Source organism: Magallana gigas, chromosome 5 (assembly GCF_963853765.1).
Source record: "Magallana gigas chromosome 5, xbMagGiga1.1, whole genome shotgun sequence".
NCBI classification, from domain to species: domain Eukaryota; kingdom Metazoa; phylum Mollusca; class Bivalvia; order Ostreida; family Ostreidae; genus Magallana; species Magallana gigas.
This window is the reverse complement of record NC_088857.1, coordinates 40,234,883-40,302,488: the sequence shown is the minus strand read 5'-3', so window position 1 is coordinate 40,302,488 and position 67,606 is coordinate 40,234,883. Positions and strand designations below refer to the sequence as shown.

At 32.5% G+C, this 67,606-nt stretch overlaps 5 protein-coding genes across 5 annotated transcripts in view; 4 read left to right on the top strand and 1 right to left on the bottom strand.

Moving 5' to 3' along the window:
- The window catches only part of LOC105322703 (uncharacterized), a 7,373-nt gene extending 4,109 nt beyond the window's left edge, over nucleotides 1–3,264 (top strand). The window contains exon 4 of the mRNA XM_011421552.4: nucleotides 2,898–3,264. Coding sequence (XP_011419854.2) covers nucleotides 2,898–3,130 — 233 coding nt within the window. The 3' untranslated portion in view covers nucleotides 3,131–3,264. The remainder of the gene's footprint in view (nucleotides 1–2,897) is intronic.
- Nucleotides 3,265–6,876: 3,612 nt separating this feature from the next.
- On the top strand, nucleotides 6,877–9,548 carry LOC105322702 (uncharacterized). Its single transcript, XM_011421551.4, has 4 exons — nucleotides 6,877–7,309; nucleotides 7,901–7,976; nucleotides 8,213–8,383; nucleotides 9,101–9,548. The coding sequence occupies exons 1-4, from the start codon at nucleotides 6,998–7,000 to the stop codon at nucleotides 9,328–9,330; spliced, it is 789 nt and encodes a 262-aa protein (XP_011419853.2). The 5' UTR covers nucleotides 6,877–6,997; the 3' UTR covers nucleotides 9,331–9,548.
- Nucleotides 9,549–20,847: 11,299 nt separating this feature from the next.
- Nucleotides 20,848–26,087, top strand: LOC105322728 (VWFA and cache domain-containing protein 1). The gene is made up of 10 exons (XM_066085519.1): nucleotides 20,848–21,002; nucleotides 22,403–22,625; nucleotides 22,784–22,909; nucleotides 23,036–23,115; nucleotides 23,437–23,569; nucleotides 23,712–24,166; nucleotides 24,289–24,454; nucleotides 25,021–25,103; nucleotides 25,394–25,566; nucleotides 25,882–26,087. The coding sequence occupies exons 1-6, from the start codon at nucleotides 20,913–20,915 to the stop codon at nucleotides 23,996–23,998; spliced, it is 939 nt and encodes a 312-aa protein (XP_065941591.1). The 5' UTR covers nucleotides 20,848–20,912; the 3' UTR covers nucleotides 23,999–24,166; nucleotides 24,289–24,454; nucleotides 25,021–25,103; nucleotides 25,394–25,566; nucleotides 25,882–26,087.
- A 972-nt stretch (nucleotides 26,088–27,059) lies between these two features.
- Nucleotides 27,060–31,063, top strand: LOC136275713 (VWFA and cache domain-containing protein 1-like). The gene is made up of 7 exons (XM_066085518.1): nucleotides 27,060–27,158; nucleotides 27,940–28,035; nucleotides 28,128–28,262; nucleotides 28,426–28,538; nucleotides 28,686–28,805; nucleotides 29,583–29,722; nucleotides 30,158–31,063. The coding sequence occupies exons 1-7, from the start codon at nucleotides 27,066–27,068 to the stop codon at nucleotides 30,457–30,459; spliced, it is 999 nt and encodes a 332-aa protein (XP_065941590.1). The 5' UTR covers nucleotides 27,060–27,065; the 3' UTR covers nucleotides 30,460–31,063.
- A 30,887-nt stretch (nucleotides 31,064–61,950) lies between these two features.
- The window catches only part of LOC117692167 (antho-RFamide neuropeptides-like), a 10,105-nt gene continuing 4,449 nt past the window's right edge, over nucleotides 61,951–67,606 (bottom strand). The window contains exons 2-3 of the mRNA XM_066085332.1: nucleotides 62,972–63,064; nucleotides 61,951–62,599 (exon numbers count right to left, since the gene is read on the bottom strand). Coding sequence (XP_065941404.1) covers nucleotides 62,208–62,599; nucleotides 62,972–63,059 — 480 coding nt within the window. The 5' untranslated portion in view covers nucleotides 63,060–63,064 and the 3' untranslated portion in view covers nucleotides 61,951–62,207. The remainder of the gene's footprint in view (nucleotides 62,600–62,971; nucleotides 63,065–67,606) is intronic.

Sequence of the window (67,606 nt, the reverse complement as noted above, 5' to 3'; positions counted from 1 at the left end):
ATATATAGAGAAAATCTTTAAAAATCTTCTTCTCAAAAACTATTCGGCCAGAAAAGCTTAAATTAAAATGGAAGCATCCTCAGGTAGTGTAGATTCAAGTTTGTTCATATCATGGTCCCCGGGGGTAGGGTGGGGCCACAATGGGGGGGGGGGGGATCAAGTTTTACATAGGAATATATAGAGAAAATCTTTAAAAATCTTCTTCTTAAAAACTATTAGGCCAGGAAAGCCCAAATTTGAGTGGAAGCATTCTCAGATAGTGTAGATTCAAGTTTGTTCAAATTATGGTCCCCGGGGGTAGGGTGGGGCCACAATTGGGGATAAATTTTTATACAGGAATATATAGAGAAAATCTTTAAAAAAAATTCTTTTAAAAACTATTAGACCAAGAAAGCTCAAATTTGAGTGGAAGCATCCTCAGATAGTGTAGATTCAAGTTTGTTCAAATCATGGTCCCCAGGGATAGGGTGGGGCCACAATTGGGGGATCAAGTTTTACATAGGAATATTTAGAGAACATCTTTAAAATCTTCTTCTCAAAAACTGTTAGGCCAAGAAAGCTCAATTTGGCGTGTAACCATCCTCAGATAATGTAGATTCAAGTTTATTCAAATCATGGTCCCTGGGGGGAGGGCGGGGCCACAATGGGGGATAAATTATTATATTTAGAGAAAATCTTTAAAAATATTCTTCTCAAAAATATTAGGCCAGGAAAGCCCAAATTTGAGTGGAAGCATCCCCAGATCGTATAGATTCAAGTTTGTTTAAATAATAGTCCAGGTGTAGGGTGAGGCCAAAATGGGGGATGATTTTTTACATAGGAATATATAGAGAAAATCTTTTAAAATCTTCTTTTTAAAGACCTTTTTGGCCAGAAAAGCTCAAACTTGTGTAGAAGAAGCATCCTCGGGTAGTGTAAATTCAAGTTTGCAAAATCATAGTCCCTAGTTGTAGGGCGGGGCCGTGATGGCGGTTTGAATTTTTACATAGGATTATATAGAGTAAATCTTTAAAAATATTCTAGGAAAGTTTTCGGTCCAAAACTCAGTACTTAGTGTGAAAGCACAGGTTATGCAGATTTAAGTTTGATGAAACCATGATTCCCTAGAGAAAAGTGGGGCCACGAAATTGGGTGGGGGGGGGGGGGTACATAGGAATAGAGAAAAATCTTCTTACAGGTACAACAACAAAAGGGGCTTGGTATTTACCCCAAAAAAGAGGTGAATTAAAAATGGCAGATTTTCAATTTTTTCAGCAAGATCTACTGTACTTAGTTGTCAAGATATTTTGATACTGTAATGCTAATTTGATCAGAATTAAGGCAATTGTTGCTCAGGTGAGCAATGTGGCCCCTGGGCCTCTTGTTTAAAATTATTTTCTTTACTCCCACACACCTATAAGTAAAACTGAATTCATAATTTTTAAGACTAGGAATCCCTTAATCAGAATTATAAATTTCATGTCCCCCGAGGTAGGGGTTCTGACTCTAGGGTGGGACCATATTATAGTCATATAGTGTTAATGCATTTAATGTTTAAAAAATCGTCTTCTTTACTTCTGCTGATACTGGATAAAATCTGACTGCATATAAAGAAAGAAAATTAAGCCATCCATCAAAATTTTAAATATCATGTCTCCCAATGTAAGGATTTGAATCTAGGGCAGGGCCAAAACACTCATATATAATGCATAGGTTTGGGGTTAGTAATGCAGGGTATAGCCAAAATGGTCATTTAGTGTTTATGTACATAATGTTTAAACAACGTCTACTGGCACAGAATAAAAACTGAGTGCATATTTAGAAAGAAACACTAAGCTACCATCTTTAATAATATTTATGTCACCTACATGTAAGGCAAGTGTTATGGGTAAAAGAAGTGGGTGTAAATGTCTTTTTTTTTTATTCTGCTCAGGAATTTCAATGAAAGAAATGGGCAAATTCACATATTTAGTGAAAGAATGAAGCTGTTTATCAAAATTTAGATGTTGCGAAACCATTTGGAAAGAGTTCATGGAGTTATCTTCCCTTGCTTCATAATTGATTATCTTCCTTTGCTTGTAATGTTCATATTAAGAAAATTCAAATGAATCATTGAATATAATGTAATTAAGAAGTTGTATGATCAAAAGAGGTATGCATGTGTTTTATCATTTGAAACAGTTTTTGACCTTTCTAAATAAACAAATAGACTTGTTAATAGTAAAGTAATAATTGGGTAACCAAAATCACTGATAAGCTGTACATGTTAAATAATTTTGGCATAAATGCCAGATGGTGATAAGTGAATATATTGAAAAGTTGGAACAGGAGAAGAGTTTCTGCCTGCCTTTGGGAATGGGGGATAGAAGGTTGCTTTTATGTTAAACATGTATACTAGCCACCTTGTTTTAGTTTATCTATGAAAATATATACACATAAAACCTATCTTGAAAGTTAACAAATATGGGAAAATTATATTCTATCAGTCTTGCACCTTTTCATGGGCTATGGTACTCAGGTGACTGTTAAGGCCAATTGGCCCCTTGTTTGATTCCATTTCTTACGAAGTCTTTTTTTTGTCAGTAGTCGTTGTTTTGAAAATCGCCTATAAAATTCTTTTGACTAGTAGTCTTAAAATACTATACGATGATGTTTCTTTTGAGAGAGAGAGAGAGAGAGAGAGAGAGAGAGAGAGAGAGAGAGAGAGAGAGAGAGAGAGAGAGAGAGAGAATAGCTTTTACTTAGCAGACCTTTTCAAATTTATCCAAACTATTGTAACAGATATTGGTCAAAGTTTCTTTCAATGGGGTAACCTAGAGGAGTTGTTACGAGATCTTAATGTTTCAAAAACTTGACGTTAGACGCGGCCATACTCAATAAAAAGTAAGTAATGCATGTCATTTCAATATATTTTACAGAGCGGACAAACGGTTTCCTGGGCGGCCTGAGGTACATGGTGGGTGGGGAGTGGGACCCGGTGTCTCGGGCGTGGAAGTGGATTGACGGTAGTCTGATATTCGGACCAATTGACAGAACGTTATGTCGAGTAAACACAGACGGCGGCGTCATCGCCTGGGAGAATAAATACCTACTGATGGACATAGATCCCACTGTAACAAACAAATTCCTTTGTGAAAAAGTACTTGGTTAACAGAATAGGTACCCTTTTGTTAACTTGTTAATGTTGTTAATTTTCTTTTATTTATTTCTGTTTGATTTTTGTGTACAAACCATAATTTTATTATATTGTATTAATACTTCTGCCATTTTATATCCATTAAATGCAATCACAAAGAAGAAGAACTGGCTGTTATCTTGATTTGGCTGAATGATCCATGTGACCAACGCATCAATATGAAACTTGCATGACGTCCCTACAATGCAAATGATATCATGCCTCGGGTACAGATGTCAACAAATTAATTAACATCTATTCATCAATATATGTCGTAAATATAACAATAATAGAAACTCAAATTTTTATGAACCAAGTAGTTTCGAAGTTTATGGTGAAATCTTTTTATTTGCTGTATAACTGATCATACAGATACCAATTATTCATCCTTGATATTTTTGATTTTAAATTACTTCACCAAACCTCATCTTATCCTCATTTCCTCAACAAAATATAAGCAAAGTACTGTATTAATACTGAACGCCAAGTGCCATTGTAAATAACGAGTTCAGGGGAGACTGGGACGCTGATCACGTGACATTGCTGATCACATGGCTGTTATAATAGGATACATAGTCAAATGTAATAAATAAGGTGGAATTCAAGTTGTTTTATTCGTTTATATTATCTATAGATAAAGAAGACAATTTCATTTTAATTTTTGCCCCCCAAAACCTAATTTTTTAGTCTCTTTTTTTTAATTGTATGCTAACATATTCTGACGAGTTGTACAAGTTCAGTGTTGAAAATGCAATATGCAATCAAAGTATTTGAAACTACAAAAAATACAAGTGCTTAAATTAAATGGTAACATAAATGTTTTGTTGGTATCGTCTATTGATTTTAAAGGAACCAACGTATTGGATGTTGGTTTGAACATATTTTATTGTATATTTACACAATGGGATGGGGCACAAGTTCCATAACTTATTAAACCCTCTCCCTAATTAGTACTAGAAACACTAGTTTCTAGTATTGGATGTTACTTGGATACCATCTCAAAAAGACTTTCAATTCCTATTACAGTTTTTTAAATTACTTGTGGTCGAATAGTTTAAGGCATTAACTTGGGTTACTGTTTATATTACGATCGACTATGACCTACGAGTTTAAAAAAGTTAAATAAACTGCATCACAATTTCGACATAAGATATAGATTAGAACCATTTTAACAGGAGCTTGGACTTTGGGTAGCATTGTGACGTAGGCCTGTCTATTTTATTGTAGGCCACTCAGTTATGGCTCTTTGAAATCGACAAGATTTGTCTGGCTTTCGAGCTAAGGCTACGCAATCGGTGTATATTTCGCTTGAAACCAATGTCATTTTAACTTGTTTTGACGCAAGAAAAAGATAGTTACATCCTACTGAAAGTCCAAGGACTTGTCTAAATGGTTCTTTTTAGTACAAAAATGGCATTTATTCAATAAAAATATAAAGGCAATATATTTTTAAATTTTTGATGAAAAGTAGTTCAATTTTTCTACACATTTCTTTGTTTAATCATCGTCATCAATTCCATTGTATATATATATATATATATATATATATATATATATATATATATATATATATATATATATATATATATATATATCATAGTTTTAACGACTGTAAAACGTCAGAAGATTTTTAACAATGAAAGCGCTTATGTTTTGCAGTTAGTGTTGCTTTTTTTCTTTTAATATATATATATATATATATATCAATTCTTAATTTGGCAAAGTGTTTAAATTGAAGAGAATGTTTCTAGTATGTAATCGCCCTTTATAATTATGACAGACGTATTAAATTATGTATTGATAAACTTCACGCTAAGTGGCGTAGAATAAAAGATTATTAATTGAATGTTTAAAATGAGAAAGCAAACAAATTAAAACCTATACGGCTAAACAGGTAATTAGCGTTATTTACTTACGGGAAGTAATCCAATCAGCCAGAAACTTCCATGATCTGGCATAATGTGTTAGATAATGCCAGAGAAGGGCGAATACAAAATATTGAATTACATAACATATTCATTACCACTTTCTTTAGACATTTAACTCAAAGGCTCCGGATATATAAACTAGCGACAAAAACATTTAATACACAATCTTGGAGTTTATGGGTATTGGTTTGATGCCTGTATTAAGTGACTTCATCTTGGTCTCTTAACAAACATTACAAATGTAATGTAATATGTAAGAAAATAGGAATTGTTTTCCTTATTTTTACCAATCCTGTAGCCAAACAATAAGTAATCGTTGAGATAGCAATAATAACAAAATGTCAATACTTATAAAAAGAAAACGTATAAATGTTTTTTCACCTAAATTGAATTTTAGTTAACATAATAGATTTCATATGGGTGCAAAACATGTAAGTGCAACATAAAATAGAAACCGAATTTAAGGTTAAATTTAACATAAATCAAAACTTGATCTGAGGTTTAGCCACCATCAATGCAATGTGCATCCTGTTTAACAGATTTATTTTCTTCTAATGAAATACCTGGCTATTCTTAGATTACATTAATCATCTATAAGAAAAAAATAATGAATAATGAGAATTCTTATCGCCATTTTAGCAGCCTAAAATTTCGGGAAAAGAATATGAAAATTTATAGGTTCTTCAAATATTTTCCTGTAACTTTAAAACATCTTACTCACTCACCAAATAAATGGTACTCGATCATGAAAACTTCGAGCAGGTTTAAAAATAATGGCCCCAGATTCCAGTATTAGTGCGAATCCTCTTAGTCGTATATTGAAAATATATTTATCTTTTTTTTTTTTTTTAAATGCCTTTCTTTACTCCTGGATGTATATGTATGGTAAATCGAGAGTTTGGTTAGGATGATAAAAGAAATGTCTGCCGAAATTGTTAAACCCATGATTATTTGGTTGAAGGGGTTATTTTGGTGATACTCATGTAACATCAGCATAACTTATTCCCGCCGCTGCCTCTAATTTTCTGTTTCTTTTATTAATACAGCAGTCCTTTGATGTTCTGTGACTTGGTCACAGAAGACAGGGGAATGAATAATCACCCCGGCAGCACTCTTGTTTTATCCCATTCATTCTTAATATTTACAAATGAGAAGTTCTATTGTTAAAGTATTTTTTTTACTTTTGAAGTTTATAAAGTAAAGTATGTGCAAGATTGGGATCCCAAAAAATTATGATAATATAGTTTGTAGACAAGGTAAACTGAGGTAATACTTTATATATTGGTTAAGTGAAAGTGTAATTCAGCACTTTCGATTCTTTTAAACACAAATCCTGTGAAATACAATGCCAAAAAATAAACGATAATTGACATGATTTTAACGTTATAGTATATATATCTTTATTAGAACTGGATATATTTGTATTTGGATATTGATACGTAACTGAAAAATGGTTTCTAAGAATTGAATGTCCTTACGTCATCGACGCAAAGAACACCAACATATGGGTTGGATACTATCATAGCTATCTTTGATTGGCTATATAAAATTCAGGGACATTGGAAAAAGGATTTTGTGATAAGCAAATTCTGGGAAAACTCTCATGCAGTAATTGGACCCTATAATTAATGTTTTGTTTAAACTGAGGTTAGTAAACATTTCACACCAAATACAAATCTTAATTGATATTCCTAATGCCATAATTTTCTCTACCGTAATATTAAAAGTAAATTTAAACATTATTAATTGTCTAACAATACCTACTTTTAAGTGTGCATAGCAATCACATTAAAATACCGTGGTAATACAGAGCTTGTAAATACAAAGATTGTTGTAAGAGTAATCAATACACTTACTATAACATAAAACGAAAAGGAACTTAGTTTGCATTTGAAAATAATTTGAAATAGAAAACATGCATGTAGTCAAAGAACGGACATCCTTCCTTTTATTTGCATACCTGTTCCATTTCATCTCCGTGGCTTCAGTCGCTGATATCGTTATAGATGCGAACGGAAAGTTCTTCAATCAGAGCATTTTCGAAACTTTGGATATCATTGGTATGAAGCAATGTGTAAGAGAATGTCAGAGTAGGGACGACTGTAAAGCGGTCAACTACAAAAGAGACGACCTTCAGTGTCAGCTTCTTTGGACATCTGCCTCCAACTCTTTGGAGTTGCAAATAAATGACAAATACCAATATATCACCATGGAATCTCAGACAACGGTAAGAACATGCACACAAAAGAATAAGAATTTTATAACATCTATTATTTTATGTAAGATGTGGAGATCCGAAAATTCTTTTTATTTTTTACTTAACCATATCGAAGGAAAACAGTGATTTTTTCATTATCGCGTGCTTCTTTTATATTTATCAATACACTACATGTATGTAATTATGTCATTTAGTTTCGTCTGTTTAATCCAAAATAAATTTGACAGAACATTTGCGATCACAATGTTTTATATAATGAATGTTTCCCTACAAGAACCTACAGAATAGCGAAAATTTTAAATTATGTATTAATGACTTTTTATGACGTAACAGTGATAACTGCAAGTGCTTATCGCATGTCTCTTGGATTATTGTAAAATCTTTGGAGCAATTCTGATAAATTTGCCATTCTTAAACGTAAATATAAGAAATAAACAACAATGGTAAAAAGTTCACCGGTATATGAGCTTTGTTAATAATACGTGATCAAATTTTGTGAGAATCATTCGGGCTTCACAGGAACAACCTAGTTCATATCCCGATGAACTTTTTAAATTGCCGTTTATTTCCTTTATATACAGTAGAATACCTCCGTTGTAGGTCCTTAAAAAATGTACCACATCATGCAAAGATAGACGATGTGTACGCCTCTCATCCGGACAGGAGTATTGCGTTGGTAAGGCACATACCCCCAACATTAGAAATGCTCTTTGTCTTTTCTATATATGAAACTTATTATTTTTACTTCTTTTGAAAATCAAGAATGAATATATATTTGCGATAGAAAAAATATTCATGTGAATGTATTTTCGTGAACAACTATCCAAAATTCCTATATCTTTAATTAATATTACTTCGTCTATGACAAAAAATGTTTGTGTCTGTATTAAAAATTTACACTATATGTTAAAGCAAATACGTGCCCGGTGAGCCACAGAATGAACAATGCATTGAAGTTCTGCTACCTAGCTGTTGAAGACAGGGACAATTATGACTTTACGACAGGAATGGCTCACTGTAGGAACATTGGTTCTCGACTTGCCGTCTTACCAACGCTAGACTACCACTGGTACTTGTATGGAGGTAGATAAGGAATCTTTTTTAAAATTTTGATTATTGTAAAGAAGAAAACTTGTTATTGATATAATATTATATTATTTGATGTAAATTTACTAGTATTTTATATAATATTGTATGATATTAATGACTCAATAACAATTAATTGCTATGATACAAAATTAAATAATGTTATAATAACCACGCATAACTAAAATCCGCATATATAAAACTTAATGAGAAAATTCAGGCTGTCATGTCATAACTAAAGGCTACAGCCCCTTATAAACATGCAATTTACAGCGCACAAAATTTACGTTAGTTTATGACTATTTAACATAATTTTTCTACACATTTTGTACAAATATCTACTGTTCATTTAACTACAGATATCGTCTCCTAAGTTGACGATGGGCTTCTTTTAAAGACCTTAACATAAATGAAAGTGTTGTAAATGTTTTACGTGTAAAAATTTTAAATTTCTCTACTTTCCGAGATTGGTGGGAGTGATTAAGAAAAAGTCTGAGATAAGTTGAGTGATAATATATGCCCAAACAAATGTTTGATATGAAGTACTCTTGCTGGGTCTCTTTTTTGAGAGAAATCAAAAACTGGACAAGGAATTTTTTTCTTCAACACCAAAGTCAAGGACGCTTGCCATATCACTTAAATTTTCATCAATTTTTTTTTATGAATCGTTAAATAATCAATAACGTGTATATATCTCTAAGTATATTTTCCCAGACATCCAGAACTCTCTGCTACAAAACAACAAATACAGAGTGGGTGGATTCTTTAATGTTACGATCGGAGAATGGCAGTGGATAGACGGGAGCTTGGTGTTTGATACAATTGATAGGACCCTCACTGATGTAAATGACGACGAAGGAGAGTTGCTCTGGCACGAGCTAGCTATTTTTAGAGACTTTGACATAGGGAGAACCGAACGTTTGCTGTGCGAAAGGATAATTTAGTACATCGACCAATGTTATGGTACAACAGATATCAATGTAGAGAGTAGATGCCATTGATGACAAGTTAAAAAAAAATTGTATTTCTATTTTAAATGTGTGATTCTATGTACTGTTTACATTTTCGCCCTGCAACACTTAAAGCGGTTTTGCCCCCTCTTGAATTTGCCAAAAGCAAAGTTGCTTTAAAGTAGATAATTTGAGACATTGGATTTCGCCCAGTCTTCATTTCCATGAATTCGCCTACTACTTACTGGTAACGAGGACAGAATGGGCGAAAATATTTTAGGACAAATATTTCCCTGCATACCTGCATACAATATACTTTTAAAATCTTTTACATATGTGTCTAGTATTATTTCAAAGATAAGTAAGCCTACAATATGTCAATATTAAAGTTTTCAATATACGTGTTTATAAATGATTAACTATTTATTCTTGAGAACGTTATCGTGAAACTAGCCGATAAAAATGTTTGTAAAAAAAAAATATAATTTCGAATGTATGAACATTGTTTGCTTTTTAGATTGTCCTCTTAACCTGGACAAGTTCGGTATTGCTGTTAGTTCATAGTTTGATTTATCTCACGTGCATATCCGTTCTACTTATCATTTAACTGCAAAACCGTACAATCTGGAAAAATCATAGGATATATATATCTGTATTTTTACATCTTGCATTTTATAATATATTCTATCTAATTTGCCATTATATCACGGTATTTAGAAACGCCTTCGTCTTTATTCCTGCAACATTAACATTTTCATTAACCTGGTGGACAATTTAGAATTATTCTTCTCTGTTCGCATTACATGTACATGTGCTCTCATGGGTAGACATGTTGAACAAATGAATGATTTAAATACCTAAAAAGGATACTTAGTATAGAACCTACTAAGGTTTTGATTGCAAGTTTCGCACCATTTTGTAATGTTATTATATTCTTTAATTTTATGTTTTATTATAAAATAACATGCACCTATTTTGCTGATAAAGGCTATTTTTGAAATGATAGAAATGCTTTAAACTGCAAACCAACATATTCATTAAATGCAATGACAAAGAATATTTACTAATATTTTTATTAAGCTGAATAGACCACGACACCGAGAGGCCAATATGTACCTTTGCCTAGCAACTCTTTTATAAATGTATATGATATGCCTCAAGTACATATGTCAACACATTAACATACCATAATGATCAGTCCTCAATGTATGCAGAAAATCAAATATTTAATGCAAGGCGAAAACAAAATCTGCACAAAACTAATGATAAATCTATGAGATTTTTAGCTACAGAATTTATGGTAATCTAATTAAACAATGCACCTAACTGTCCGAGTGACCAATGAAGAAAATTAAAAAAAACGTTTTTATATCAAACAACAGTTTTCATCGGTTCAACAATGCTCATTTACCTAAATTTCAGACAGGATATTGCGTATATAATTTCACCTCGACAAAACTCATATTGATTTTTTAAGTTTTATACATGGATTACCACATGCAACCTTTTGACGCCGTGGACGTTAATAGCAGTTCTCAAACATAGAAAAATCTATATCCACATTTCATGTTAAGATTTAATTTCGTTTTTATAAAGAATTTCAACAGTATCATTTATAAATGAATTGACTTGCAAATCCCTTCAACAGTGAATTCTATATAGATTAAAGATAATTTTAAAACAAATCATTCAATTCGGGAGAAAATTATTGACTATTTAAAGAGTCACACCTCCTTTGCCCTTTGGGTAAAGCGAAAACAAAGATATTTTTTTTATAGTATTTTGAAATATCTTTTAAGAAATAATAACTTATTGTCTTATTAAGATGCATTGCATCACAAAATTTATCCTTCGCGATGTAGATATCTTTAGAGATTTCGATGAAAGTTCATTCTAAGAAAGATTATACAGTTAGTCACCCAGCTAAATCGAAGTTTTATTTTAGACATTAGTCTATATGTGTCAAACGTTTAAAATTTCCGATTTTTTCCATACATACATGTATGAAGTTGTATGTCCTTTCCAGCTGATGTTCTGAATTAAAATTGAAATTCAATGTGAAGGACCCCTTTCATATAAGTGATATTTTACAAGCGTTTGCTCAACATTTTTTCATTTAAACGATGTTGTCTTTCTACAAATTTTCAATCTCACAGAATTTTATCTTAAACTTCAAAACCTGTAAAATTAAGTACAAAAAAAAAATATAAGTCCAATCGATAATTCTTATAATTTAAACTAAATACGAAATATTTCTCAATTTTTTTGAAGAACTTTAATTTGATGTTATCTGTCATTTAGTAAGAAATACTGTACATGTAGTGAAAAAAGGTTTCTAAGAATCGCATGTTTTAGTGTCATCGACAAGAACCCTGTTTTGGATTGGATATATACTCAAAGGGTTATCACTGATTTGCTATGGCAATCTGGGGCACGATCAAGGACGTTTTGATGCTTGCATCAATATCGGGTAAAATCAACGACAGAATGTGCACTCTGCAATTATTGTTTTGCTAACCTGTTTGATAGAAAAAAGGTAAGTAAATATTTCACAAAGCAGACTAACAGCCCCAACATCACCATTTTCGCTACCGTAATATTAAGTTATGAATAATTAATTTTCCAACAAAACCTACCTTTAATTTTGCAAAGCAATTAAATTGAAAATACCGTGGTAACACTGTACACACAAAGATTGCTCATTATTGAAGAGCAAACATTACACTTACTATAAAATAAAACGGAAAGAGGGATTTTTAGCAGTTTGAAAATATTTTGCTTTTCAAAATAATTTGACATTGAAAGCATGCATATATCCAAAGCATGGACATCATTCCTTTTATTAGCATACCTGTCCCAAGTTATCCCTATGGCTTCAGCCGCTGATATTGTTATAGATGCGAACGGAAAGTTCTTCAATCAGAGCATATTCGAAACTTTGGATATCATTGGTCTGAAGCAATGTGTGAGAGAATGTCAGAGTAGAGACGACTGTAAAGCGGTCAACTACAAAAGAGACGACCTTCAGTGTCAGCTTCTTTGGACATCTGCCTCCAACTCTTCAGAATTGCAAATAGATGATAAATTCCAATATATCACCATGGAATCCCAGACAACGGTAAGAACACTTACAAACAAGAATTAATTTTTTCTGACATCTAACATTTCATGCATTTTGAATAGGTACACACCTGTAAGATTCTTTCCTATTCCAATTCCTACAAATGACCTTAGTGAAGTCAAAATCTTTGCATATTCAAAAGTACGACATTCAGTAAATAATAGCTCCTAGTCTCCTAGTCGTAGTTCCGTCTAAGTCTACTCCAAAGAAAATCTTCAACAGAACTTTTGCGATCACAATGTCAGTACACATTCGCTTTGCTATCTATATTAAGTAAAACTAAAAAATTGCATTTTTAGGTCCTTAAAAATTGTACAACATCATGCAAAGAAAGACTTACTGTACGCTTCTCCAGCGGACAAGAGTACTGTGTAGGTAAGTCAACAAGATTTTACCAATCTTGTTTAGAAGACGAATTATGTTTGAAATGGTTAAAATTTTATGCATGTACATATAGGTGGAACTTTTGGAAGTTTTTTCACAAAAATGGCAAATGACTAATACGATCGTATATGAAATTTTAAGATCTAAATGATTGTTATTGACCACCCATGAAACCTTTTTATAATAAAATTCTATTTTTTGTGTTTTTGTTAATGCCATGCACGTCACGAAATAATAAACAAGTCGAATTTGCTTTTCTGTAAAATAAGACTGCGTGGATAAAATGTCGAGGCGTATGATATGATATTTACACAAAAAATTGGCGAATAAATTATGGTAAAATTAAAAAAAAGGTATTATTTGCAAATAAAATAGAAAAAAGTATCGATACCTTTTATAGATACTGATGAACGAAAAGCAAAACCACTGAGCATGATCGCGGGAAATCAGAGTTTTTGTTTGCTTACTTACTATCATTTATAACGGTATAAATGCATAACATTTGTTGATTTGTAATTATACAATTAACTTAAAAGGGAAAACACAGACGTCATAATTTTTCAAGGGAAGTGTATACGTCCCCAATCGCTCACACATTCCGTTTTTTTGGTTTAATTTGTTTTGTTTGTACTCGTATATAGCATGAAGTTATTTTTACCCTTGAAACAATAAAGGAATTATGAAGGTGTTGACCTTTTACCCTTTTTTGTATATGTTTAAAATTAGCTGTCAACATCCGGTGTTAGATTGATATTAAAAAAATTATTGTCAGGAAAATAATTAAGATGTATATCTTTGTAACGCAAACAAATTCAGCATCGTAATTTAGCAAAAGATACATGTATCATTTTTAAGTAATCAAAAACATTCGACGGCTATTCATAGTTGACTCAAACAATAGCGTATATAACTTTTAAAAACTTATTGCATTATAGCAAATACGTGCCCGGTGAACTACAGGATGAACAAGACATTGAAATTCTGTTACCTGGCTGTTGAAAACAGAGATTATGACTTCACGACCGGAATGGCTTACTGTAGGAACATTGGTTCCCGACTCGCCGTCTTACCAACGATAGACTACAACTGGTATATGGTTGAAGGTAGATAAATGACATCTTTTTTTCTTCTAATTGTTCTTGATTTCAGTTACTGCAAAGACAAAATTAATGACCAGTTTAATTTTCTTGCTTTTAGGTCTTGCTCCATTCATCATAAATGATATTAAATTATTATAGCAGTTATCATATTGCAATTGAATGTGAATACATGTAAAATGATTTTTAATTCTTTCACGTCGGCATCATCGAGATAATTTGAAAGAGATATGATTATGTAGAAAAAAATATTGAATTCCACATCACCATTTTGAGTCTTTAAATATTTTCTTCTGCACTGCAACATTATTTCAAAGTTCTATGATAGACAAATGCTCTTCATGTTTGAATTCAAATTTTTGCTTTTATCTTTATCTATTTCCTAAAAACTAAATAAAAACCAGTGATTTTCATGCAAGTACGATATTTTACAATTGATAACTTTGTGGCTGGTGATGAGATCAAAGTAGATAATATCCGTGCCAAGGGAGCTAATACAATCAATGTTGCCACACTCACCATTTCTCTGTTATATGAAGAAACAAACTAAAAATCAAGAAAGGATTTGAAAACTGATAGTCGTAATTTTCTCAGATAGCGTTTCCTTTTGCGCAAAATCTACTTCCAAAATAGCAAGACACACCAGTATAGAACAGTCAACATAATAATTACAATATTGTTGTGTTGTGCATGTACTGTGCCTGAATAGACTTTAGGGTCTGACAGGCACGTAGCATCGTTTTTGAAAGTGGGGGGGGGGGGGGGGGACTCATCCAAAAAATCTTGGCAAGCAACAAAAAAAAAGGGAGGGGGCTGGCGTAGTATTTAACTTCAATTTCACTCCTCATTTCCTTATTTTCATATCAGTTTTTTACATACTCCGAAAAAAAGGGGGGGCAACTCCATGATAATTCAATTTTTTATATGTAAATTTTTAAAAATTTGTTGCTCCGAGAAAAAGAGGGGGGGGGGGTCAGGCCCCCATGGCCCTCCCTGATCCTACCTGACTGTCTGATACATAGTGCACCATCCTCCTTGGTTTGTCTCCGGGCTGTGCACTATGTATCAAAACTCTGACAACTATTTAATCATAGTACTTGCACAACACAATACCATCATATGCATATATTTACATTTTCAGTGTATTTGTCTGTGATAATTAAAATTACAAATCTATTTTGTACTGAACAGTCTAAAATATTCAAATGAAGTATTGTTGGGACACAAGCGCGGTTTGCATAATTAAAAGAAAATGAAAAACAAATATACCAATACTCTAATAATTAATCGTACAATTGCTTAGAGGGTAGCTAAATCATCGTATTGATAAAAAAAAACCCAGCATTAACTATCTTATTATACAATTCGGCAACGAATTGATACAGCCATATATTAAATTGAGTGTTATTAAGCAATGTTTTAGTTTGAAGCCATAGCCGAACAAATTGAGAAACGCGATGTTTCATTGGACGATCTATTGTACAGAAAATCAAATGTTATATTGACCTCCTAGGTCACTTGCAGTTTAATATTACGTTCTGGGGTTTTTTTCCGAGATAGGTGGATATGAGCCAATCAGAGAGCTAGGAATTAATCAATCAGATTATAAATAAATATAGGTAATAAGGAACCACTCTTTGAATATTTTAATGTGATCAAATCTATCATAAAGCTCTTCGGGTTTTGTTTGATTTGATTACGCGCCGACCAAACTTATCACCTCATAATACTCAAAGAATGATATCTTTTTCCTTAAATACATGTATACCCAATCGACTACGTGGCTACACCTGATTTCTGCGATGCTTGTATGTGACAAAATTAATCGGCGATAAGGCTCTGAAAATCTTTCAAATAAAAAAGACCAAAGCCTAGTTACGAACACTCGATAATGACCAATTAGATGAATTCATACTGTGTTGACTAACGTTCCTTTGACATACACAAGTTTCACCAGAGGTTGAATTTTTTATCCAGAGTATCAGAGCAATATGTTAGAAAACCACAGATACAGAGTGGGCGGATTCTTCAATGTTACACTCGGAAAATGGCAATGGATAGACGGGAGCTTGGTGTTTGACAGAATCAATAGGACCCTCACTCGGGTCACTGACGACAGAGAAGAGTTAGTCTGGCACGATGGCGATATTCTAAAAGACTTTAGTACTGGAAATACTGATTGTATGTTATGCGAGAGAATAATCTAGTGCACGTACAATGACCTGAAATATGTTTAGGAGATATTAATGGCGCCTTGTGAAAAGTTTGAATAAACCCTCTGTTTTCCCATTTAAGACGGATTCTAATTAAGTTCAATGTCATGAGTAAAATTTGTTCTAAACACAAAATGTATAAATGAAATGATTATTATTGACATAATATTTGATATCTTCAGTATTTTTTGGAATTAGACTCAAACAAAATTTGACTTTCAGCAAAACAGGGGAAATTCAGACTAAATTTTTAAAAATTTTGTTTTTCACTGAACTATTTTTGGTAGTACTATAATATCTAAAGTTTAGATATTATTTGTTAGTCAACATTATTTTGCATATTTTCTGCTGGGTTATCTTACATTTAGATTGACGTATTGCACACAATACTACTGCACTACTGAAAATGCTCGAAAACAATAAAAGACACCATATCTCAAAATTTTGATTATTGACCTCATATAAATTTTATGCCAGCAGAGTAAGGTTAATATACTTAGTGTGATACTGTAAATGTTTTAGCATTATCATCATTCATTTTTTTTGGTTAAATTGAATAAAAATAGTAGGTTTTTAAAAACTGATAGAGGATATTCGAGCTGGAATATTCATAAAATATGTGAATGCTTGGTATCTATATAGTGTCACTGCCATTCAAAGACTGTATTTCGTTTTTAAAAGTGTTTAGCAATTTGCACTATTTTCAGAATTAAATAGCCATCTTTATATATATATATATATATATATATATATATATATATATATATATATATATATATATATTCGTTAACGCCGATTCATTATGTTGAGCTGCAATGCCGAAACCCCGACATGCATACCCTTTCTATCTAACTCTCACGGTTAAACTTTTGAAAGGAAAAAATAGTACAGCACAAGATTTGTAAACATTATGCCGGAAACTTTGTCTCCGATGAGATAGGACTGGAAAAAATTAAGGGTGTGAGTGACCCATGGCAGTGCAAATATTAGATAGAAATAAAAGATCTATCGGTGCTCAGTAATTATTACATTAAATAAATGTCATTCACGGAAAAGTACACATTTAAAAGTAATTAATTATCCATTTAAATAGGGTAAACTCGCTTATTACCACAGTATCGGTACAGAGAACATCCCACTCTTATTGATCTATTTATAGATTTTAAAAGTTTGTGTCTGTAGGGTATGTATTGAATATCACACAATAAAAATTAAGAATGATAGGATTCTTTAATGAGGTATTTTATGACCGCAATTTCAAGAAAATGGTTGAGTTTAATAAACGCAAAGTTGCAGCATTGCGGAAAATGGCTTCCTTTTAACCCATGGCCATATATGAATTCACACCCATAGTAACTAATTTTCGTTTGTTGTAGAACTTAATGTTTGTATTCATTTTGTAAATCGGTGAGGAGTTGCAATTCTTTGTTTCTGAACCATACAAAACTAATTGTCTATTTTGAGAGCACAATAAAAGGATTTTCAAGTTGATTAAATGTCGTTGCATTATGTGTTCATTTTCCAATCCTTTGTACACCGCGGACAAGAGAACTCTATTATCATGATCAGGTAATTTAAAGATATTTTTATTTTAAAATTGAACTGTTTTCATTCAATTTAAAAAGTTGTTAAAACTCCTTGGTGTGGATTAGCATGAATTTAATTATGAATATAAAAAAAACAGCAAAAATTCCCCACATTATTTAAAAATAACCATGCATATATATTTTAAGAGTAAAGCGTGTTTACGATAAAAAAAATATTACTTCATCTATGGATGATGGTGTATTAATGGTGTAAAACATCAATGCAAATATTAAGACAAATTCACCTTTTCCTGGTTTCAGCTTAACTCTTGTTTTCAAGCAGTTGACAATTTCATCGAATCATAGGTTACAATGTCTTCCTGTGGTTTTCGTTATATTCATAACGCTGCATAGCTTAGTAACAAGTGACAGAGATACCAATATCGAAAATGAAGAACTAAGAAGAAAAATTGAGAGCATTATGCGAGACAAACTTGGCGCAAATGAACTCCAGGTACACAATCTCTCTCTCTCTCTCTCTCTCTCTCTGTGTGTTGATGAGGCAAAATACACACGTTACGCAATTTGTTTGTATTGTCATTATTTTATAATTACAGTTACGATAAATTTCTTCTGTTGTATGATTTTTGTAACTGTAATTAAGCGTATTATTTTCTCTATTGCATGTGCTGTATAGGCACACATCGAACACCTTCATTTTACATTTCATCCATTGGACGGAAAGAAGGTGTTGAAGGAGGTAATTTGATCGACTTTATCTTCATTTGTTTTCAAAAACATAATTAGTATCGTAAAAACCTAAAATTTAACAATGAATTATTCCAATACATTACTTAAAGTAGATCCAGTGTTCTGTGATGTCACACTTTTTTGTAAAACTTTGAATTCTTGAAAAATTGTGCAAGGTAGTTTTATTTATTTTATGTGAATATAACCACATGGATGTAATTAGAATTATTGGTAGGTTCAAGATATTTTCGCACTTAATTTTATCCTAAATTTCCAAATTTTTATACATCTTATCTATGCAAAGGGGAACTAACTCTTTTTCTGACTTTTCTCTCAGTTGTATGGCTAAATGCTATAGTTTTTCTTATTCCAACGATTAATTTTAAAATATTTTTGTAATTTTGGTTTTCTGATAAAATTGACATTAAAATTAAACAAAAAAAAACTAATTTCTGCCTACAAGATTTTACTTTTAACAAAAAAAATACAGTTTTCTGATGCTAAAATATGCTTTAGTTTATGTTTATCTGGCATCTCAAAAAGTGTGATGACATGTATTTTTTTTCTAACAATTGATGACATTTAAGTCTATTAAGTTGAAATCAGTTCGGTTTTTAAACTTTCCTCAGAGAATTTTACGAGTATGGAGCTACCTTAAATTTGTCTTATGTTTTGAGTGAAGACATCACTTTCGAATGCACGTTCTGTGCATTTTGATTTGTTTAGAACTATAAACACTAAACAGCATGTTGAATTCGATTGACGCAAGTCCACCAAATTATAAAAGTAATCCATTGTTTTTTGCGAAGGTCACAAGGTCGATAAACACTAGAGTGACAGAAAACAACAACGCTTTGAATCTACTTAAGCAAGCTTCTGAGAGTACTTTTGCAGACTCCTTTGCAAACCACACAGTGAAAACCTCAAAAGTTTGTCAAAAGGATTTGAATGGAATGGTATAATTGTGATTAGAAACAGGCACAACTCGAACTTCGACTTATTTACTAGTCTTCTTTTTTATATATAAATATATTTTAAAACAACTTAATTAATAATCATTTAAGTCCTACTTATAGAACTGAATTAAACTGAGATATTGCATTTTTTGCATCGGTTGCATATGATTAATTAAACATTTTGTAAAATATAATCTATCAATGATTAGGACCACCAGTTTGCAAACTTTACTATATAGTGTACATTAAAACAGGCGACTCCTACCGTAGCTTGCTTTTGGGGACCAAATCAACATTCGGCAAAACCAATGGTTCCACCATTTACAATAACTAATGCAATGAACGAGAACAAAAGAGTTCAGCATCTAAAACGACAGCTTATAGCTACGGAGGAAGGTCAGCTTTTTTCATCACCACCTGTCAAAGACTATCCCAGGTTCTACCAACAGTTTCGGTATTTATAAGTTTTATTCTAATCTGAAATGGAACAGTTACAGTGAATCTAATTTGCATGGATAAAATAAAAAACATATACAATGTCCTGGACTCGCAAGAATCCTAAATTATAGGTGGAAGTTTGATTGATACACATTCTTTTGTTTTATGCATTTTGGCATATAATCATTGTGTGACACAGAATTAATTTTTTATGATAAGGTTTTCATCCTTTGTGTACTAACTACAAACTTCTTTTTTATTAGAAGAATAACTGCATTTTTTGTAAAACTGGAACTCTACCTACCCCCTATAGCGACCTCCATAGCTTTCTATGACCTCCCAACAATTACAATTTGTTTTAATGTTAAATTACTACATTTCTTCTCTTAATTTCACAAGTCAAAACCTCTATTTCAACAGATATCTTTTAAGTGGTATAATTTGACCCCCAACCGGATTGTGGACTTCTCTGTCCGAACCCAAGCGTAAAAAAACCCTCAAAACAATTCCAAACCTTTTATTCATAAACTTGTCTCCACAATATTTTCACGGTTCTAGTCTTATTAAAGATGAAAGATCGTATCCCCCTTCCTAACACCAAGGTATCCTAGATTGAACGCCCTAAAATTTCCCAAAATCAAATGCTTATGTCGAAGTTTTGATACTTTTGGCAAAAAGTTTTCTGTGAGAAACTTTTTGAAGCATCTTACATTATTTTCATTATTTTATATCTTTTCCCCCGTGGAGAGTGTACGACTCTTTTTTGGAACAAAAGCAAAAAACCTTAACACAAGGATATTTTGTGCTAAGGTCCTTTGATATTGACCCTGCGGTTCTAGAAGTCGAAAATGTGAAAGGTTTTTAAACGGACAGACATAGGAATGGACAAGATACACATGATCAGAAAAGCTCACGTGAGCTGTGAAAATGTTGCGTTGTCAATTCACCCTTCCCCTCATTTTAGAATCTTAGTTTTACAACAGATTCTCAGAAGTTCTACATACCTTTTACCTTTTTACAGAAAAATGTACATCTCAGCGGTTAGTCCGGTACCAAAGGACATAGTGATTGTCATTGATCGGTCAGGATCAATGGCGAGGCTCCATGGTAACAGATCTTTGCTGCAAATTACCATTGATGCAGTAACTAGTTTACTGGACACGCTAAATGAAAACGATAGGGTACGTACACTTGTTAAGAATATATGATTTTTAGCAAAACCTTAACTGAATAGTGGTTTGGGAAAAAAAAATTGAATTTACCTCATTGACTAAAAAAAAGACTCAAAGACACTCTCACGACAACCGCTACGTGCATGGCAAATTTATATACTTTGCCGAAATTTTAGTAGTTAGATAATTAAATGACGTAATTGAAACAATTGACGTTACGTCATATTTCACAAAACTACTAGTATGTCATTTTGCCTTGGCGAAAGTTATCGTGAAGGGGACTATCAATAGAGCACTGTGCCAGATATTCATCCTAGTACTTATCTGGAATTTTTGCAATCTGACCTGCCGCCATACCTCGCCCATCAGCGCCTTTTAAAATCCAATTAAGCGTATGACTGACCATTACCATTTATAAGAGTTTTAAATCACTGAATTTGTTTTGGGTAGATTAAACCTGTCAGGTAAGATAGTAATATTTATAAAACATCCTGAATGAATATAATTCAGTTTGATTTGTAATCATTTTTTTGGAATTAAAAATTCAAATTCCGATAGGATTTGAACAAAAAATTGTATATTTTATTTAAATAATGAAATACTTTTAGCAACTTTTTTGTCAGATCTATATCTCTATATAGAGGGAATGAACTTAAGTTTATATTCTCTTTTTTATATGAAAATACATGACCATCATTATCTCCGATAAGAAAACTATTTTTTCCTGGGAAATTTCATTTACTATGAGGTACTTAGTATTCAAGAGTAAATATATCACGGGTAAATCACGCTTAACAAAATAATGTGAATACATATACACTCTAGGCAATGATCTATCATAATTAATATGATTTCTTAGGAAACCACGACGTAAAAGTTGCGCAAATGCCACCTATTTCCCTGCACTGTGTTTAAGGTCATTGACTTCTGCTAGGAAGAATAACTACAACTGACATAAACGATTCTCATTTTTCTTTGAATAGTCTATATAAAAGGCGATTTACTTTAATTGTTCTTATTTATTTTTATTTTTTTGACATTATTAGTTTGATATCAAAACATAAATTTTTGACCGCACAGGATTATTAATCCTCATTGATTTCTCAGTCGATTGATCGACAATAGTAGTGCATTGATCGACGATCTTCAGACTGTCTAATAAAGCATAGTTTACGCTTTGTTTTGGACCATTGGGTAGTCCATTACCAAGTTAAGTTATGTGAGAAGAAACGAACACTAGCTTCTCTGCATTTATTGAACGTTCTATAAATTTTAACAATGTACTTTCAAAATGTAATTCTAAAGTGCTCGTTATTTTTTTCAAAAACGACAGTTAGTTACATCAATTGTTTAGAAAGGAAGGTATGTTTGTAAATTAAAACATTATTCTTTTTTAATTTATTTTTTAGGTTGGGGTAATTGTGTTTGATACAGGAACAGTAGTTCCGGGTGTCTCTATCAGGAAATGTGTGGGAACAAAATTAGTCAAAGCGTCGATAGAAAATATTAGATTTTACCAGAACATTATTCAGCAGATTCAAACGGGAGCTAGATGCAATTACGAATTGGCCCTGCGTGATGCTTTTCAGTTCTTCAGAAATTCTAATTACAGCTTCAGAGGCGAAAAACGAGGTGATTTCGATTATTTTGGCATAAATTGCATGTACATTTTCATGAAACTAGAATGTTAATAAGGACATTGTTCTTTTTTAATTTCATTTACTTTTCATCTCGTAGATTAAATTTTGCAAAATGGATCACGAAAATTAAGTTAATTTTGTTGGTTTTAGAACAGGTTATTTTGTTTTTATCCGATGGATTACCAACCATTGGAGGAGATCCAGTCAAAGTTATTGCTGAGGAAAATAAAATCCTGAAGAATAAAGTCGCTGTATTTACCTATGCCATTGGACAATGTAAATGAACAATATTTGCAATACAAGTATATAATATTTCCATTATTAGACATACAATTAAAACACCTTTATAATCATGATTATAACGCCTTTATAAGGTGTTGTTTAATTTATATTTTATTATAGCTTGGAATTTAACGTCACTTTCCGTTCTACGAAATATGGCATGGCAGGTATATAGTTACCCAGAGTACGGAGAAATCAAAGTAAGTTTTATTACTGTGGTTTCAACATAATTCGTTGAATACCATTTTTCGTGGTTTTCGTTGTTAACTGATTCGCGAAAACAAATGTTCATTTAAATGCAATTTTTAGTAACATTTTGTATTGATAAGATAATTGGCCACGAACTCACATATCCCTAAAACTGTGATTTTCACTGAATCCACCACCAAAATTGATCCCCACGAATATTAATGAAACCACAGTATTCGCACGTTTTAAAAACTGTGTTACAAACGTATTAATTTTGTTTTTATTAATATATTTATCCATTGCTATTTGTTCATTCAAAAATCTTTTTAAAGAAAGGTACTTTCAAACACGTTGTTGATCCTACAAAACTGAAGGATGAGATTGGATTCTACTATAGGGAATTCGTGAGTAAAGAAAACGATGTAGCAACTATCATCTTTAAGCAATACAAGCATTTGCAAAAAGGTAATTTGTAAAATTGTGACAGAACTTTTTATCAAGTAAAAATTGAACTCTATATTTACAATCAAAGAGTTATTCATTAAAAAAAAAGAATTATTTTATATGCTAAGTATCTTCAACTTTTCTTTTTTTTTTTTTTTTTTAGCTTATATGCCTTATATGTTTGTCTGCAAGCAACTTCACGATACAAACTATACAGTTTTTGGAGTAACGTGCCTTGAAATGTCCCTCACGAGTTTTTTAAGGGAGCCAGTAATATTTTACAATGAACAACATTCTTATGCCTTTATGATTGACGGAAAAGGACGAACAATTCTCCATTCATCCTTATCGAAAGCTTCTTCGTTAGAAGCTGACGAAGAATTCACAAGTATTGGGTTCTTTGAAAACGATAAGGGTCCGGTCGTAGAATCAATGAAGCGGTACGTTTGATCAGTGATGTTTTTACATCAATTTAAAGACATAAAAAATAAACGACTTATTTCACTTAAAATTGATATACGCAGGGGAGAAGTGGGGCAAACCTTTACATACACCACCAACGCGTTTTCCAAAGGAGAAACTTCTTTATCACAGAAGATAAATGTATACTGGGAACCTGTGAGTACACGTACTATGTCTCAATTACAAGTAATCAAGTGTATAGATTGTGTAATTCCATTTCATTGATGACGTTTAGTTTTACTGTATACATTCTCACGATGATTAATTCAATATTTCAGATTTTGCACACCAATTTTTCATTGTGCGTCGTTATAGCTGATAGGGACGGAACAATTACCTACAATATAACGCCATCTACACAGGAAATGTTTCATTATCATCGGAGTGACGCCACTACAGACAACAGAAAGGCGTGTAGCCACTTCAATCGACAAGCAGTTAAAGGTAGAATTAGTCTCTCTCGGAAAACATCTAAAAATGTATATGAAATGTATTGATATTAAGTTTTTCTGATGTTTCATCAATGATAGTGGGCAGAAACTTTCGTTTATTTGGTAAAATTCGTAAAATACTTAAATTTATGGCCAAAGCATGCATTAATACAATATCTTATTATAACGAACATAGCTATCATGGAATATTAAGGAAACACAGGATTAATTTCTTTAATGTTTTCATGTAAAATTCCCAAGTACAATTGCATTGGTTTTCTAATAGTTTTTCCTCTATGTTGATACTACAAACGATAAAAAAGATTTCAATCGAATTATTATGGTCAAAAGTTTGAAATGAAAACATAATTTGATAATGACAATGAATTGTGATCCATTAACAGATAATCTGAATACACCATCTTTTATCGTCGAACTCTTGTCAATTATCCTCAACGTTCTTTTTGTTCTTTTTGAAGGATTTTGTTCTCTATCATATAAAACTTATAGTTTTTAAAATCAGATTATCTTTGAATTTTTGTGTTTGATATGAGCTACAAACTGTTTTTCTTCAATCAGAATTTTCAACTGTGAGTCTTACCCCAGCCGCATTTATAGATCCTGAACTGTATTGGGGAAGCGACGATAATCCCAGACTAAGAGTATGTCGTTTTATGATTTTTCCTTTTTTTGTATTTTTACACATTTCTATGTTACAACTTAATGAATAAACTTTCGATTATAAATACAATTTGAAATGTTTTGAACAATGGCATCGACCATTATTTAAAACTTTTCAAATTGTATTTATAATTGAATGTTTATTCATTGAGTGTATGGTAATAAGCGTTTGTGATTACGTTTCAATACGAAATAGAATTTTATTGTTCTCTTTTCTCAAGTTTTGTAAAAAAGCATCGAATATATATGATCACACTTTCTGTTACTGCAGCCATCAATTCTAGACAGCGTGTTCATTACGTACTTTGCTGAGGAATTGTGGTTAAATTTTCACCAGCATTCTTCAGACACAATATGGCGTTTTATCGGAACAATAGATGGCGTTTTAAGGGTGTATCCGGGTATTCAGATTCCAGATCATTATGACCATACACAACAGCCATGGTGAGCTTTATTTTTTTTATAAGTAAACTATTAGCTTTATGCTGTTATCGTCTTTAATTGCAGATGTAAATTAATACATTTTACAATGTTCTACGTTGGTCACATTTCACAATGGTCTTGATCCCACATTCATGGAGTATCTTCATATAAATGCTACATTGATATACTTCAATCATAATTGCAATGATTTAATGTTTGTGATTGTCATTGAACTCAAAAATAGTAAAATTATAGGCATTATATTAACTGAAATGTTCATTGAATTGTTATTTTACCTTTTCCAGTATCTGATGAAATGATGATTTCCACTTTCAGGTTCCAAAAAGCATTGGCATCAAGGGATGGGGTCATTGTTACGGGACCTTACCTGGACCAGTGGGGAAGTGGACACGTCATCACAATTTCTAAAGCCCTTGTTAAAACGTTAGCCATAGCAAATTTGAAGAAAACATTTTTCTAAGAAATGTAACTGAATATGATACCCAGTTCTAAGATACCAGAATTGATCAAAAACTGAAAAAATTTCCGCATTTATGCTCAAACTGATAATTACATTGTCTGATGTTTCGTCACATCCATGTTTCTTTTCCAGTATTACAAAAAATAATTCCTTTGTTGTTGGGGTCATGGCTATTGACATTTCCATCACTCATTTCCATCAATTGCTGACTGATTCTTACCCAATTTGCAAAGAATTTTCAACAAGGTTTGTCAACTCATTTCGGATAAGTTTTGTAAAGGAATAAACTGTAATTTACAATTTGGACTGTCTTAGTTACTTTTTATAAGTAAGTAAAAGTTACTTCATTTTTTCGGTGATAGTTAACTTTTTTATTTATGAAAGTATATTATATATATCCATTCCTTTTGAGTAAATTGGAACTTTTAAAACGTGATAAATAACGATTCGATTTTCTTTTCAATTCACGATGTTAAATTAATTTTATTTTTAAAAAGTGGGGTTTTTTTCAAGGTCAAGATCTAGTAAATGAAAGGTGCCTACAGGTTTATAAAATTCAAGATATAAATTCTTTTAATGATCCTTCATAACAATGTTTTTGTTTCAAAGGGTGTATCGGGGCTTAAAGTTTTGATAAACACGATAAAAATCATGTTTTATACAACACTTTTCTATGAACTATGAAGGATAAAAGTATCAAATCTCGGAGTTTTGTCCATTTTTGACTAATGAAATATATCTAGCATGCTTACAGTCTCTCCAAAAACGGCATTAAACAAGCCCTTGACCTCCTCTTTAAAATGATTTCTAATTGAATATAGGTACCGGGACCACTTTTCCCGTGATTAAATATAGAATGTCAAAATATTGTTTTGTTTTCTACATAATTCCTTAAAAACCGTAAAATACGGGAAAAGATTTATCAAATCAACTATGACGTCATAATGGTTCTAGCACTAAAAAGACACTCTGGGATCATTTACCAGATCTTGACCTTAACAATACTTTCAATAATAAAATAAATTACAGCTGCTTTGTCATGGACGATACTGGTTACATTGCCATGCATGATGACTTTGTTTACGTCTCAACCAAAGTCCCACCTGTTGAAGGAGTACATATTACACAAAAGGTTCATTTATATTGTTGGATGTAAAGCAGATTTAGTAAAAAAAAAAAAAAGAAAAAAAGAAAAAAAGTATTATTTTATTTCCATAAAGGATCTGCACCGCTTTGTTTCCAAATTGCATGTATATCAATTTATCTTACTTTCAACTTTTAAAAGTGCGTGATGGGAAAATTATTTCGCTCCTCTTGGATTGTACTTTTATTTCCGCCATATAGGTAACATTAAAACTATCAATCTACATGAAAGCAATGGCGCAAGAAAATGTACATTTCGAACTCGGGTACTTACTTCGGAATTTGTCTGGCAAAACCTTTCCTCAGCTTTGATTCAGTGTATTCCTTTGTTAGGTACCTTCAGTAACCTTTCGTCTTGCATCTGTTTCTTTCATCGCTTTTTTGTAATAATTATCAGATAAAAGTAGTATTACGTGTTGTGCTGATTTCCTTGGTTTTTGAGTTATAACTATGCTTGCCTTTTCTGCTATTGTTAAGGACGGATGGTTATATTTTAGGTGGGTTTTTTTGTAGTTTTATGTTGTATATGTATATTACAACATGTGCTTATTTTCACTTATATCTTTGTTTGATTATTTAATACAGTCTTGGAAGTGTTGTTAGTTCAAAATGTAAATATAAGAACTTAAGAATTTTAATTGCAAGGAGCATGGAAGATAACAGAACCCTCAAGACGGGTCCTATACGTTTTATTTGTAATGCCATATAAGCTTAATTTCTTTTCTTAAACCTTAAATAAGGCATTCAGATTTCTTTAACTTTCTTCACAGAATCCAGCTATTGCAAACCATTTGCTGAAAAACAACATTATGACCAGAAGAGCGTGTTTGGATATTCTTGCAAAGAAAACACATTACTCGTTTATGGTAAAGTCATTGAAAAGAAGCGGTCAAATGATAAGAAATACAGTTTTGTTTTAACCATAGAGACATTACTCATTGGCGTTTTTAATATGCAGGTATCAAGATCTCATCATAGAGGAGAAATAAATTATTCTGAGGAGCACTATAAACTACTTCCTGTTCCTAAAAGCAACTTATTCGTTGTAGTGGAAGATCAACGATATTTCAACAATCAGGAGACATGTTGCTCTGTAGGTTATATCCAAACAATTACTTTATACATGCAAACATTCAAGCAATAAATGAAAATAATTATCAATATACTCTTATTTGTTCTATATCAACGTCGCATAGAATTGGTTACAAGTTCGTGTGTTTTCATTTACCCCAAAAAATCTTCAATTGAAATCTTAGAGCACCAGCACATTTACTAATGAAGAGCAACACTGCAGCAAATCTGACTGCCCATGTGTATGTTTCGAAGAAATCCCTAGCAACCACTGCGAAGACCATTTGAATTTGTTGAGGTAAGTTTATGTCCTGTCGATCTGCCTTTGACAATGAAAAACAATGCATTTTCGTCAAATTTTCGAACTTGTCTGTTATAGAAGAGTCAGAATGGAGCTGTTTGACAGGTGTTCAAATGCTAACATACTTAATCCACATAATTACAGTGACACGCCTCTGTGTCCTTCGAGTTCCTCCCAAACCGCAATAGAACTGCCACACGAAACCGACCGGGCCCTTCAACTATGTTTCGATCCCAATTGTACTAGAAAAAGTATGCAAAGACGGTAAGTTAATAATCAGATTAGATCAGAATAATTATATATTTTGTATATTTATGTCAGTTTTACAGCAGAATAGCATGAATAATGTAGTAATTCCAGTTCAAACCGTTGCAGAATAGCTCTAAGATCCCTCTATATAAGACACTAATCAACACTGTAGCGTTAGGTTATTTACTACATGTATTCTAAGTATTACTAATTAGTTTTAAAGAATATAAAATTTTTACATGTGAGTACAAAATGGGGGAATTTTCGCAATTCCTCAAAGATAAATTTAACCCTTATCAACTAATTTATAGTCTTGCATAACAATTTATTGATCTTGAACAGTACATATAGGTTTTACCTTTTGAAAAATGGTTCTAGAGTACGACCCGCAACAAATTGCTGACAGTAAGATTACCCATATACTGGGATTTCCTTAGTTATGTCGTATTGTAAATTTTGAAATTACTGAGTGGGTGTAAATTTTGTATTTATGCACCCACCCAGTTATTCAAAATTTACAGTATGACAGTTAGTAGGCCATTGGTGTACAGAACGCACATATTCTTAAAACATTTGTGTAATAGTTCTAGTCATATTTATTTTATTGAAGAAAAATGCATATAAGTTAAGTTAATGTTTAAGGAAACTTTAAGTCTTATATCTTAAGAAATATTTTGAAATAATGACATTATGAAATATTTTTCTCAAATACTTCATATACTATATTTTAATCGTGTTATATAATAAAATGAAAGTCTAAGCTTCAATTGTGTCACAATCTTATACTTCCAGTGAGTGTTTCAAATCAGCTGGTTGTAGCTGGTGCTCAAGAGCAGAAAACTTTACTCCTTTGTCTGAAGAATATTGCACTTCCAGGAGAGACTGCTATTTTGGCATAAAAGAAAACCACCCTCCAAATTCAAATAAAAAAGGTATATATACAACAAATCGTCAACTGAAATAAGTTCATACGTAGATAATAATAAAATCAATATCATTCCAGTGTGAATTTGAACATTGGGCTGAAATCTGGATCAAAATTAACCCCCAAAAATAGAAACTGTAACATTTTCTAAAACCTGACGATGAAAACACAAAGATCACATTTTTGCTGTGAATAAAAAAAATGATACAAAATTTGGTGACGCTTCGAATTAATATAATTAAAGACTCTTTGTAAATATTTTAATTTTTTTTTCCATTATTGTTCATGTGATTACATTCAAAATTCAATTGAATAGAATGTTTTAAGACTGAATTTAGTCATCAATCAATTTAATGTAGGAAAACAACGAGGGAACATTTAGAGTGTTGTTGTATGTTGAAAAATTATATAATAATTTCATTTTTTCCTGACTTATTAACAGAGAAAAATTCTCAACATACCCACGATGACCGGAACAGGTTACCCATCCTTCTCCTTGCTGGTCTGTTTTGTGGAGTTCTTGTCATGACTGTTGTTGTAGTTATTATACTGTTAATGCTTAAACGGAAAAGGAAGAACATGAACTCCAAACATATTCCCGCAAACCTTCCCGTCCGTCCTGCAGAGAATGGATACGTGGTAGCGAGGGTGTATCCTGACGGTAGGCCTGCTGCTTATTTTTCACGTTCACAGTTTGGAACCGTTGTTTATCATCATAACTTTGTTTTTGAGAACTCAACGTGAATTCAGCACAACGTCAAACCAGAACACTTTTAATTATATACATTCTACAGAAATTATATTTTAATGGTCTTTATCATCATTTTATTATCATGAACAGCGTGAAAACAGAACACTTTTATTAACATAAATTTTGTAGAAAATAGGGTCTTTTAAACCCACCTTGTAGAGAAGTTTTTGGGAAAAGTGTAAAAAAAACCACGTGTAAATCTTCGCTATTTTAAGCAAAACGCTTAAAATTTCAAACATTAATTTATAATTGGAAAACTCTGCTAGTTGTGTCAAAACATCAATGTCGTAAACAGTAGAAATTCCAGAAGAAAATGTGCATCTAACTATTTTTGCGCATGTTTTAACTTGTCTCGTAATTTGTCCCGAAATTAAATAATGAGGCTGGATTTATACCCATAAGATCTAATATATCAAAATTTAGGCCCTCTGAGTGCTTGGCTTAGATTTTATTTACGGTATATCGTCGATAAGGTTTTCACAATTATCATACAGAGTGCCAGAAAAAATTATATTACTTGGATTTGAAAATATTTACTATCCATTTGGTCTTTTGTAAGGCATTTTTGAGGCTTATTTATTCATGCTTTTTAATTTTAGCTCGTATTCTATAAATATATTTGCAGTTAACTGTGGGGGTTTTTTTTGTTTTGTTTTTTGTTGTTGTAAATTTTAAGTAATATTCTTTGATTTTGTGCACCACAAATAAAGTTCATATAAAACTATAATTGCTTTAGTTTTTATATAAATGCAGTGCATGTGGTTAAAGAATGGATGAATACAAACCAAACTCATAAAGACTGGTGAATCACCATAAAATGCACGTAATGTATGATACCACTATAAATGAATTTTTGGTTTCAATCAATTGGCAGTCTTGAAAACTATATAAATGTACTTGTCACATGTTTGATATCTTCAGGCAAAGCAGATACGTAACTACTCGAGCCTTTCCGGCAGAGCGAGGAACACCTTGATATACAACAGTTGACTGTATATAATTTTTACGATTACAACGAAAAAAACATGCTATTCTAAAGTGAAATAGTGTCCGTCCCAATAGCCATTGAGACAAATGTAATCGAAGTCGCTACGTTAAATTCAAAGTCCTATAAATCTAATTTGTCTACTATCAAGAAAATCTGAATCGCCGACAAAGTTTTCTTCAGTATTTTCAAAATACCTATTTACTATTCGGACAATCAACTTGCTATCGTTCTTATAGCAGTAAAAAGGTATAAATCATATAAGGTGTCGGCTAGACAGCCTTTTATTTTAGGATAAATGTTATTTAATAAAGTCTAACTTGTATCTCAACAGATTACCTATAAGATGTTCCGTATATATATAAACTTTCATGAAAGGAGGGATGTCATGAATACCTACATAATACATTTGAGGTTGTTTCACCGCTTGTCGGTAACAGGCCCGATAAATTGCGATTGCCTCAGTTACGATTCTCTTACTCTGCAGCCAAGGGTGGTATAGCTTTGATTTAACAGTCGGTTTTGCGATGTAATAATAAATATTTTAAATACATACGCGTTAAGAAATTTGGTCTTTTTGATCAATTTTAACGGAATAGCTTTCATATTCTCAAACAGATAAAACCACACTCGAGGGGTGATATAAACGCTTACTTTGAATACCCCACTTCTTATCAATTTCTCTTCTGTATTACTAAACAACTATACACTGTCAGTTATAAACAAGTAAAATCAGCGTGTACTCATTTGGTGAAATGTATACATTAACAGGAAAAAAGCAAATGTTTTAATATACACAAACCTACAAATAGTAAAATTGTCTAGTTACATACTTTTATCAGAGACATAAATAACACAAAATGTCATTTATGTTTCTGCTTTTATAAATAGATGTTCTTAGATTACGCAAATCTCTTAAGTTGACTGCATCAAACAATTGGATTTATTAAAAAATCTCTACATGTACACTTTAAGAGCAAACTCAATGCTTTATTAGTGTATTTTGTTGTTTATTACATGTGCTCAGGTGCCCATGCACTCACGTGTTTTCAAAAAACCTTCTCTGAGGGATTCTAAACTTCATTTAAGGAAGTATTCTCGTTATGAAACATATTTCTTATCACAGGAAATTCATGAAATTTTGACATAGTAAAACAGATCATATAATTAAATGATTATATTAGTTTCATCAAATTTGACCTCCTTGTTTTTACATAAAAGTCAGGTCAAGGTCACTACCCTTTTTTCTCAACTTAACGGATGATAAAATACATGTATTTCTTTGCAGTTATGTATACATCTGTTTAAGATATGAAGATTCTATTCTTCAATGAAATGATAGATTATCAGAAGGTCTATCAGCTGATACTACTAAATTGGAATAAATATTGCATGTTATTGGAATAAAAATTGAAACTAAAATTGATATGGCTTTGCCCGCATTTTCTTTAATTTTCTTAAATTTTGAATATATTTTTATTATTTTTTTATGCTTTCAATATTAAAATATTTCTGATTTTTTATGTATTATGAATACTTTATACAGAGAAATAAATTGACAGAAAATCTAAAATATTGACCATTTAATAAGAGAGAAAAATAGATTTTAGTGATTTTTTCGCACAAATCAATGTATAGAATGGGCGCTTTAAAAACCATATAAAAATGGAATTTGATAAGCAAATCTTATTTTAAAAATAAATTCTGAAACTCAAGTATCATATCATTAGTTCACATTAATTAAAAAATCCAACATTAATGTTATTGTTTAAAAAATGCTAAAACAGACTCATTAATCCAATATTCCGCCAAAAATATAGTCCTTGTTAGATTCTTAATATTGATTACTATTTCTATGCCAAGTTGTATGATTGTAAAAAAGAAAGAAAAATATACTATTTTAATTTCCTTTCATCTTGATTTAATGGAAATTAACCAAATTTACATTTGACAAGTCGAAAACCAGAAAAGACTCCTTCCTTAAAAACAAAAGTCCCCCCCCCCCTTTGCTATTCGTCTGGATGCCCACATGCAATCAATCGATAGTTTGATACGCTGATATATGTTTTTAAATGTGACACTATTTTACTGACACTCCAAATTGAATAGAATTCATACCACTACTAGTAAAATTCAATTTTTTATTTCAGTCTGTAGAAGCATATGCACATACTAATTCGCAATTGTGCACAATGTAAATTTGAATTAATTACAAAGTGGCTTACTTCCAGTTACGCCGGTGTAATGAAGAATAATGACCCCCGTCATTATTCCCCGGGGGTCATTTTTCTACGTAGAAAAATGACCCCCCTCCCCCGGTCATTATTCTACGTAGAAAAATGACCCCCGGTCATTATTCTACGTAGAAAAATGACCCCTTTGCCTGAAGAATAAGTGTCATTTTCATAAAAATGAGCACACTCCACATGAAGAATAGTGACCCCTGTAGAATAATGACCCCCTTGTAGATTAAAATTTTTCATTATATTTTTATTATTATTTGTGAAATAGTCTTTACAATATTGTAATTTTTACTGCTGCAGTTTACAGAAAGTAACAGAAATTATAATTCATATTCAAATAAACTTAAAGTGAAAGAAGGGGTATATATCTTAGAAAATAAAAATCCTTCCGTTATAACAAGATATTGAGGTATTGCATCGGGGTATGGTTGTCATCTTTAACAATTACATTTACATATATCTATGGTGTTCCGATAGGGCCACTTTGACCTAAGTTGCAAGGGCGATAGTGCTAAGGCGAAAGAGCAAAAGTGCGAAGATGCGACGACGAAGCGAGAAGATGTGATGCCTAAAGTGCGAAGGTGCGAAGGCGAAGGATACCACTATCGCTCCTACCCAACTTTACACTCTGGCCTTCGCATCTTCGCACTTTCGCCTTCGCCTTTTTTGATTGCATTCAGGAAGTCTCGGTCGATTACATAGAATTTAATACAGGCACCGTACTCGCTAAGGTTTTCCGATTAATCCATGCTATTATTGGTACGCATGCGCTTGACCATCGCGCTTACTATGAATGTTTATAGATATTTTAATGTGTACATGTAACATATATGTTTACCAGTGCTGGCTTTGCCTAATCATTATCTACACCACACTAAATTTTATGTCCGCCATAATGTGTACATATGCACATCTAGATTCCTGTCGCTTACCAGCCGTCTGTTTACCGTGGACCAAACACAGTAACGTTCTAATTCCATTATGCGACACTCCTTGCTCATGCATGGATCTAGAGGGGGAGAGGGGGTCCGCTCCCGGAAAATTCAATAAAAATAATTTTACGCAGTAAAACGGAAGAGGGAGTCCGGACCCTATCCCCCTGGATAATTTAATTTTATTAATTTTATTTAAAAATTTCCCAAAATATGTCTCGGAACCCTTTAAACGATTGAGAGCTCCGCAATTATAAAACATAGGTAATCACAGATTACAAAGCTCACTGAGACAAGGCATCACCTTTGTGAGGCATCACCTTTATTAGACCACCTTTATCATTTATGAAAACCATCCTTTATGATCTTGGATATTCATGGATTTTGTTTTGACACAATATCGTATATCATCTGTTAAAAAATCGTATAATAATCATATGTCCATATGTTAATTAATACAATAATATAAAATTAAAATTGCATCGATCTTATCATACTTACAATATATATCATATAAAACCATTAAATACCGTAAAAAATTGTGAGATATGAAATAGTAACGTATGATATGACATTGTATTGTGATATACATTATAATCGTATTTGATCAAATAATAGAATATCATAAAACATAATACAATATAGTATTATATGAAACAATATCATATTGCAATAATACATCATAACATTGAAACATATGATATTATATTGTATACATGTAATTAAGCATTGAATCATTATTTTTTGAAAGATGTGGTCTCATAACTGCAACGATTTGTGCATTCAAATTGTATAACGCGCGCTAGCGCGTTATGGAAGTTTGTTTGGACTCATCGTTGCAGTTTTCAAAAAATAATGAATCAATGCTTATATTTACGGTTTTTTAACATGTATTTCCTTCCCGCAAAAATAAATATGATTTGTTTGTTAAAAGCTCTGTCTTATTCAACGAGTTATGCGAAATTAACGGAATAGCCACTGGAACAGCCGAAATATGCTGACAAAAATAGTGCACAGCGTTTTAAATTCTAATAACACAATTTTATTTTTCTTTCTGTAATTTAATGAATTTTCTCTTGGTAAACTAAGAAATGAATCAATTGAATTCATTTAACTGTCAAAATATATTTACATCAATGAAATATTTATCAGCGTAAGTATAATAACAGGTCGTTATCCGGTTTGAAGTCGCGAGAAGAGTCAGTTCCTGTTCTTCAAGAAACACTGAAAGAATACTAAATGTATTCATACGCACCAGATTTGATGATTGGATCTTCTGTGTTGTGTGTAAATATCACTCAAACCAACCAATGCAATTTAATAGAGGGAAAGAAAGTGAATGTAAATATTATAGTATGATATTGTATTGCATGATACTGAATCATATTTGATACAACATTGTATCATATCAAATGATACAATATCATGGGATAAAGTAAAATATTATATAATACAATCATATTATACACATTGTATCATATGATACAATAATATATATTAAAATATCATAAAATACAATTTCATGTGATATAATAAACTATCATAAAAACCAATATCATATTATACAATATCGTATGATACGATATTTTATAATATTGTATCATAAAAATCAATATTATACATAACAACACCCCGATACAATATCACATCATAAAAAAAATTGATACAATATTTCATCGTATCATATAACGTTTTACAATATAACATATGGTATTATATTGCATCCTATTAAACAATAGTGTTTAAATCATACAATACTATATCATAGGAATCATGTTACATCATTTAACAACAACCACATCTATCTTTCAAGCAGGTTTAAGTGAGGTAGGAGATTCCTCTAGCATTCTTGATAATGGTGATCAGGCATCTAAAGCAACATCTACGTTTCATTTATAATATAGTTAAATCAACTATGCAAGCTATCATCTATAAAACATGTGACCTGTTCAAAAAAACTAAACCTCATCAAGAATCATAAACCTATGGCTCTGATTCAGCATTCAAGCCTGTCAGGTGCATCATTATCATAAGACGCACCATCCATACAAGTTTAATGAAGAAAGGACCAGTAGTAACTAAGATATAATCATTAGAGGGCACCTGCAACAAAAACTTTAACCAGCTCCAAAAACCTTAACCTCCTCCAGCATCCGAAACCTATAGCTCAGATTCAGCACTCAAGCCTGTCTGGTGCATCAGTATCATAAGATGCAGTATCAGTATCCATGCAAGTTTGGTGAAGTTCGGACCTGCAGCAGTAACTTAGATACTGCTATTAAAGGGCACCTGCAACTAAAAACTTTAACCTGCTCCAAAAACCTAAACCTCCTCCAGCATCTGAAAGTTAGGAACCAGATTGAGTAGGTCCAGATGCATCATTCATGTAATTTTGGTGAAGAGAGGACAAGTAATAGCTTAGATACAATAGCTGCAACTAAAACTTTAACCAGCTCCGGACGCCGACGCCGGGGGTATAGCATATGCTCCCATTGACTTCGTCTCGGTAAGCTAAAGAGGTGAAAGCGCGATTTAAGTTTCGAAGGCGAGAGTGCGAAGTTGCAAAGGCGAAGAAGCAATAGTAATATCACTTCCTCGCCTTCGCAACTTAGCACTTTCGTCTTCGCATCTTCGCGCTTCGCCGTCGCATCTTCTATATTTTTCCTATTGTTCATGATTTATACTTGCATTGAGGATTTCCACAATACAAACTGCTGGGTATACAAGTTCATCACCCAGAATTAATGATGAAACCAAAATTATGAAAAGTTTACTCCACTGTTGGGCATTATAACCAAGCTGAAGTAAGAAGGCACTGACAGAAGCCATTACGCCAGTAGATGTTAACGGCCAATAAGGAAAATCGTCAAAGTACTGAGAGTACTCGTACAGAAAATATATTTTACTTTATCCTCGGCATACTTTAGTTTAGTCAATATCAAGATGATTAATGTTTCAATAGTTTGTATGAGCATTGGTAACTTTGGATACAATAAAGATCGTGTGATCAAAATCAAGCGGGATATAAACCCCTAACATATGGGCCCTAACCTCTTATCAACGCTTTTAGAAACAATCTTTTCTTATTATAATCGATCAGTGTTTATTATCTATTTAGATTTACTATAGTCAGGTACTCTTCACAAATCTGCTTTAAAAGAATAAAGTATATTCATGATCACAAAACAACATTACAACAAATGTTTATAATATTGATGTTCATGTATTACGTAGAAGAAAACAAAACTAACGCAGAATGATTTTTTTTAAAATCACTTTCCCCAAGAAATGTAAATAAGAAGTATTCATATTCCTACGTTACCTGCCCCTTAGTCTTTTTCCATAAAGATATATACATGTATCATTCTTCTATTGGCAATTCATTCACCAATGAATATTGCTTATATCATTACAACAATTATTCTTTCATAATTATTGTTCGTTAATTATCACACAATATCCTCATTGTGTATGAATTTTTTTTTATTTGTGTCATTTCCCGCCGTATGTCGACGAGAGAAGTAACGTAACTGTTAACAATAAATTTGAGGCCATGTCAGATTGTTTTGCGTATGCTTGCTACGGATGTGAAAAACTATATACAGCGATTTATTTACAAGTTCGGTGTTTATAACTTCAAAATCAGTTGAACTTAGTGAAAAGTTAAGTAATTTCAGAGTCATCTCTTGGATACAGGGTAACCAATTTCTTGTCATGTTTAGGAGGGGGGGGGGTCATTTTTTTTATGGGGGTCATCTTACTTCATGTTTAACATGAAGAAAAATAACCCCTGGGTCTCTTTTCTTCAGAAAAATCCAATTATTCTTCAGCTAGGGGGGGTCATTATTCTACGTAGAAAAATGACCCCCGGTCATTATTCTACGGGGGTCATTATTCTTCATTACACCTGACGTGTTAGGGATATATAGCGCTTTTGAAAACTGTTCTATTGAAATTCAACTTTGTACAAGCCACTTTAATGTACAGTGCAATTACGTTTGACATTTAAAGATTATTAGCGCGCTGTCCAAGAGTTTTTATAACCATTTAATTTTGAACAATGAATGCTTTACCTACATTTGTACGTATACGTATTTACAGAACTAACAATGGTTCAATCAATATGTATTTAAACGGTGGTGTAGGAAAGGAAATTTCATTAAAATTGACTTTTTTCACAAAACATTGTCATATTGTTTAACGTTTAAAAGAAGCAGGGATACTTATATCTTTGAGTATGTTGGCCGTCAGGGATCAATGGATGTTTAACAAGCACGGTTTATTTATACACAAAAGGTAATCAAACCAAATTGAACGGTTGTATCGAATAATTTAAAAGGCAGTTTTGAAATTTAAAGTCACTGCTTATTTATTTCACATTAATAATTGATGATTCACCATTCAATATGAAGTTTTGCATTTAGTTTTGTCAATTTTATTGAGCACATTTTTCAAATATTGCACATGGAAAGGTTTTATGACATTTTATAAACGATCCAAATATACTTATATAAATTATGATATCATCTGTTTAAAATGAAAATTAGTCTCTGGACCATCTGAAAATGTCATCAGTAATAGAACAATGTACGACGATATAGCCTGTGCTAAATTAAACGACAGATCCAAACAGCATAACCAAATACACAGAGAATTCATGGACGTTTTCTCCTTCGTCTTTTTGGTGAGTCGATAGAGTATGGCTGCACTGAGGGTGGATGTTGCCTTGAAATAAGACAGCAGCATTAAAAGGTCTTTATCCGATTCCACGTGTCCAGGGACAAGAATGGTGAAAAATGACAAGGACAGAGAAATGTACATGAAAAATCCCACCGTCAGTTTATCTAATGCTAGACGGTTTTTGTACTTAAGGATGAAAAGTATGGCCGTGTCTATTGAATATCCAATCCACATTCTTAAAACAAATACATGTCCATTGCTGATCTCCGTAGACGGTCCAAGGATCCTTGTCACACAATAAGTGAATATGTCCAAACATAAAAAGTCTTGCAAAATCATGACAGCAACTTAACTTCTACCAAGGTTTCTACCTCTCCGCTCATGCACAAAACATTTTTAATGAAATAAGAACCACTGAAAATGGTTTTTTTTTTAAATCGCTGAAAAATCAGATAAATTTTTAAATCCAGCTAATGCACAAGTACACCAAGTTTCCATTCTTTATTATTAAACTTTGAAAACGTCGAACGGGAACCCATTGGCAAGCAAGTCTAGGATATTTAAACTTTATTCTAAATACATTGTTGTCCCCATATGGTACTAATTCATGCGTATCGATGTATCAGTGTTTCTACATGTAAAAGGAAATATACAAAGTACTTGTGTCTTTACCTCCCTAAAGTTATTCCACTTTCCGTTTTAAATGTGTCCCATGACAATTTCGATAAGATAGAAATCTCTCGACGCTATACATTTCATTGCTTTATTTCCTCTATACTTGATTTTGTATTTAAAAGGAAGTATGTGTTTAACTGATTTATTTTTAGTTTTACAACACATTGAATTTGTATATTCCAGTTTAAAGTTGGTTTTTTTTTTTTTTAAATCCAGTGACTATTTTCTTCAATATTTCATAAGAAATCCCATTGTGTTTTATATAGCCGTGAAAAATTGTATTCTCATCTAGCCAGTTAAAATTCATTCGTTTAAGTATTTCAAAATATACATATATTCCATTTTCTTCTATTAAAACACCTTTTAAATGCACTGTATAGCTAATTAAAGTGAGTTCATTGTAGTAACTATGGTAGCATTCGTATTTAAGGAAAAATTGGCTGATTGGTAGGACGATAATTTAAAAAAACTTTTTTATGAATGATTAAAGAAAGACTTTGATGATGATTACAATAAAAAATTACATAACTCACTTACGCGAATGATGTATTTTCTTTTACATTTCTCATTACTTTCATACCCACATGAAACACCAAAGAAAAAAAATCTTTTGTTTAAATATACGCAATCAGCTTGATGTAACAAGTGATGATAAGTAATTCAGCAAACATTAATATGAGAGGAGCCGTAGATATATGTATTTACATTCACTGCGGATTTTTCTGCGTGTTCCTCTCACTTTATATAACTGAAGTCAAATGTATTTTTGAGCTCGTTTCATCTCAACTTTTATTGGCATTCCTATATTAATCAATGTTTACAGAGTGCATTGGTGTCTCTTTTTATCCCCTTGATGTCGACTAAGACAGTTGTTTTGGGATACACAAATGTATATATTGAAACGTATTACTCATTATGATCATAAACTCCACGTACATCTACTCACACGGGCTGACCCCAGATTAACGAGTAAATAATAATTTTTTAAAAATGGCAGATTGACAATAATAATTACGGTTTATGTACATATACTTAGTTCACAATGTAGGAATATTTAAAGAATGACTTCTTAGGGACTTAGGGACGATGATAGTATAAACGGTAAAATACAAAAAACTAACGATCAGCAAACTCGCACCTTGCCTTAGACCCAAACTTGTTTCGGGATAAGAAAGTAAACCTATAGGGTTAATCTGATAATAATAAACATATGAATCATTTTACAACGTAATTACGATAGAATATATTGATCTTTTACAATGTACTTACGATTAAGTACATTGACATTTAATCTGATCGGGGTGTGAAAGTGTAAGACTTTTTCGATACTTTTCCTGAGCAGTAATCGGATTAAGGACAGGGTATGGGCGGGGAAAGGGGAAAAAAGACGATTATGCAAAACGAACAACTAATTTTAAAAAACATACTAAATTACGAAATATACCAGCTTAAACCAAAACAAACAGCCTCTTTCGCAAAATCAACAGACACCGATGCAAAACTTCCCGCCGCCCATAACAGTGTAAACAAAACCAGGATATTCATCTATTCAGTGAAGCCGATACAGGAACAATGTTTTGTACGTAAGTTAGTGTTATGTATGTAACCAAATAAAGAATACTCGACGGCACTCTTTGGGAGAGCCACTGTACGATCCTCCACACGATCTGGACCTGTACCAAATAAACTCGTTAAAAGACTTTTATTTCTCGTATTGGTTTACAAGAACAAAAAAGAAGTCTTTTGTAAAATACGAGTATTTAAGAAATAAAAAATGAATCCGATTATCTTTCGAACATTATCAGAGAATTTTTTATTCGAGACCAACCAAAGAGAACATTTCATTTCACTGATAAAACTTAAATTACTGATTGCTTATGAATCAACGAAAGCCAAGAGCGTTCATGTATCAGTGTACTCCTTAAGAGTTACCGCTCTTTTTCTTGTTCAAGGATGTTAGGTGTATGCGTGTTGATTATGGATTGCAAGCACGTAGCATCGGGGGGGGGGGGGGGGGGGCTGCTTTGCTTGTCAAGATTTTTTGGATGAGTCTGCCCCCCCCCACCACTTTCAAAAACGATGCTACGTGCCTGGATTGGTACATCCAGAGTTGATAGAAGCAGAACCAAACCTCCTATCCTGACACTCTTACGTACAAAAGACGTAAAAAATATACGAAACAGTTTATTTATAAAAATATCAAAGCAACTTTCTTGATAAACAATATAAGCTAGCTTCAGATCTGAAGCTTAAGTATGGTGTTCCGATAAGGCCATTTTGACCTTGGCACGTTCGCCTTTAGTGACCATACTCATACACGGCGCACGAAAACTTGTTTTGGACTGGTTAACCTTACTTCTGAAAACATAATCTGTAACGTCTTTCCAAAAATGTTTATTAAAAAAAATTTAGTGTAAGACATCAGTGGGAAGACAGTACAAATATTCGACACCAAAAAATCCCCGACTTTTTACTACACAGATATTGTCACCCTACTTACTTCTGAAATCAACTCACCAGCCTCGTAATGGGAGGTACATGTAGTATGGTTTGTTAACATGTGAAAATTGCGATTCTTGTTCTGCACGTTATTAATATTAACTCCACTTCACTTTCCGAGGTCGGTGAGAGTGTCTGTTGCCTGTAGGTATAGATATAAGTAGTTGATTTATACTTCATATGTCAAGGAATTATACCATACTAATTTTCTTCCCAAAATATGTTCGGAAATAAGGTAAATACGTCCAATAGAAGGGTATTTCTGTACGTCATAAAATTCAACTTTTAAGTATTTAAGAAAATTTTGTCGCACGGCCATCCATCCCATTTTTTTCTGCATCACCGGAGAGCTACAATTCTGCAGCTTGAAAAATACCATGACATTTTTGAATAGTCAATTTGACGACATAAAATATATATCGTTAAAAAGAATGAGTCCTCTGTCAGCAATGTGGTTAAAAACTGATTTGACTTATTAAAGCTATACACGCTATAATTTGCGTCAATTTTGAATAACAGGGAAAACGCATGCTGTTAATTATAATGCTTAATACGACCACGTAACAAAGATATCATATTTTATTAAATACAAATATTTTTCCTGTCCGGAAATTCATGCCCCCTCATGTATATCAATATAACACACGTGATCTCGACAGATAATTTTAGACTTTAATACAAAAATTGGTATAATTGTTAGTTTCAAGATGGAGATGATATTTTTTTTCAGATTAGCATAAGTTGGTCCCATCGGTTTGTTCCCGTTTTGCACACATTTGAAAATTAGGTATCGAAAAAAATGTGTGCGAAACGGGAATTTGACCAGGTAAGATAATTGCTTAATTGCTATAGTCTATATCACAGTCCCTGTGAGGGCTATTGACAATGAAATAAGTAAAACATATGTACTCCCAATTGATATTTACATCTATTTTATGTTACAATACAAATTGCATAAAAGCACATTTACATAACAATTGACATGCATGTTCTTGAATTTAATTTCAAACATCAATCTGGCCATGAACAATTTCATTAATTTATTTAAACAAGAAATTTTATTGCAAAAATGTTGGATATGCAATGCTTTTGTTTTACTCTGTCTATAGGAAGTACATGTACATGTTACAAGTTTGAAGAGAAATTATATTTTAATATTCAAATACTGCTGACATAAATTGAGGAAATGTGTTTAGTGAAAACGCTGCTAAATATTTTTCATTTATGCTGTGGCTTGAATATTCGAAGACAATAGACAAACTGTATGTGGATATGATAATAAATAGGCAATTATGTATGCTTCAAAAACTGTAAAGATGTTTTCAGAAAACCTATCAAATGTAGACCTTATTCATGCATTGTCAACCTTCCTCAGATTGAAGTATATCGAATCAATATTATAAGATTATTGTTTTTGTCGGAATTTTTGTGTTCCGTGTTTTTAGCTACCGATTTGGAAAAAACCATAAAAGTGACCCGCAATACATACTAAAGCGGTGACGTCATAAGAACTTATCGAATCAATATCAAAATTATTATTTTTGTTGGAAATTTGTGTCCTTTATGTATTTAGCTACTGATGTGAAAAATCAGAAAGTGATCCGCAATATATACTAAAGCGGTGATGTCATAAGAAATACTTTCAAATCCGCTACTTCAAAGATTGAAATATTTTGTGAGAAAGATTTGTTTCCTTTCATAATATTTTTTTGTTGATACCAATCAACTATTAATCAACATGCGTACCGTTTTACATATTTTGCAACCAAGATGTAAAAAGAGTCACGGTGTACCACATCATGATCAGTGAGTGGAAATTTAAGACTAAACATATCATTATCTTTATTTTATCAAGTGAAAAAATGGTGATAGTTATATGTTATTATACCTGAAACACAACAAAATATCTATATTCTTCTTGTTTCATCGTAAAGGCGCTGATAAAACACAGGTAAAAATCCAGGTAAAATCTTTGACTGAAAGCAGACTATAATTGCTATCACAACAAATTTCACACCTATTGTTCTATACCCAATTATCAAATGTGTGCAAAACGGGAACACACCTTATCAAATGTGTGCAAAACGGGAACACACCGTCCCATCAACGAGTTCGAACAAAAGAAAACAAAAACAAGAGCGAGTGAACATGTATAGACTTCCCTCTTAATCAATGGCATACATGTACATGTACATGCCTATTTGTTTTCCCCTATGGGCTATATTTAGATCGTGCAAGTGTTATCCTATTTAAACATGCAAAAGTAAAGATATCGTGAAATACAAACGTATTACATTCATAATACATGTATATACTTCAACTTAACAACTGTTGAACATATTACAGAATCAAGACGGATGTGTAATTAGGTTAACAATAACGGCCACCTGATTTTCCGCGGACATGCGCAATGAGGTCGGTTTCGCTCTACCTTCGTTAATATGCATGAAAATATTACTTACTTATGCACAAAATTAAACAATTAAAATTCTATATCTTTGTAACGAGATGGGATTCACAATTGTAATTTAAAGAATAAAAGGAACTTTTATAAGTAAACAAACACTTGCATTTTCACTGACATTCAAAATTGATGCAAATTATAGCGTGTATAGCTTTAAATCGTTCAATTAGATATGAAAAGCACAAAACACAACATTTGTTCATAAAAGGCCAGAATATTTATATTAGAACCTCGCAAATAATGATTAATTTTTACTCTACTGCTAAGTTAGACGTTATTTTTTTCTTTAAAAAATGATATAGTTACATGTATGAAGGGAGCAGGTTGAAAATAAGCTTTCTGAACGCATGACGGATTAAGACAATAAAAATACATGTAAATTATGGAGTTGTCCCTGTCAGTTTTTTCGAGGTCAGTACCTATATTAAATAGGAATTGGTAACAATATTTTGGAAATTCTCAAATAAATACCATTGTGTTTGCTTTTGCAGAATAAGAAGGGCTTTTTCAAAATATGTCTTGCTGAGACCATGTAAATAATAAGCAAAATTATGTAATTGAACGTTTTATGGAATAAGCCGCACGAAAAACACTTAATTGTTTGAGTATCCTATTTTGTATATATTATAGGCAATTTTCCATTCTTTACAACATTCCTAATATGCATGCATATTAATCGTTATGGTAGTCTCATATAAAAAGTAGTAAACTGTGCCAATTCATCTTGACCACAAAAAGAATTCAATCAGTCGACCTATATTGTTAAAAATCGCAAGAGAATTAGAAGCATTGCTCAATATATACTACTGGCATCTCCAGCGCTCCACGAAAAAATCAGTGATTATTAACAGTTTCAGTAGTTGCATAACCCCGCCTACGCTCAAATATTGATGAAATATTGTATGGTGATTTCAGAATGGCTATCTTCACATAAAATAACCACAGCATACTACGAAAACGCGCTTTCTCGTGAAATAACCACAGCATTTATGAAAAGCACCACTTGAGCTTCGACTTGAAATAAAAACAATATATTTGGATAAACAACCAGCTTATAAATCAGTAGACATATATTGCGTCTAATATGCTAACACGTCTAAACAAAAAAAAAAATTCTTAATTTTAATTTTGCGGAGGATATATGTATTTATTATAGTGGCCCTTTCTGCTTCTCGCGTGCAAGTTATTTTTTTCTATCAAATATGTCAACACTGCAAGATAAATATGTTAACATGCAAGATAAATATTTTAACCTGCAAGATAAATATGTTCAATTGCAAGATAATTATGTTAACCTGCAACATTACTATTCTTACATGCAAGAAAATTGCCAACATGCTACTTATTTATGTTTACATGCGAGCTGTATATGTTGACATGCAACTTATATATGTATAATTCTTAACCGGTTGCAGTTTTCTTGCATGGCAACATATATGGTAAGATTTCTTTATGTTCAACCTGCTACACACTTCCCACTAAAAATAAGGGTACCAATAATCGTTTATTTAACTATGTGTTATATTTGACAGAAAACCAACAATGTTTTTTAATTTCAACACAGACAATATTCTGTATTAGTCCCCTACCAGTGAAACAAGATGGGAATGGAGTCTTTATCGCTGTCTTCCTTGGAAGACGGTATAAGGAGTTGAAATAATTTACAGTCTCTGGGTTGTGCACTTCCTCTCCTTTGTGATTGGTAGAAAATACATGATGTGAAAAATTACATTTATTTCATTGGTTGAAATAGTGTTCGGCACAAGGGAGGTAATTTTCTGATGATCTTTTTCACGTACGACTTAACAATTTTCGTAGATTTCAAATCTTAAAAGTGAGAAAACGAAAAATAATACAAATTGCTATGAATGATTTTTTTTGTTTTTCAGGTCCAACTAGTTGAAAGCAATATTCTATAATATCTACTGAAACTGTTTTCTCTTCATTTGTTATTTTTATCTAAATACAAAAATGTAAAAAAAAAATTGATGCGGTATGGCTAATATCGGTAAAATTGTTTGCACCTTTGATATGTAAAACTACATGTAATATTTGTTAAACAAAATGCTGAATGCAGCGATATAACTTTGATTTTATGAAAATAATACGAGTCTACGACCCTTCTTAAGGTGTAATATCCCTCTGATAAGAGGGATAACTTCTGTAGAAAATAATCTCTCTTTGATTCTTGTCACAAATCAGTATCTACCGGTATTATATTTTTTCTTTACATATTAGTATCCTGTAGGGACCCTCTTTAACGTTCCTGTGTAACTAGTTTTTACCCGTAGTGTACCTCTCTGGACACGGTGTCAGCTATAGTACGTATTGGTCAGTTCTTTTCTATTGTTCGATTACTTTATTTAAACTGCCGCATTGCAGACCTGGCAGACAGTGGCCCCATGACAGGTATGAGCAGCTAAGGTTTTGAGTAACCCTTTCTCCTATTGGGGGTAAGTTAAACTATTTTATACTTTTGTAATTGAACTACGGCTCAGTCGTTTTACATTACTGTGGAGTTTATATTAAGTATTTTTTGTTACTTTTGATATACTGGTTTTACGAGGTAGAACTGTTAAACATAGGTGCTTGCTCGCGCGTGTTCCTGTGTGGTCACGTGTTGAGTGTGTGTGCTTTATATTGCGATATAAATGCATGATATACTTGTATTTTTGCCGTGTAGTTCGGTGTACTTGTATATTGTCCGTGTAGTACGGAGTATTTGTATATCGTTTTGACGTGGTTTTTCTATGTTAAGTAGTGTGATACTCTTAACGTTATGCAGTGATCGTATTCGCTGTGGTTTCGTGCTATTGTATGGCGTGCTGTTGTTGCCATAATGTTATATTTAAGTCCGTGCGACTTAGCCTATGTTTATGTAAGGTATATTAATCATGTTACTCAAAATATGTTTGTTTAATTTAATAAGGTCCCTATCCAGTTTCTGGCAGTCCATCGCCGTGGTTATACCTGTCCCCCACTGTCTCACGCCATGCCATATCTACCCACTACTCTTCTACATGCCTGTGACGAAGACTATTGACATCAGAAAACTTAAATATCTTATTGTTTATAATATGTATATTTGTTTGGTTTTATTTTATATAAAAATTGTAAATATAAAACGAATTCTGTTGTGTTTGACTGAACAGTCACGACGGCTGTCGTGACAATTCTGTTAACTCACAATAAATAAGGCATGTAGCAACAAAGGGAGGCAGTGCTGGGACCCAATTTATGTTGGAAGGCGACATTTATTTAATATTTAATTATATTAATAAAGAAAATTTGTACAAAACGATCTGAACCCAAACCTTTTGCCAGGGGAAAAAAGTAAAGAAAACTTTTCTTTTTTTTAAATTGCAAGAAGCGAATCATATTTATCAAAATCTTAATAAAGCAATATCTACATGTATACCCCTTCCCCCAATGGATTAATTTTTTTTGAAAATATAATCAAATTTTATATACTAGTTCAGTACATGAACAGTACGTGTTTGATGTTTTAGGCCAGAGAATTTTGGATGAAATTTGGCTCGCTCGCTCTCTCTCTCTCTCTCTCTCTCTCTCTCTCTCTCTCTCTCTCTCTCTCTCTCTCTCTCTCTCTCGTTATACCTCGATAACAAAGGTGAATGAATTATAATTGGGAAAAATGTGATCAAGACAATTGCAAACTCTAAACTTAGTTATTGTCGTTTGAAACTTATAACATTTTAAATGCTTAAAATTGAATAAGGGTTTTTTTATCTGAGAGAGCAGATATGGGACAACAAAAGTAAAAAATACAATGTAACAATATAACATTTTATTCAAGACAATATATCCCTATATTGAGAACATACCAATTACTGGAAGATCATTCATTTGATCCCCTTTTTGTGTTATAACAAAATGCTCTCACAACTGGTTTACATTTTTAGCATTTCTAAAACATTTGGATCCATTTACATGGACTATTATCTTATCCAAATTTAAAAACAGAAAACCTTTTTGATAAATAAGAAACTGTGGCAATTTATCATATACTGTATGTAAAACATGTATGTAAAACCTTCAATAGTCTATGATAAAGAAAGATAACTCTTGCTAATTGAAGCCATTTTTGTTACAAACCTAAACTATAACTATATCTATATATTATTTTCATATACAGTTAATATTTTTAATTTTATGCTGCGATGGTAAAATTTTGCTTTTTCTATTCACTATGTCTAGTTTTCTTCACATCATGATTAGACACATTATCAATTTTTGAAAAATCTCGCAGCGCTTCATTACTTCAACTTTGTTTCATTTAAATCTATTGATATTGACTTTCATGAAAATCAATATATGAATTTTTTTAAAAAATATATGGTAAAATTAATAGCAGAGGGATATTACACCTTTTAAAAGACCTCTTTTACCCTACTATAGTCGATATCAACTAAGAAGCTCGGGTACGCATTTCTCAATTTAAGACACACAGGCTTTAAAGACACATAATGGCAGAAAATGTTCCACACGCCATGGTATGTAGAGGAAAGTGGCATCTATATAAAAAAATAATTAAATTGTCTTTGATAACTAATTGCTGTTTCGGGTTCGCTCTTAAGACGGTAAGCTTTTTTGTAAAAGCTAAACTTGTGATGTATCTGTAATTGGCTTTTTCTTTCCATTTGTTGTGCACCTTCAGCACCTTGCATTTGTCTGGGTGGAACCGTAACATCCATTCAACACTCCAGTCAAAGAGGTTGTTAAAGTCATGTTGCAAGGTTTCAACGTCGTTTTCAGTTCTAATGTCACTAAACAGTTTGGTGTCGTCAGCAAAGAGAAACACTTCTGATTTTACACATTCAGGTAAGTCATTGATAAAAATGACGAACAAAATGGGACATAGGATGGAGCCCTGCGGACTTTGTGCCATTTCGAGTAATGTTCATGAAAGTGCACACACTGTTTCCTTTCACTCAGGAAGCTTTCAACCCAACGGCATGTCATTAAACTTATACCATATTTTTTACTTTTAACAAAAGGCGACTGTGGGGGACTTGATCAAATGCTTTCATAAAGTCCACATAGATGGAATGAAATGTACCTCCATTATCTAGGATTTGTGTCCATCTGTTAAGAACTTTTAAAAGATGCAGTGAGGTAGACCTGCAGCCAATAAATCCAAACAGATTTTGAGTGTTCATGTGTTCTTCTATCTTCTTCCGGATTACTTTCTCCATAACCTTGCAAAAACACTGGTGAGACTAACTGGTCGGTAGATTGATGGTGAAGTTTTATCTCCTTTTTCAATAATGATGATATCTGACCAATTACCATTGATGTGGCACAATTCCGTTATTAAAACTTACGTTGAAAATCAGGCAAAGCGGGGCATCAATAACATATGCCAATTCGAACAACACTTTCGGATTTACTTGGTCCGGGCCAGGTAATTTAGTCGTGTTTAGTTCCTTCAAAATCTTATTTAATATTTCTTCTTGGGTGATAGGCGCGTCAGATGATGTTTCAGTACAGTAAATTTTTCCAGAATTAACTGGGTTTTCTGTTTCTGACAAGAATACACTGCTAAATAATGCTGCAAGTTCGTCAAGTTACGTCAACTTCTGTGTGAAGCTCTGATATGCCATGTACATATTTGCGTTTTGAGTTCACATATTTTAAAAAGTTTTTACAGTTAGACTTGGCAGTTTCAGCGATTTCTCTTTCCCTCATGTTTCGTTCCTTTCTCGCTACAGTTTTCACTTTGTTCCTCGCTTTACAGTAATCTCTGTAGCGTTTATTGTCTCTTGTTTTCAAATAGAGGGTGTGTTTTTTCTAATTCATTCTATGGTATCATTTGATAGCGGCATCTCCCCCTTTCTGCTACCCCGTTTGCTCTTAAGAATACAGGTATCCATCGATTCCAGAAGTCTTTCCATGAATATGTCTATCATGTCCTCAGTATACTTTCCACTCAAAAGCTTTTGCCAATCAAAGTCTAATTCATTCCTAAGATTAAGATTATCATAGTCGCCTTTGAATTAATTGTAGTTCTCACTTGTGATAGATTCAAAGTCAATGTAACATCTATAGTCAAAATTAAGGTACTTCACTTCACCTGATACTTTATAAGACACTACGTCACAAGATGGCGATTTAAATGTTTGTTAGTATATCGTAATAGCTAAGTAGTTAAAGTATCAGGCTTGTAAGCCGGAGGTCATGAGTTCTAATCTACCTGGGGCTTTTGTTCATGTTTACTGAATGAAATTTTTGAAAATATCATTTTTATCTAAAATTGCACATTTTTTCGCCTATTTGACACGCATACTTCTTATCCATCATGCTATATATCATTCTGCTGATTTGAGAAACTATTTCAAGGTGTAGTGAGGCACCTTAAGAACACGGTGGTCAATGGATTGTCAAACATAATTTTTGATACCAGATTTTTATTATTCACCAGTATAAGGTCAAAGTAGCAATCCCGGATACATTCAATAAACTTCGTGTCCATTTCATCTTTTCCTCTCAAGTCTGCCCAATCAATGTTAGTGAAGCTATTAAAATATGACTGAAGTTACATGTATCCTCTAGTTTACTGGTTTGAATTAGTAATTTGTTTAGTTCCTGTAAGTTTGCCTCATCCGACGAAGGACTCTTGTATAAGCAGGCAACAATTAGTTTGTCACAGTTTTTTAAGTTTATCTTCACCCATACATGTTCTTTGAAGTTCAATTCAACTTTCAGTTCTACTGCACTGAGAGCCTGTTTCACATATATCAAAATTCCTCTTCCCTCTTCTGGCGGAAAACTGTCTAGAAACATATTATAACCATTAAATGTCAATTCAGCTTTGATAAGTCTTTGGAAGGACCTCTGTTATCATAATGACATCGGGCGAAATTTTATCATTAATTATATATCAAAGCTAATCAGTTCTTCATATTTGTTCATAAAGCTGTCAACATTTTTGTAGATGCATGTCAATTCATTCAGTTGATAATGTTCTATGTCTTTGCTGTTAAAATTCCTTTCACGAAAATCAAACATTTTTACTTTGCTATGCACAGTGTCTCTATCACATCTTAGCTTTGCTTCAGAACTCTTACAGTTCTTCTAGCCCATTGCGCCCCCTTACTATGTAACGGAATTTCCCCAAAGTGTTTATCATTGATGGCCTTCCTTCCAGGTATTTCTTTTCGTATTTTTCTCTCTCCTCCTTCTTCCTATCATGTGATATGCTAATGCCAAAGTTCGGACTATATTCATTAACATGTCTCAGGCGTGATAAGGATTTCATGAAAGCACGCTTTGAGTCAATGTCGGTCCACACAACTTTCATGGGTCTGGGTTTTGGTTCTTCATTAGCATCCTTGCTGTCAGTTTTATTTGGACGTTTGCCTATCCTAGTAACACTAACAACATTATCTTCAACCTCCAAGATTGCGGCCAAGCTCTTCAGGTAGTCAGTGTCGCTTTTCTTGCGGGTGGCGCCATCTTTATCCTGACATTCCTTAACCTGATATATAATAACAATCTTTTCTCTTATATCACTTTTACAAAGGTCCGAGACTTGTTTATTGAAAGTTTCTTTTATTTCGGCGAGTTCTGATTGATCGGTTCCAATCTCTCTCTCTCTCTCTTTGATCGTTTCTTTCACAATTTTTTACATCATCAGAATCCACTTTCTGATTTAGTATTTCTTTTATATTGTATGTACAATGTATTTAATTCCAAAATCTGATTTAATATGATCTTTCAACCAAGTCGCAATATCGAGTATTAGAAGGCAGAATTTTGAGTTCTTGGACAATTTGAATGGCTTAATGCTTGAATTTAAAAATCTCGCAAAACTAAATTCCAGCCACACCTCCATTTGAATAAAATTCTGCACCTTTTCGTTATCCAAATTCAATAGCAAGGTACTAGTTTTTGGTTGTCAACTAAATCATGCACAATTGTGACCAGTCGCTACTTCCTTGCTTTCTCTGCAACTGAAGAGTAAAAGTGACTTTATTAATAGTAGAATAGTCACTGGCTTTCAAACATAATAAGCAAATGTTAGACCCTAAATGTTTTAACAAAATGGTTTACATTTGGTCCAACAAGGGTGCAAGAGTTCGCAATACGTAATCTCTCTCTCTCTCTCTCTCTCTCTCTCTCTCTCTCTCTCTCTCTCTCTCTCTCTCTTATTTTGAATTCTAACTTTAAACTTGTGTCATTATCTACATAGCGTTGATAAAGATGACTTTTTAAAGACATTCTTCTGAAGTTGAGAAACTTATCATCATGTCATAAGGAGATTTAAAGTAAGAAATTTCAAGATTAAAGTTGGGAAAATCCAACTTTAAAGTTGGAAATCTAACTTCAGAGTTGGGAATTCCAAGCTTAAAGTTGAAGATTTTATGGAAAAATGTTCACAACGTGGCACCGAGATATCATCTATGAATAAATGTAGTTTTGTTTTATATCTAATAAATTCAAAGTCGAACGCAGTGAGAGATGCAACGCTTTATCAGACAAGAATAAAAAAAAATCAATTAGTCAGTTTTGTCTTCTGTAGGTCTGAAATATTGTATATTCTGTCCACATTGATGATCTATGCATGGAGATTGAAATACTTTCTATAATGTAAGACATCAGTCAAAAGAGCTCATGAAAGAAAATATATATACAATTGTACACATCCTAGGAAAATGTCAAATCTCAACCTTGCTCGGTTTCTTGCGGAAGACATGCTATACGTTTCGAATTTCTGCGGCAAATCTGTAGAATAGGGCAAACGATTTAATGGATTCTCCGTCGTTCCCAAGAGAGTTCCGTTTATGAAGGAATTATCTCATCAAACGCCATCAATTTATCCTGTAAATGGAAGTTTTTTTTGTCCCAATCGGAGAAATTCAGAATCGAACTTCTGTGCTAGTTAAGATAAAAGTGATACTATAACACATAACGAGAAGAAAAGAAAAAAATGTGGCTTCTCAAAGCAAACATTGTACGGCTTTTGATTAAACTCTTTAGTGTCAAACATAAAAAGGCATTATGGAGGTATACGCTAAAAGCTTTTACGATGGTAAATATTAAAAACAAAACTCGCCACATGAAAAGTAAATGACTGAAATCAGCCGTACAATATTGACAACAGTTTCATATTAAGAATCAAGTTCGCTAATTGACTTTACGGGGTGAGATGGGGTCTTAAATGGTTTATAAAATATCTTAATGGTATCACGGAGATCCTAAGCTGGATCACGTCACCTATCGCTCATTTTATTTCCGGTTTTATCCGAAAGTTTGCCACGGATCCGTTTTATCCAATAATACGCTTCTTTATTCATAAGAACTGGAAGTAAGATAGAAAGAAGCAGTATTTTGCCTCTTTTAATAATTTTTTTTTTATAGTATGCCAAAAGAATAAAGATCTGCAGTCTTGCTCGATTTTCTTTAGACCATATGTGAGTGTATACAGAAGACATGATGCTTCTGTTTTTGTTCTTACGATCCAAGTCTCGAGTAGTATTTTTCGTAACTCTGTATCTATATGAAGTAATTAATATTTATTCTGCAGATTTGAATGAAAACAGAATAACGATCAAATAAATGTGTTTAATTTGTACTGAATGCACAAATATCTTGATAGTTTTCTCTTTACCCAAGAAATGACTTTTTTGCATGATCAAAGAATAACACACACATTTTAATTAGATAAATCATTTTGAATTATAGAGACCAAATGATTCCTTTTCTGTTTGTTTTTAATTCGGAATGAATTGTACAGTGTATATTACATTGAAAAGGAATTTGCATTCAATTAAAGGGTTGAATTACAGTGTGATGAGTTTTTATTACATTGTCATCAGCATTGAAAAATTTGACGGCATCCGTCAAAGACAATTTCGTACGGGCAAACATCAGTCCTGACTGCGTTCAATATTCCCTTTTGATGTGTTTTAGCAAATTATCAATTTCTGTGTATTAATATAATGGATCGAAGCTCGCTATAGATTGACAGAAGGGTGAAAATTTCCAATAGCAATAAAAAAGTTTGTTTGAACCCTGAAATTGGTATAGTCCACTAATACATTCTCCATAGCCGGTAATGTTAACAAAATGTCACGCAAAATTCTCACTAATTTTCGTTCAGCAACGAGTGATCCCTCAAACTGAAGCTACACAAGTTGTCCATCTTCGGTCCGAGTTTCGTGGTTTGATGTCAGATTCGTTTTTCTCGCAAAATCCGTCTGTTTACGTCAACCCCTGAAAAAGAAAGTGAAACTAGAAAACTCCTGCCTATCAGTGAAGCATCACATAACACAAAATAATTCCATACACTTTCAGGTTATATAACTTTTGCTTAGAAATGATCCTCACTTACAAGTATGATGTACATAATAATACATAGCTTCATAATTTTTTATGTAGTCTGCTAATAAAGGAACTTTTAATTTTAATGGCACTACTTTGTTGTAAATAGTTGAAGGGATAAACCCATATAACACATGCTCCTCTCTCTCTCTCTCTCTCTCTCTCTCTCTCTCTCTCTCTCTCTCTCTCTCTCTCTCTCTCTATCTCTCTCATATGGAGAACATTGATCTAATTTGTAACGAATTGCAAAAAATATTACGTGACATTTTTGTGCATTTAACTTAATGTGTAAGACAAATGTTATCATAAAATGTCTTCATAAATTGTGAATGCCCGTTACAATCTGATCTATATATTAACGTCTACCCCAACATTGAATTTCTTTCTTCTTCTTTTTTCAAATCTTATAATTTTTATGACTAAAAATTGAGCTACGCAGCATACGCTATCAAATTACTAGTGAATAAACTAGTTGAAAAATACATTGGCAGCACTTTTTATCTTTTTTCTATTTTTTCTGTGAATCTGTCTGTTGGATTGGATTGTTTTAACAAACTCAAGAAAGAGAAGTAGTAGCAGACAGTAAACAACCAGGGCTCTGTAGGTTTTTGCGCTAATGATGTTCCTTACTTGTGACGGAATGTGAAAACATGGACCCAAAGTGACAAGTATTCACATTCAGATTGACATAAATGATTGTTCTTAAACGATATTTATCAAACGTATAACGCCTCGATCTTCTTATTAAACCTGTGCTACATTTCAGATCGAATAATTTCAAACTGTAACTCTTCTTCATATCTACATGTACATGTAACAAACATAATATTGTCCTTCTGAAACTCCTCGATAACAGGAACAAAAATGTGTTATTCTAAAATGATCATGTTTTATGTAGAGCCTACTAACTGCAATCAACGCGATTCGTTATTTTGTATTTAGAGCTTTTTATTTTTTACCTCTACGGGAAAACTTCGGTTGATACGCCGTAGAGCTACAGTTCACCCAATGGGCATTAGAAGTCAATATAAATTTATTGTATATGCGTGTATAAATTAGAAGGGTACGTGTAGGACACTCTTTTTTAAAGGCAAAACAAAGTCGCGATGGATCGATGAAATATACTTTACTTAAGATATATGCACTTGATTTGTATCACTATAATGCTGTTTCACAGAAAAAAAAAATGTACCCTAAGTGCCTAGGAAATTCGCTAAACTGGTCTTCATCTAGTTGAATCGCTCTAAATCGAAATTTAAGTAACTAAAAAAAATTAAGATAATATTGTTTTGTTTAATAGATGTCGAATCTGATGCTATTTTATATTAATAACATAGACCAATCAAAACTTTTCTTTTAATTAGTTGTGAATACACCGGATGTTAACCTGTATAGCGTAATATTGTAGTGTTAAAATTATTACTTTTTATTTCTTAGCTAATTCATGAATATGTAATATTAGTGTTACTGTTTACATGATATTCAGAAAACTATATGCTCTGCAAAAAAGCGTATCTTTATTCTTTATTATACATGTATTTAAGTTGATTAAATATGTTAATGGAATTGATTAACGATCCCTGATTCTCATCAATGTTCGATGACTCTAAATTACCTGGATTTTTTTTATTCGTACCATGCTTGGCTTAGTGGGTTCTCGGAAAACTAATACACAATGACAAAAATGTTCGAGGCGCGGTTGCACCAGTACCCCACCCCCCCCCCCTTTAAGATTTGATTTCAGCTTGCATAATTATTCTATTATCCATCGTGGGAACATTTGCAATAACGTTATAAAATGCATAGATACTAATTGATAAATTTCTTTTTATCAAATATCATGTCTAAAATTTGAAGAACAATTAACATTTTTATAATAAAAAAAATACTTTGAGGCTGAGGGTCGCAGAATTTTAAAAGAGGAGCTTGAGTTTGACTATTTTTTACCTAGTTTATCAATCATGTATAAACAACTGGACCAATAAACTTTATGCAAATGTACAATGCAAAGGTCTGTACTTTGCATATCATGTACAGGGCTTATTTTTTTCCACATTCAGCTTGACCTATTCTTGGATTCTTGAATCTTGAATTACAATTTTCCTTGATACAACGTTGCTTACTAAAATAACGTGGAAAAAACTTTAAAAATTTTGATACTAAAAATGTACATGTAAGTGCAGATAGTAAAAACTAAATATTTAAATGACGTTTCAAGGGTTAAATGTTGCCATTATTGTCGATAATATTATTATTATCGTTGTGTGTGTGTGTGTGTGTGTGTGTGTGTGTGTGTGTGTGTGTGTGTGTGAGAGAGAGAGAGAGAGAGAGAGAGAGAGAGAGAGAGAGAGAGAGAGTCTTATGTCAAGTGGGGCCAAATGAAAGACACTGATATCGGGGGGATGTATTATGGATGAGGCGAATTAAAGCAAGGTTCCGTGTATCAGTCACTACCAATCCTTCATTGTACGGCCGAGTGCTGTACGGACAAATGAAAGGTCGCATCTAAAAACATTTTGCCGACTATTGGTATTATTAGAACCATTTTAAAAAGAGCTTGGACTTTGGGTAGTTGTGTCAAACAGCAATGTGACGTATGCCTATCTATTTCATTGCTGGCCACTCAGCAATGGCTCTTTGAAATCAACAAAATCTGTCTGGCTTTTGAGCTTAGGCTACGCAATCGGTGTATATTTCGCTTGAATCCAGTGACATTTATAACTTGTTTTGACGCAAGAAATAGATTGTTACTGCCTACTGAAAGTCCCGGGCCTTGTTAAAATGGTTCTAAAGGGAACTTATGCAACCAACAACCAATCACAAGTTTAGAGTACTTAACACAATACGGTGGTATTTTTATTTGTAGTCAGCAGTCATCAACACTTGTTCAAAAGTTACCACAAAATTCTGGGAATATCAGTGCTTCAAGCTTCAGTCTGTAGTTTCCTGGTGCGGTCATTGCTCGATGGTGCGTTTAATAAAAGTCTCAACATACAACACGCAGTTTTGCTGACACAACTTCACAGAATACGCCATCGCGCTAACACAACTTCTAACAACGCGACGTATCGCTTACTCGATTTCATTGTTACATATGTAGCGTCAAGGCGTGTTGTGCGACGATAAATGAAGCAATGTTATTGTATCAGTTCTGTAAGCACGATGGTATGCTGGTTTTTCCCAACGCGCTTTTTCGATTTAGCAGATGAATCTTTCTGGACAAATGACAGTCGAAAAGTATAAATTAACATAAATGCTTTTAAGACTTTGAGAAATGTACATGTAAATTGCATTTAGTAGTAAACACTGAGAATTACAAAATTGAACCCCTTTCCTCCCCTTTTTGTAAAGAATTGTTTGGGTAGTTTTGACCCCCCCCCCCTTACACACACACACTTTAAACAAAACGATGTTTTTAATATTTAATAAATGTTATCTTACAATTTGAAACTCATTGGACTGCTGTGTATTTAACCAATTTATTAATGCACATGCATTATTTCATGCCAAGTGGTCTATACAAATAAGCTATCTAACTGCCATCCTTAACGATGTTGAAACAAAATGGATATTGAAATTTTATATATTAAAGTCTAATCTATACGCACTTTAATTAAAGGCGTTCAATATCATATAATATAATGTGTCATGAAAGACGTACTAAACATTCTAAAAAATAATATTAAATTGATATTAAATTTGGCGATGCCCATTAAACTAATTAAATAAAAGTGCATGTTAACGATTTAACGTCACTTTTGTCGCCCTTTATTTGTACGACGGTTTTATAACTGTGTGATTTATAGTAACAATACTGCAAGATTGATTCTTCATTAACACGGACAAAGGAATTAGTTTTGAGTTTAATTACTAACTATTAAGTTGGAAATTTATGCGATAATCATTTCTCAGATTTCAATTTAACGGGAATTAGAATTCTATCTTGGGCATTTTGTAGAACAGTTGGTATTATGTAAGTCAATATCAATCGCATTACTAGTATTGCATGTTGACTGTTTTTTTGACCAAATTGATATCAATTTTTAATTGATTAAATTTTTTTTTTAATGCAAATATAGAAAATTGGTCAATCCTTTCCCATCTCGTAACAATATTGATATCGTTTCCATCTTAGCAGAATGGATCCGATGTATTTCGAATGCATATAACAGTTCAAAAGTTCAAAAATGTTTGGGAATGTGATATAGGATCTGACAAAAGGTGAAAAAGTGATTCATATAAAATTTTGAATTGACTGTTGCGTTATCTAACATATGTGATAATTTATTTCCTATGCCCTTAACACTGTTGCATTACGCTGGAAAAGGTTCGCTTGCCCACCTAGAAACAAATATTTCACCATCGTGTGCACCTATCCTACATCTTCGAATTATTTTTTTTTTTAAATTGATCGGATTTGAATCGTGTACCATAGTAAGTTCCTCCACACATGTAGGAAAAGTTTTGCTTGTGCTAGCCTAAACTTCTGTAAACTTCTGGAATTCTAACCTATGTTGGACTCGAAAATGATAGAAAAAGATGTCAATTTTGGGGAAAATATCAACTATTGATTTATTAATATTCGTATATACAAAAGTTCCTGCTATGTTCGAACTCGAATCCTGTGGGTTAGTAATAATTTGATTAGCTTGGTTTCGTTTCCAGATTGCCTTTTGGTTCGCCATTTATATTTAAATAAGGAATTCTTCTCTGTTTTACTCATTTTGTAAACACATTTTGCTTATTATTTTAAATTTAAAAAAAATAAAATGTTTTGTTTAATGTATCATGTGAGTATGAACTAGTATTGCAAATAATATTTAGCCAGCTTTAAAAAGTTCAAATTCATGACCCGCACGAAACACTGTTGATAAGCATTTTAATTAAGTCATCTATTTTTTTTTTAATTATTCATATCAAGGGAGTGAGTTATCGTTATTGTTTATCAGCACGTCACAAAGATGGAACAGCCAAATTTTCCATTTATGCGATGATTACCATGATTACTTCAACTACTGACAACATCGAAAAAATGAAATGCTATTGAAAAGTGTCTCTATATTATGTTCATAGTTACAAAGTTTAAGGGTAATTTTATGACATATTATAATTTTATAAAAGATTGCAATTTAGTCTACAAATGCTTCATGATCCTAAGGCCTGAGAGGTCAGTCCGTGCATGGTCCGTGTATTTCGTGCTCTCAATGTAGCTTTACGAGAAATAGTCAAAAAAAAAAAGAATTTAAAAAACCCAGACGGAAACGGTAACTGTTGTCTGTCCCTTGCAACCGTCCATTTTTTGGAGATTTTTACTCGGAAATATACACGCACAGGTACATATCGATGAAGTTCATTTGGAAGTGATGCAAGGGAAACTATTTCTCTTATAAGATTCACTTAATGATACGTTATATCTGTTTACATGAACATAAAATATTTCAATATAATAGGATTAATATTTTTTTTTCATTTAATTTGGAAATTTTCGGAACATCTCGCAAAGTTTTTCAACTATATCATCACCTATGTACTCTCATGTTGTTTGCAATTCATAATTTCCGTAGACATTTTGACTTTTTTTAAGCCGCCTTCTTCAACCTAAGATAAAAGCTTAAGGATACAGAGAGCGTTTCAAAGGAGAAATGCTGGGATGTTTTCATCCTTTTCAATGAATTAATGAATATTCCCGGAACCCAAACGAATTCAAAACTATCTATTTGTTTAAGTAAATGTGATGCAAGGATTATTATTTGCGACATACTGTTGCATAAAAATCCGTGGTTTTTTTTTAAAGATCTGTTCAGTATAAACCAAAAAAAATCCCATCCGAGTATGCAAACCTCAAACGCATACACATGGTTAAAGGCTACGGATTCCACTCCAAAAATCCAATACCATAAACTGCAGTTTTCTTCCTAAAAAGCAGAGTAAGCATTCCAAGAAAGTCCAAAAAGTTTAAGCTATATTTCTGGAACAATTCATAAGAAAAAGCCTTATGATAGAAAGATCCAATACTTCGTTTATTAGTGTCTTGACATTTCCCCATTTTGTTTTGACTTGTGGGACTTTGATCCTAATGCATGCTTTTGAAAGTTTTAATGCCGCATCAGTTCATTTGGAAAAGTCTCATAGGTAATTAACGTATAACCAATATTTCATATCCGAAGGGATTACGCCGTGATATCAGTATGAATGGTGGATTTCCACAGCTCCAAGAGTGTAGGAAATCCATAAAGTTACTTGAACATACACGCAATAATGTTTTAACACTAAAATCTGAAAGGCCATAAGACAAAGCAAAATCTGAGGTCGACCTTGCCCCCAATGTTAACATATTAATGTAACAGTTACACACTCTAATAAATCTGATTTTTTTCGTTTGATCTGGCATAAATTGTAACTACATTTTTTCTATAGTATAAAATCAGTTGTTACTTTGACTCAAAATTTTAACTATCTTATGTTTTCTTTGTTAAATGTTACAAAGTGTTAAGATCGTTTTATAATAATAATAATAAAAAGGTAGAAAGATTCTAAAGCCATTTTTGATTTTATGTGAAACTAATTTAATTCCATTAACACGTCATACTCATTAAGTGAATTTGATTCATTTGAAAGTCACTGATAATACTTGAAAGTAAAATTTACTTATTTCACTCTCGGCAGAAATTTTAATATTTATATTACTCCTCTGTTACAACTAGATCCTAATAAACATATACAGAATACAATATATTAAAAAAAAAATCAATTTCAAACTATTGTTTAAAGGTAGTAACACTTGTATTGTCAAAATGACATTGTTCCGCTGCATGAGATGACAAAATCTTACAATTTTAATGTGAACAAATCAGAAGGTTGATGGAAAAGTTGCATTCTAACGTATGTTGTAAGTTACAAGTCAACTACTTCAACATCTTCCTTATATTTCATCTTCCTCCTCACGTCCAAAACGAAATGGCGTATGGGGTTTTTCATTATCGACACTTCTTCCAAATCGGAACAACGAGGATCGCTTTCCAAACCGGAAAAGGCTTCCTCTTTTATCATCTTTTTCCGGAAAATTTTCACTACTTGCATATGGTGATACATAATAACCGTCCATACGTTTCCCAAACCTGAAAAGAGATCCACGCTTATCTTCTTCGCTTCTTTTGCCGAATCGGAACAATGCTCCCCGTTTTCCAAACCGGAAAAGTGAACCTCTTTTCATAAGTTCATTTAAATCTTCGTCCGAAAAATCATACGTGTCTGTGACGTCATCCATTGGATTCGACCGCCTTTTTAATGACTTCACTTCCGATTCTTCATGATCTGAAATATGCAGACATTTTATAAGCTTCTTCGTCGACGAATTTATGAATTCAGACATTTTGATCTTTTGATAGATATGTCACAGACACCTATACATGTAGATTACCTTGTCTGTAAATGGGAATGCATGTCGCATATCCCTGCAATCGCAACTTCTCGGGCCTTCCGGCAGAGTTCGGAAAGGGCTCTACCGGAAAGGTCCGAGAAACTGCGATTGATATCCCTGTTTATAATTTCTAACATTTTTAATGCATGTACCCAATGTTAGCTGATTACATGTGCCGTTAAAATCAAACGTCTAGAATGTTGCAGGACTTTGTAATGTAATACGTGTAATATCGTTTCTTTAAATTTAAATTCTTTTGTACTCACTTAGTTTTGATTCTTTGGAAGCTGTGGATACTTCAATGAAGGCCAGGAATGCTGCAAAAACCCAGATAAGTAACGTTTTTGTCTCCATTTTATCTGAAAAATAGAAAATATAACTTATCATTTTTCTTACAGAATTAAAAGTTTTGCCATAATCTCGTGAGACAACGTTCCTTCAGTAAGTATTACCAGTTAGTACTGGTGGATGCAGTTTAAACTACATGAATACATGTATTCATGTACATTGCTTAAATACAATTGACAGAAGTATGTGGAAAATCATCATACATTTATCTTTAAATAAAGAAAAATAGAATTAATATACATGTACATGATTTTTAAAATTGTTATTGGAAAACGTACATTTGGAAGATATACATAATATTATATACCGTTGGTTTGTTTGCCTGTTAAGTCGGAAGCCAAACTTAGAGGAGCTTATAAGAATAGTAAAATTTCGCGTAATTTCACGTATGTATATGTACATGTATAACACATATAAAGCATATCTTCTTGTATTGCATAAAATTTTATAGAGCCATATCTTAATAGGAAAAGACACCCACCAATCGTAAGATAAAACTTTAATTACACCAGCAGGAACTTTTCATAGCGTGACCTATTAATAGTAAGAAACACTATCTCTAGGTATTCATTTACCCCTTTCCAAACCTGACGTCATTAACATACATATACTTGAAATAATTATACTGGACAATTTATCTTATTTCATTCTCAACAGCTGATAATTATCTTATCCATAATTCATTGTGGGAAGTAATTGTAACTGTTATACTATAGTTAGGATTGTTCGAGTTATTATTGTACTTCAGATCAAATGTTAACAATGTACAGTTATATAGATCTATACACGATCAACGAACTTTTGAACGCATCCATTATTGATGTGGTTTAACGTTGAAGATGAAGATCCTCTAAAACTCAGATTATGTCTGCTGAGAATTATTACGCTTGTTCTTATGATTGCATTGAATCACACGCCTGAAACCACTAAGATAAATGAACTCCATATACTTTAATGTACAAAGGAAGTGTGCATGTATCTTGTTAGCGAAAATCATCTCGGTTAAAAGGAATACTACGCGTATACTTTAAGCTGTTTGCCAACCACCTGTAAGCTACACGAACATTTTGAATTTTATTTTATTTAAGGATGAGAGAGAGAGAGAGAGAGAGAGAGAGAGAGAGAGAGAGAGAGAGAGAGAGAGAGAGGGGGGAGGGGGGAGGGGGGTTGGTGTTGAAATAGATAAACACAACAGTTTGTTCTCTCAGAAAGTGTACTAAGTTTATTACATGATGTACGGTAGAGTCCAAACAAATATCGAATCTCAGACAGTTTATGATAAAAGTTTCAGTTTTTTATGTATTCCGGTTCAGATATCGAATTCCATCAGAGATGAGCCATATTCTCTTCTCAATTAAAATCGCATCAACGCGTTTCATCGTAGAACTGTATTGCGGCGATCAGCTATACATTTTAAGGCTATCCGTCTAATTCTATATTAATTAAGGTTGAAAAACTCCGTCATGGAAATTCTTAAAGAATCAAACGAGCTTCATTCTTTTTTTCAAAGCAAGTCATAAAGTTCCTGGAAGGAATATCGTCTATAACACAATCTCCGATTTTATGCCAGGAAATTGAATACATTGAACCCGATTGGAAATGCTGGCGTTATTTTATTTCAATAGACCACCACCATCAAAGTAATTACTTTTATGCACGTTGTATATACAGAGAAATGCGGATTCGATTCATTGATAATTTATCCTATTTATGGCAATATTTAGAACATCAAAGCAAAGTATTTGCTTATACATGTATATAGGTTTATTTTTACCCATATGAAATATTATAATTCAAAAAAATATTCTTTGATTCAGACACATTAAACTATTATTACTTATTAGGTTAGTTACTGACTCACTACGGAAATATATTGGGTTGATCCATCTCATAGATGGCGAGGCGAAGCCGAGCCGTCTATGAGATTGATCAACCCAATATATTTCCGTAGTGAGTCAGTAACTAACCTTATAAGTGTTTTGTTTTCCCGAGGACTATCAAGCGACATATTCATTCACAAATACCGGTGATCTACGTAAAGCAATGTACAAGATGCCTTACATCTCGTCCAATTAAACTCATTTAAACTCTCTAAAATTATCAATACCACCTTTCAAATACACTTAAAAAATCTTTGCTTCACCCATATTACTTACAATGTTTTGTTGCTATTCAAATTTAAACCTCTGCAGAGATTTGAGCAAATTTAGACGCTGCCATTTTGTTCTGCTCCAGACACAACAATGTGACGTCAATATTAAAAGGGCAACTACTCTAATTTAAAAATAATTCCAAAGGGCCACTACTCTAAATATTTTAATGACTTACTGAACACGATTTCTGTGTTAAATAATATGAAATATCGAGATGAGTAGGGGAGGCCGCGGCCAATGACGGCCATATTGCCTAATATTAATCCTCACAGAACCTACATAGAGATATATGAGGCAATCACGTGCCATGTTTAATCCAATGAAAATGTGACATTTCAGTCTGAGGGAAAACAAAAGTCGATATAACTCCGCGATGCTTAAATATCTCGATTAGTGACGAAGTGCTCATTGCGATGGGTATAATCTAACGCTGTACGAAAAGAAGATGGTGGGGGGGATTAGATAGCGCAAATGCCCATTCGATTTTGTCGTGAAATTCAATTTTGAATTTATTTTCCCCAATTAAATCGATTCAAATTTATTACAATACAAGTTTACAAAAGCACATTTTCTATCTATATTCAGTTTTTATTATATTTAACAAACAATAAGAAAAAAATATTACCTTAGATTTTGGTGGTATCTAACCCGTAACAAAAACCCCTTAGAATTATTAAGTTAGTTTATGTCATGTGCTCTAACCACTGAGCCATTTCAGACACAACAAAGTAGGCTGTTTAAATACTATATGTGACTTTGGCCACGAATTTACAGACTTGTATTATTTTATCAAAAAAGTCCAATAGTTGGGATTCAAAATGATATTTTTAATGTTTAGTGGGTCATCTCTCCACGTTTTTGTTGTTTGAAATCGGGTTGTTTTCCATTAGACCTTATTTAACTATGGAAAAAAAAAATGGAGCACAGACCCACTAAATGAAAGAAAATGCCTTGAAGTTCTACAAAATGACACTTTTTGCAGGTTCTGATACGTATACACCTGTTTGAGTCAACATATAACAAGTATTGAACATATTTAAATGTAAAAAATCAATTATATGTTAAATATATATTGTTTTGATTGAGTTTCTAAAAAAAGTATAGATCTTATTGATATTTCAATTTTTCAGTAGCTTGTCCGACAGTGTATGGGCACTTTACACGCCTTTATCCACCCATCCTATTTTCTTTATAATGACATATGACTTTTATCGTGCAGCAAACAAAGAAAACAGCATTGAGGGATGCTAGAGCGAGCTCGAGTTTATATCTTTAAATTGCCAAAATTTCAGTAAGTCACTTATATGCTTTGTATGCGGTAAGGAGGAGTATACTGTTTCCTATTCGTTCTTACAGTAGGAGTCGAATCGATCTGTATTAAAAAGCTCGTCAACAGATTAAGAAGAGCTCTTCAATGTGCTCCGTTTTGTAAGGATTCGGTGCGGAGAAAGTTCTTTATCGGGTCAACTGTTCCAGACTATAGAGTGCGAAATGAAAATCCGTCAACATTCCAAAGTTACGAAGTGCTAATAAATAACTAGTAAACTCAAACTACCTCTAAAATTCGTACTTTGTTTTTGACATACTTATTCTTTCGACACGTTTCATTGAAAGGCAGCTTTAAATCAAAGATCTTTTATACGAAAGAAGTGTACCCATTTGTTAAAGAATTAAACACTCATGCTCATAACGTGGTAACGAATATAAGCTATAAGAATATCAAATTTTATATATATATATATATATATATATATATATATATATATATATATATATATATATATATATATATATATATATATATATATATATATATATATATAAAATAAAAGAATATTAAATATACGAACTCGTAGATTTTAATTTCTTCACAAAATTTGTTGTGGTTTCAGATTGTTGGTATTGTAGCAAAAAATTACCACATCGGATGTTAATGCCATTTTTATGCAATGATCGTTTTGTCCTTTTGATATTTTTAATTTTTAACTCTAAGAATAGACCTTTTTATAGTCATAATGCGTACTTAAAAAAGTCAAAAGCACCTTGTATTCATTGCCTGTATAAACAACCAAAACATTATTCCACTGTTTATATTTATAAACATCTCTTTGAGTCCTTCTTATTGATATAATGTTAGTAAAGGGACTTAAAAATACAGTTGTAACGACCATATAATTACATAGACGGAAGAGGGGGATAAAAACATGTCGGCAGCCCGCGCTTTTCATTGTTGTTAATATTGCTAAATCTATATATCGTTCGATGTCAAAAATAGTTTCCAAGAATAAATAACAAAATTATAGAATAAGGTATAATAGAAAAATACCTTCATTATATGTTTTACAAAACAAAAAATAATTGCTTATTGGTTCTCTAAAAATATAGTAGAAAATACTCATT

What these genes read in the sequence shown, in the direction of transcription:
- LOC105322702 (XM_011421551.4), top strand. Translation starts at nt 6,998, where the DNA reads ATGCATGTAGTCAAAGAACGGACATCCTTCCTTTTATTTGCATACCTG. An exon ending in CGGACAGGAGTATTGCGTTG is followed by an intron (nt 7,977 to 8,212) that starts GTAAGGCACATA and finishes TATATGTTAAAG; the next exon opens with CAAATACGTGCCCGGTGAGC. An exon ending in CCACTGGTACTTGTATGGAG is followed by an intron (nt 8,384 to 9,100) that starts GTAGATAAGGAA and finishes ATATTTTCCCAG; the next exon opens with ACATCCAGAACTCTCTGCTA.
- LOC105322728 (XM_066085519.1), top strand. Translation starts at nt 20,913, where the DNA reads ATGGCGAGGCTCCATGGTAACAGATCTTTGCTGCAAATTACCATTGAT. An exon ending in TACCTATGCCATTGGACAAT is followed by an intron (nt 22,910 to 23,035) that starts GTAAATGAACAA and finishes ATTTTATTATAG; the next exon opens with CTTGGAATTTAACGTCACTT. An exon ending in ATACAAGCATTTGCAAAAAG is followed by an intron (nt 23,570 to 23,711) that starts GTAATTTGTAAA and finishes TTTTTTTTTTAG; the next exon opens with CTTATATGCCTTATATGTTT.
- LOC136275713 (XM_066085518.1), top strand. Translation starts at nt 27,066, where the DNA reads ATGGACGATACTGGTTACATTGCCATGCATGATGACTTTGTTTACGTC. An exon ending in ATCAGGAGACATGTTGCTCT is followed by an intron (nt 28,263 to 28,425) that starts GTAGGTTATATC and finishes TTGAAATCTTAG; the next exon opens with AGCACCAGCACATTTACTAA. An exon ending in TCCAAATTCAAATAAAAAAG is followed by an intron (nt 29,723 to 30,157) that starts GTATATATACAA and finishes ACTTATTAACAG; the next exon opens with AGAAAAATTCTCAACATACC.